Raw genomic sequence first — 55944 nt, forward strand, 5'->3', positions numbered from 1 at the left:
GTGAAACATGCCTTTAACCCCAGCACTCAAGAGGAAGAGGCAGGTGTTCGAGGTCTACAGAGTAAGTTCCTGGACAGCCAAGGTTACATAAAGAAACCATGTCTCAAAAAACCAAAACTAAAAATTTGTTTTAGATTTATTTATTTAGGGGTTTTAGAGCCAGAGTCTCACTATTATAGCACTGACTTGCCTGAAGCTCACTCGTAGATCAAGTTGACCTCAAACTTACAGAGATCCACCTGCCTTTCTTGAAGGCTAGGATTAAAAGCGTGCGCCACCATGCCTGGCCCTAGATTTGTTGTTGTTTTTTGTTTTTAATTTTATATGTATGAGTGCTTTGTCAGCAGATATGTATATATTCCATTCCTGTGCCTGGTGCCCACAGAGGTCAGAAGAGGGGATCAGAGATTCCCCTGGAACTGGAGTTACTGATGGATGTTAGCAAGCTTGTGGGTCCTCTGTAAGAGCTACGAATGCCCTTAACCACTGAGCCATTTCTCCAGTCCCTGTCTTGGAACTTTGAATTTTCTTCCCTCTGCCTCCTGAGTGTTGGGATTAAAGGCATGCACCACCAATGGCTGGCTATATATAATAAATCTTAAAAATAATAACCCATTTTAAAAATAAGCTAAACAAACACATACCAAACTTAGTGTCACATCAGTCACCTCAAATTCAAAGGGCCCTGGTTTCCATCCCTAACACCCAACTTTAATCAGAAGGTAAAGGCAGGGGAATCTGTGTGATTTAAAAAAAAAATCAGCCTTGTCTATGAGACCCTGGCTCAAATAACAAACAACAACAATGAAAATCAGATCTGTGTGTGCTGCCATGTACCTACTCAGTATTTGGGAAGTAGAGGAAGGATCTGGAATTTGGGGCCATCTTGACTTGCATATGAGTTCAAGACCAGGCTGAGCTAAAAAAAAGAAAAAAAAATTAAAAGAGTAGGCAAAGTGTTTGTTAGGTAAGTATGAGACTCTTGAGTTTGGAGTCCTAACACAGTATTGAAGCACAGTGGCACAGGCCTGCAATCCCAGTACTGGAACTCACTGACCAGGATGCCAGTGTAGCCAAATTGCCAAATCGGTGAGCTCCAGGTTCAATGTGAGGCCTTGTTTTAAAAAAAAGAAAAAGTGAGGAAGCAACCTGACATCAACCAGAGGTTGATGTCACAACACAAACACACCCACACACAAGAGAAAAAAAGGAATAGACATGTTCCTACCATATGATTCAGCAAGTATGTTTCTTGGTATTTATACAAAGTAGTTGAAAGCATATGCCCGCCCACCTAACTACACATGGATGCTTATGGCAGTTTTATTCAGATTTGCCAGAACTAATAGTACCAAGCTGGGGACCAAGCCTTTAACACACAGGCAGGATTTTGAAGGACATTCTAGATCCATACTACAACGTCTACCCTCTATATGAGTCACCAGGGAAGGGGAGCTTGAGATAGAGATTTCAACATGAATATTAGAGCTGGATTATAGCTTGATGGCATAACCTTTGCCTAGCATTAGCAAGCCCCCTGCAATCATACACACAAACTGAATATTTTCATCATTTTTAAAAGATTGGTTATATATGTATGGATGTTTTGCCTACATGTATGTCTTTGTACCATGTGTGCCTGGTACCCATGGAAGGGGACATTGAATACACTGGAACTACAGTTAAGGATAGATGTAAGCCACCATGTGGGGGCTAGGAATTGATCACAGGTCCTCTGGAAGAGTAGCCACTGCTCCTAACCATTGAGCCACCTCAACAGCCCTAAAGTGAATTGTTTTATATCTCTAAACATTTTAAATGAATCTTATATAACAGAGACTTAGTTCTAATAGGTTTTTAATTCTGTGTAGTTTGAGGACCCCAGAGTCAAACCCAGGCTTTATTCCTGACTTATACCAAGTGCACTTACCATTAAGGCAACATCCAAGCTCCTGTTTGGTATACATCAAACCACCCAGTGGGAAAGAAGGGGTTGACCTTATGTTACAGCTGGAAAATGCTTTGTATTGATACAGGGGAAGCATGCAAATAAAACAAATACAGTTACATTTCCTTCCAGTCTTTTCTATGCATCTTTTTAACATTGTTCAGACCTTATAACACATAAGCGGTGTTGTTTTATTATAGCAGCTTGTAAGATAGAGGCCAGCCTGATCTACAGAGCAAATTCCAGGACATCCAGAGCTACACAAGAGAAACCCTGTCTTGGAAAAAAATATAATTTTGTGTGTGTGTGTGTTTGCACATGCGTGCAGGTGCCCTCAGAGGTCAGAGGTGTCTCATCCCCTGGAGCTAGTTACAGATAGTTGTGAGCTGCCTGATGTAAGTGGTAGGAATCAAACTCAGGTCCCCTGGAAGAACAATATGCACATTTAGCCACAGAGCTTTCTCTCCATCTCCTCAATCATTTTTTAGATTTATTTTATCTATGTATATGAGTGTCTTGTCTGTTTGCATATATGTATGTTTACCACATGCATGCCTGCAGAAGTTGGGAGAGGGTGTCCAATACCCTTGAACTGTAATTACAGATGGCTGTGAGCCACCAACTCAGGTTCTCTGCAGGAGCAGCAAGTGTTCTTAACCACTGAGCTGTCTCCTGCTCCATAACCAACTTCAATATAAGCATTTTTTCATGGTATTAAATGTTTTTGTAACCATCTTTAAATGAGTATATATGGACCAACTGATTGACATTTTTCACGAGTTTTGTACAATAAGATCTCTAGAATTACTTTGTTGTAAAGCTTCCACAGTGGGATTCTTAATTCAAAGGACGTGAATATTTTAAAGATTCTTGACATGTATGTGGTTTATGCTGCTGTTTGGTTTGGAGACAGTGTCTTATGTAACCCAGGCTGGTCTCAGACTTGCTATATAGCTGAGGATGACTACTTTCCAAGCACTGCTGTTACAGGTGTGTACACCATACCCAGCTTTATGTGGTGCTGGGGATTGGATACAGGGCTTTGTGCATATTAGGCAAGCACTCTGTAATTGAGCTATATCCCTAACCATTTTTTTAAGCGGGCGGGGGGGGGGGGGTTATTCTAAAAAACAATGGGAGGAATTGAATCCCTGAGGGTAAGGTTAGAACCAGGTTAGAACCAGGATGGAGTCAAAAAGAACTATAAAGAAGGAAAGCAGCAGGGGGAGTAAGAATGACCAGCCACCAGGGGGCAGCTGGGGACATTGGGGACCAGCCTACACAGCAATGTGTTGTCTGTGGCTGGAATCATGGAAGGCCTGAAGGCCTATAGGTGTTACATATCTGTGCTGACTAGGACTCAAACCTCCTGTTGTCCTTGAGTCAGTGTCCACATCAGAACACACACTGATTTAGAAGAGAATAAAGGAAAGGGTCTGCTTTCCAGGTCTGAGCTGATGCTGGGGAGGAAGGGCTCATCTTTAAGGAGAGGGAATTTCATTAAATGGAGAAAGCAAAGAAAAGAAGCCCCCAACTCCGTGTTGGAGTTGACTCTTCTCACTCCTGTGGCATGGACCAGTGCATTCTGGTTTCAGTTATTAATGAGAATAATTACCTCAGTGTGTGTGTGGGGTGGTGGACCCTAGGATGGGATGAATCCTGGGAAGGGGTCCCATGTAGTGGGGATGTCTACCCACCCTTGGCTTCCACCCCTCCCCGTGGTCCAAGTTTGGCCTTAGCTCTGGCTCCAGCCCTGGCTTTGCAAGGAGGCTCCGAGGTGAAGAATGTGAGTGAGATGCAATTGGAGTCTAGAGGCCCAGTTACATGTTTTATCTTGTGTTCATCCTGTCATGTAGCTTCAGGAAGCGCTCGCTCTGACTGGCCCCATAAATGAGTCTTCCCTCTTTGGCCTGGTAACTGGCCACCTTTTCCCAGAAGCTCCTATGTAATCTGACAAGGTTCTTTTTCCCATGGTGGCATGAGGAATTTGTCACTTTGTTGTCAGTTGGTATTTGTACTTCAGGGCAATTTATCCCACTGAGCCCCTCTGCTCCTGTCACACCAGCCCTACATGTCAAGTTTTAAGTATACTCTAAGGACCTTATCTAATGCCACCACTTTCTCAGATCTGACATTTTGGCTTTTCAGCTTTCACCAGAACATCTAGAGCACTGTTTCCTCTCATCCCCATCATGTTCTCTCTCATAAAGACATTTATTTATGCGTATGTCTCATGCCCTATATAACTATATGCTGAAATACACACACTCTCTCTTCCTCTCCCTTCCCCCCACCCAGGGCAAGAATGAAGTCTTTCTTAGCACATAGTAGCCATTCAGAAAGAACATCTGTTGAGTGGATTAGTGGCTGTGAAGGGTCAGGTACTATTCTAGGTAATTGGAAAACAGAGATGAGTTATGTTTTTAATTTAATTTTTTATGTATAGGCCTTCTGCTTGCTTGTATCTGTGCACAATATGTGTGCCTGGTGTCTGAGGAGGCCAGGAAAGGACACTGCACCCCCAGGAACTGGAGTTGCATACAGATGGTGATAAACCACCCTATGGTTCTAGAATCAAACACAAGTCCTTTGGAAGAACAGTCAGTGCTCTTAACTAGCCCTCAAGATGAGTTATCTTTACATCCCATTTTCTTTTTTTTTAAGATTTTATTTATTATGTATACAACATTCTGCTTCCATGTATATCTGCACACCAGAAGAGGGCACCAGATCTCATAACGGATGGTTGTGAGCCACCATGTGGTTGCTGGGAATTGAACTCAAGGAAAACTGTAGACAGCAGCAGCCATATTTTGACCTCTGGAGTTTCTCAGGTGGATAAGGAAATAAGAACTTTATAATCACCAGGCGCCATTGATCCCAGCACTAGGGAGGTAGAAGCAGGCGGATCTCTGAGTTCGAGACCAGCCTGGTCTACAGAGCAAGTTCCAGGACAGGCTTGATGGGGGAAATACTTTTGTGTATGTTTATCTTATTGATTGTTAAATAAAATACTGTTTGGCCAATGAGACAAGTAGATGGGACTAGGAGTCAAAGAGGATTCTGGGAAATGTAGTAGAGAAATGCTGATCCAGGCAGGAAGTGACATAGCAAGGAGACTCATATTTAAAGAAGGAGAAACAAGAAGGGCCCTCTTTTCCCCTCCACTTCTGCTCCAGCAGCACAATGTGATCCACCAGCCAGGAGGGACGCCAACAAGGTGTCCGATAAGTCTCATAAAATATATAGATGTATGATAATTGAGACTGAGCTAACAGATGAGAATCCTAGTCATTGGCCAAGCAGCTTTGAACCTAATACAAGTTTCTGTGTATTCTGTGTATTTGGGCCTAACTCCGGCTGGCGGCTGGCTTAAAGCTCACACGTGGAGGTGGGGCTCAGGCGGCGTTTGGTGGAAAGATTTATCGTAATACAGGCTCCAAAAGCTACACAGAGAAATCTTGTCTCAAAAAACAAAACAAAACAAAACAAAACAAAAAAAAAAACAGGGTAGAAAGTAAATTGGGTAGGCAGCCCTGGTAATGAGCACATTGGACCCCCTTGTGTGGATCCCCATAAAGCAGCCTTACTAGAGGATATGGCATTGCACTGTCTGGATCAATGACTTGATAGCAGACCACAAAATCTCAAGCTTTGGGTTTCAGACCAGTCTAACTCATGAACCTTGAGCCCGCTAGCAGAAGGCCAAGCCCTGGCGTTGAGTAAAACCAGAGACCCTAAACAGGGTTAGGCCTAGCAGAGCAGAAGCTGAGCTTGCAGTAAAATGGCAGCTAGGAGTCCAAATCCAGTCTGACCTCAGAATGACTTGTTTACTTTTATTTAACACTAAGTACTTTAACTTTGGAAGTTTTTGTGAACATAGCCCAAGCTGGCCTTGAACTTCCTATGTGGCTGAGGCTGGCCTTACTCTTCCTTCTCTACCTCCCACATGCTGGGATTTTAAGCAAGTGCCACTACACCCAACTTCCTTTTTTTTTGAAAGATTTTATTTATTATGTATACAACATTCTGCTTCCATGTATATCTGCACACCAGAAGAGGGCACCAGATCTCATTACAGATGGTTGTGAGCCACCATGTGGTTGCTGGGAATTGAACTCAGAACCTCTGGAAGAGCAGTCTTAACCTTTGAGCCATCTTGCCAGCCCCCCAACTTGCATTTTTAAATAGTTAAAAAAGTAATTTTGGAGCCAGGCTTTGGTGGCACACGCCTTTAATCCCAGCACTTGGGAGGCAGAGGCAGAGGCAGGTGGATCTCTGTGAGTTTGAGGCCAGCCTGGTCTCCAGAGCGAGTGCCAGGATAGGCTCCAAAGCTACACAGAGAAACCCTGTCTCGGGGGAAAAAAAAAATTGGACTAATCTCTTGCTATTTCGATTGTGAGTACAGTATGTGACAGACTGCTTCACACTCCTGCCACTGATTGAACTTCAACACGGATTACACCCTCAAACTGTAAGCCAAAACAAACCCACCCTTCCCAGATAACACAAATGCTTACCTGTTGGCACTGCACGTCTAGTCCTGCTCTTGTTCACTCTCTCTATTGCAGTGAAGGTGTTTGATCATAGATGGTTGAAGTAAATTGAAAGGTAATTTTTAAGTGTTTTCTCATGAGCTTTACCAGGTATCAGCACCTTTGTTCTCCCAGAAGCCCTGGAAGAACTGTTTGTTTGTTTTTTAAACACGAGGAACTAGACACAGGTCACTCAGAAAGTGGTAGTGTAGGGGTCTGACCCAGGTTGGCTGTCTCATGGGATAACCCTGAATCAGGGCATAGTGATGGTCGCCCAGAGAAGGGACATTACTTAGGAGAGCAGCAGCAGTTAAAGAAGGCTGTGGCAAGTGGAAGATGCAGACATATAGATTAGGATGGGGTAGGATGGGGTGGGGGACTTCAAGTAGAAGACATGCTGTGGGGCAGAGCCAAGAACACAAGGCTAGGAGTAACCCAGGGCTCTAAGCTCCAGTTGGACAGGACAGCTGCGGTAAAGCCACACCAGTCCCATGGGAGGATGGCACAAAAGAAACTTGGTTGTACTGCTGGGTTCCAGTCACACTGGTTTGCCTGCAGCTGATTGGAGCAAGCTGCTTAATCATTTTAGTGCTGCCTTTTTTGAGTAGCTATGAATCAATACATGTGAAGGTTCAGGCAGGTGCTTGGCACACTTAATGTGCCATTATTATTAATGGTTACTGTATGTATTTGGAACAGGGTATGACTGGAAAATGCCATAAAGGCCTGACATAGTAAAAAAAGAGAAAAAAGACCCAAAAGTGGGGACTTGTGCTTGGGGAATACCAAGTAGGAAGCAAGGGGTTGACCTGGGAAATCCGAAAGTAAGTTACATGTAGTTGGTTTGGGGGGAAGGGAGGTGGGCTGCAATGCTCAGAACAGGCTTGGATAGAAGCCATTTACTCATTCTCACAGGCAGCCAACTTTTGTACCCAACTCCTGATAATATTCTTCCACTTCACCACAACCCTCCCAGTCATTCCTGTCATGCCCACTTTATAAGCAAAGAGGCTAACTAAGGCTTGGAAAGTTGCCAGAATTGTAAAAAGTACCCCACAGCTGTATTCTGGAACTGCCACAGCCCACCTTGTTAAGTATCCAGATTCTGCTTCACTGGTGATCAAATTTCTCCACAGCTATGTTCAGTAGGGTTCCTTGGGGCATGGGATCTCCCTGAGCTTCACAGGGTAATCTGCCATAGGAGCTGAGTACAGGGCCTTAGTCTTGGCTTGTTCATGGCCCAGACTTTCCAGCAGTAGTTGGGCTAGCACTATAGTGTGCCTGAGGACAAATCTACCTTTACTTCAGTAAAGACCAGGGAAGTCTTGGGTATGGTCACAATCACTGCTGGGGAGGAGAGGGGACACAGGACACACAGTGTATTGAGTATGAAGATCCTGCTTACCTCCCAGCCTCTGTGCCTGTTTCTCACTTGCAGGTAGTGGGCCAATAGTAACAGAACCAATTTCACGGTTGTGCTGAAGACTAAGTAGAGCCTTAGCTTGTGATGGTGGTCTGCTGATGAGGAAATTGTGGTTCGGAAATGTGCTCAGTACTTTTGCAAAAGCAAAAGTTCTCTACTCTGGACAGGTGTAAAGGAAAGTAGGTCAATACCCTTCATGATCCACAGCTTTTCTGTCTGTGGCATGGAGGGCACAGGTAGTTGGGGCAGGCAGGAGCACCTGCTTGTTTTGCTGTTCACTTCCTGCCATGAGACACTGAAAGAAACTTTTATAACTGCAGTCCCCACTTGCCCAGGGCAGGGGTGATGGTGTCCAGGGCATAGAACTATGTCAGAAGGCCTCAGGCCAAACATGTCAAGTCCTTGACTCAAGGCCAGGTCTGTACTTCAACACAAGTATAATCAGGTTGCAAATTCTGTAATGGTCACAAAGCCGCATGTCTGCAAAAATCCCAGCATGCTAAGTTAGCCTTTCTTTGCCAACTCACATTTAAATTAAATGGCTAACCTCTATTCTATAGTCCACAACGCCTAGCAAGTTACCCAAGAGTTCATGTAAATGGATGACTATTTTAAAAATCTAGCCAGAAGGTTTTGATTAAAATCAGATGTGGGGGGCTGGAGAGATGGCTCAGAGGTTAAGAGCACTGGTCTCTTCCAGAGGTCCCGAGTTCAATTCCCAGCAACCACATGAGATTGAAGCTCTCTCTGGCAGGCATGCAGAAAGAGCATTCATATCTTAAAAAAACACATAAATAATTAAAAAGAAAAGCAATGTGACTACTATGAGCGTGGAACTAAGTAATTTTGTGCTTTGCCTGTCCTGCTATGATTATCTTTTCTCCTATATCACGGCTTGTTTCTTTCTTCCTGTTGAGATCAAAGACTATTTCTATTCATTTGAGATTTCTCAAGATCCTTGGAGTGTTGTAAACCTGGCAGTCCCTCTTTCTATTGATTTTTGTTCCCATTAATTCTCCTTTGTGGGGTTGAAAGAGAGCTCAGTTAGTAAAGTGCTTGCCTTGAAAACGTGAGGACCTGAATTTGAACCCCAGAACCCATGTAAAAAAATGTCAGACACAGTGGTGTGCACTTGTAATCCCAGAACTGGGAGACAGGTGGACCCCGGGGACCTGCGGGCTAGCCAGCCTCGCCTACTTGGTGAACACCAAGTCAGTGAAAAGCACTTCAGAAAACAAGGTAGGACGCTGGAGACTATCCTCTGGCCTCCCTCCCTCCACATGTGCACATACATAAAAGCACATACAGACACGGAATTCAGAATATCTTCTCTTCATACATTCACAACTCATGAACAGCAAAATAAGCTAGGTAACGTGTGTCGGGGGTAACCTCAAGAGGCTATTTAGAGCCTCCTGGTCGTGTTTCTCTCCCTGCTATGCCCCTCCACAGTCCAGCAGGTCACTGCCTTGAGTCCGTTCCCAAGTCCTAACCCTTGCCTCACACCTTCCTGGGCCGGCCAACTACCCTATCTACTAGCTGTCACTAACCCATCACCTTTTGCTGTTTTCCTCTTGCTTGTTAACCGTCTCTCCCAGTAAGTTTTGTTCATTATAGAGAGCCTGAAAACATAACCTGGTACACAAGCAGTGAAAAGGAGGATTGAATGTTTGTTGAGTAAATGAGTCCTGGAAACTTGTCTTTTGGTGGGAACATCTGCCCATCAGGCACAGTGGAACTGGTGCAATGGAGAAGAATGACATCTCTTGGGAACCACTCACTGCCCCTCCCCAACAGGGGGTACAGAGTCCAGGTCCCAAAGACACAGTTGAAAAACTAGACTCGGGGGAGCAGGCAGAGTATCGTACTAATGTTTTTAATATAGTCTGATCAGATCAATTCACATCACAAGGTCAACCTGGGCTTGCTCAAGTGTAATACAACCAAGGTACACAATGTTTCTACCTGAGGCTCTCCTAACTTCCTGGCCCCCAACACCATTAAAAACCTTGTCCTGACCAGACTGGAATTTTTTAAAATTTTGCATAAAACTATTTCTTCCATAGACTTCAAACAACTAGCCAAGTTAATTATAGTACATCTAAACAAAGTTTCATACTAACCCTAATGTGTGACTGCGGTTTACAAAGAGCTCTGTGTCACCTGGGGTAGCTTTCAGTAGCAATTCACTACAACTGGTCCTAAAAATAACAATAATAAGAATTAGAAAATCAAAACCCAACAGCAAGTTGAATGGTTAAAATCAAGTAAGAAACTGGAATTTGGGGTAGAGGTGTCCTCAGTAGATGAGCTTGTCCTGGCAGTGAAGTGTTAGCTTCCAGCAGTTCAAGAAGACCAGGGCCAATCTCAAAGGGCTCTTAGAGGACACTCATCCTATGGTCCATGGGATGCTGTAGGTTTCTGGCTTCCTTAAAAATAGTTGGCCATAAGAGGGTAGAGACCCAACTGTAATTTCTTTTGAGAATATAGGAAAGGGGGGGGAGATTAAAGGAATGAAAGAAGCAGGAAGGGACCAAGACCAAGACTACCAAAGTCCAAGAATGTCTTGGAACTGAGGTTTAGGATCACCAAGAACTAAGCACCAGAAGTTCTGGATTCAGACCTAGAAGAACCAGGACTGGTGCTGGCAGAGACGCCTATGTAGTGTTTTCTGCTCTTGTCCCATACTGGGTGTCTCAAATATTTCTGCAGAGTATAGGATGAGAGTCTATCTTATCTCTAAGACCATTGGGAGGAATGGGTGATGGACAGAGAGGGGAGCAGGGTAGGGGCAGGGATGGGGGTTAAAATGAATAAAAATCTCTCAGCTACAGAACCCAAAGACATCACTTCCCTCTGCATTCACAGCGTTTCTCAGCAGTCCCCAAAGGCTGTTTGTTCTGTGGAGACACAGCATGTCTCACTTCCCTTCAGGCCCCATGGACTGCTGGTCCACCTCAGGATCCACTAAAGATGACGCAAATGCTGACTGAACAATCTGAAATCCAAAGGACTCAAGAAGAGACATGTTCTGCTGGGGAGAGAAAGGTGAGCCGAGGGCAGGGCCTAAGTCCCCCAAAGGACCCCCAAGGGCCCGGACATGCACCTTCTGGATGTGTTTGTTCAAGTAGGACTTAGAACGGAAGAAGCTCCCACATTCAGGGCATGGGTACTTCTTCTCCCCATCAGACTCCATTTTGTTTTTAGCGACTGCCATGTCGCAGGAGAAAGAGCCGTTGGCACTCTGTTTCTCTGGCGTCTTCAGGTCACTGGCATCTGAGAGGTCACCATAGGAATCAGAGCTCTCAATCAGATCCTGATGTGAGCATTTCTGGCCTTCTATGAAAAAACAAAACAGGGAAGAGATGAAGCCAGGCATTGCATGAGAGGCCAGCTCACAGGCTCTGGAGGACCAGCTTTGGCCATTAACTAACCTGGCAGAACCCATGGAGGTTTGGCTGGTCTGTCTAGGAGCCTAGAATGCCTATCGGGGCAAGATGACAGTGTCCTGGGGCCACCAGCCTCCTTCACTGTAAACTCTTCATGCAGACGTGTGTGTAGAGTTCACCAACATCTCAGCCTGCTTCGGGGAAGGAAGGCTAAGAGGGGATCCCTCCAACTTCTGCCCAGAACAACCCAGAGACCTTCCAATTCCTAGGTATTTCCAGAGATGCCTCTGGAGTAAAACTGTTCTGATTAGATGAGCAGATGTGTCAGTGGCTTGTCCCCTGCAATAGACCAATGGCTACCTTCACAAAGCAGGCAAAACTAGAACCATAAGATAGATCCTTTACTCAGCTAGCTCTTGCTGACGGCACAGACAGCTTATACAACCTTTCTACTTCTGCAAAGACCCTTCCAGGGCCATACAGCCAAAGTGCAAAGAAGAGCAGCAACTCTGAACAACTTTGTCAGCTGGGTAGCCCCATCTACACCAAGAAATGGCCTTTACTGCCCTGCCTTGCCTGGCCCACACTGGGGTCTACTACCAACTAGCAGCTTCCTGCCTGGATCCAGAGAGCCATGCCAGAATGGGAGGTCTGTGATGGGGAGCATGGAGCACGGAGCATGCCATCTCTACCATCTGCCACGCCCCTGGTGAAAAGGCAACAACATCATGACACACACCAAAACAAAAACAAAAACAAAAAACAAAAGCAAAAAAACAAAAAAACAAAACAAAAAACCACAAACCAACAAGTTAACAGTGAGTCTGGAAACGCTTGTCAAACAAACCAACTCCAAGTCAGAGGTTCATTTACTGCGATGCATCTCACAAATGCAACCAGAGATTCTTTGGAAATGGCCACTTGTGACAACCAACCACCAATACCATGGAAGAAGCCAGCCTTTGGTTCTCACCCACCCACAGGATCAACCAAGGAGAAAGCATTCAGCCGAAGGTCCACATCGTCCTACAGGGCAACAGGCAGTGGATAGACCCAGAGTAACTCATCATGCAGGGCTCCTCTTCCTGCCCTAGGGCAACCCTGCAGGGCTCCAGACAATGGGGGTCTAGCCAAGAGGAAGGAAGGAAGGCTGGGGAAGAGGAGGCAGGCTGGATCAGCAGTACCCTAAAGCCTCACTCACTGTTCTGGAGTGAGATACCTGTGGTAACTCCGTCCTGATGAGCACTGCGATTCTTGCCTCCCCACCACCCGGCCCAGCGCCCCCACAACACAGTCTGCGCAGAGAAGCAAAGTGCAGAGCAAGGGGTCGCTTGCCTTTGTTGCCATAGGTCCTGGCGCAGTGGAACGCTGCTCCCCCATTCAGGATGGGTTCCTGGTGCCTGGAGACCTGGGGAAGGGGAACACCGTGGTGGGTTTTAACATGGACCTTTAAGTAGGAGGCAGAGGAGAAACCTAAACAAGACAAAAGGAGATGAGATCCCACAGCCAGCAAGAGATATCTCTCTGCTCCCCATGCCTTTTCTTTGGCAGCTCTGGCTAGCATTCCCTGGTCAGCTGCACCTGGAAGGGGTTCTCTCCTTGGCTCAAAAACATCTGCAATCACATCAGGCCATGAGGTCAGAGTGGGGAGTGCCACTGTCCATGAGTCAACTTCTCTGTAAAGGCTACATTGAAGGGCCCAGGCCAGCTACCTTGGCTTGCTTGGTGCCTCAGTACAAGGTGGTTTGAGTGATGTCACACAGGCCCATGTCAGCTGTAGAGACCATGGCTAGAAATGTGGTCAGACAAGCATATGGGGCTCCATCCAGCAGAAGCCTGCTTATCACTTACAGGGAGATCCCCACGAAAGCTTCCAGGGGTCCCTTCTACCTGTTGGAGCATGCTCTATTTTAAGTTTTCCACCTTTAGAACAATGATTTTAAGAATTGGTTCACTTTTTGAAGAACAGAGACAGAGTTACAGAAAAGTGGCATCATGGTCATCCCCTATCCATGGTGGTCTTCTCGGCTTGGTTTAGGAGCGCCCATCAGGTTCTCTCAGGATGATCTCCAGACATCTTAGAACAACTCCATTTGACTCCTCTCGCTTCAGCCAGTTTAAGGCACGAGTATTTCAGGCTGGAAGAATGGATCTTGGACCAATTTCCACAAATGCCACAAGGCCTTGCAAGGACGACAGACAGCCACAGAATCAGGCAGGCCAATAAAACGACTGACTTGAGTTTCACAGGAAAGAGGTACGCCATCAACTCCCACCATAGTCAAGGAGCAAAGAGGATCTTTAGTAGGAACCAAAGCTTTTTAGTGTAATGCTCACTTAGTATCAGGGCCCTGATTTTGTTCCGTTAATCCACTCAAGATCTGGCCAGCACATTCCTCAGGGACTTCTGCTTACATTTAAGTTTGTTTTTTCACACTTTATAATGTTTGGTATTTTCAGACAGGGTTTCTCCATGGAGACTTGGCTGTCCTGGAACTTGCTCTGTAGACCAGGCTGGCTAGCTTCCAACTCAGCCTGCCTCTGCCTCTGCCTCTGCCTCCCAATTGCTGGGATTAAAGGCGTGCCCCACCACGCCCATCACACATCAGATTCTTAATTCTTTTTCTCCTGCATCTCCCTTCTGCCAGCAGCTGCTGAGACTTTACTGCTTGTCTCTTTGTGGTGGCTATTCTTGGTTGTCAGCTTGACTACACCTGAAATTAACAAAGACCAAAGTGGCTGGGTACACCTGTAAGGGACTTTTTTAATTAAATAATTTGAAGTGAACTCACTTTTAGTCTGGCTCTTCTTAGGTGGGAAGATCCACCTTTAATCTGGGCCACACCTTCTGCTGGCAGCCTATATAAAGGACATGGAAGAGGAAGCTTGCCTGGTTGCTCTCACTCTCAATGGCAAGTCCATTCCTTTACTGGCATTAGAGCCTACTTCTTTGGGATTCTGTCATATATTGACCAGCCTCATGAACTGAACAACTAATGGATTCTCAGACCTTCTGTTGGTAGACAGCCACTGTTGGAATAGCTGGAACACAACCTGTAAACCACCCTAAATCACACACACACACACACACACACACACACACACACACACACACACACTACATTCTATCAGTTCTGTTCCTCTCTGACCATATATCCTGATAGTTTTCTTCAAACTCTAGTAAAATTGCACTTGAGCTTCAAAACAACAAAAAAGTCCTTTGGACTTGTGCAATAGGATTCACTATCACAATTGTGTGATAATGAAAGTGTTAGAGTGGGCTGCCAGGAAACAGAGGGCTGGCCTGTGGGAACCTTCTTTAGTAAATACTCCTGAGGATAGCCAGTGGTGGTGGTCCTCCAGGGAAATGTGTGATCAGGAGAAAATTTCCTTTCTTAACAGAGTTACTTCAAAGATTGGCCTGGACCAGGTGCTAGTTGTCTAGCCTGCCTGGGGAGCTGTCTTGGGCTGTACTTAAGTGCTTGGCCTGGGGCCAGACTTTGGAGGACAGACATTCCTAGGAAGCAGGCTACAGTCAGGAATGGGTGGGCAAGGCTAAAGGGAAGAGGAGGCTTTCAGCCCCACCCCTCCAGCTGGCATTGTAAAGCCCTCTAACACACTCCAAACAGCGCACAGTGGCCCCAGAAACCAGCATCAAAACTTTCTGGTGATACAATGCTGCCACTTCACAAGAGAATTCTTCTTCTTTGGGGCCTCTGAAGTAGAATGAAGCCCCCTTATGGCATGCCAGAACAGGTCCACTACAATCAAAGTAAATGGGAAAAAAAGCACCAGGAACTATTATGGTCACTCTGTAGGGAGAGCTATCTACCAAGAAAATACAACAGATACTCAATAAAAACATCTTGCCATGTTCCCAAAAAAACATTCTGAGAAAAATGTGGCTGGATCTTCTTGACTTTCCCCTGGTCGCAGATGGTACTATCTATAGCAAACTTACTTGGAAAGTGGCAAGAACAGATCCACAGCTGCCACTTAAAGCCCAGAACTTAAACACAGCAACTCAGCAAGTCAAGTGTTGGAGATGAAACAGAAGCTGAGTTTCTGAGCAGAATGTATCTTTGAGGCCAGATGTATTTAGCTGAAATTCTAAGTCAACCCACCTACTCACTGATTAACAAGAGCCAAAGAGGCAGCTTGATGTAAGCATTGTGATTCCATGATGGAAGCATTGTGTACACATGACTGCTGCCAGCAAGTCTCCTCCTCCAGAAATGAAGAGTTTGTTGTTAACGGTGAAAGGCCACTGTTCTTCAGTTGTATGTTCTTACTGGTGTCACAATCATGACTATGTCCATGCAGAGACTGGGGACTGCTTTTTCTGTGTTGAGATCCTGAAGGGGCCAAATCTAACATAACAGTGCATTAAGACTGCCATGCAGTGCAGGAGAATGGCATAGTGCTACCTTGCTACCCATGTATTCATCTGATAGGATTTCCTTTGTGTGTTTTTTTTTTTCTGTTTTGTTTTTTGATACTGTTTCTCTGTTTAGCCTTGGCTGTCCTAGAACTCACTTTATAGACCAGGTTGGCCTTGAACTCGAGATCCTTCTGCCTCTCTGCCTCCTGAGTGCTGGGATCAAAGGTGTGCACCACCACACCTGGCCTCCTCCTCCTCTCTCTCTCTCTCTCTCTCTCTCTCTCTCTCTCTGTCTGTCTCTCTCTCTCTCTGTGTGTGTGTGTGTGTGTGTGTGTATGTATTTAAATTATTTTTATTTTATGTTATTTTATTTTATTGGTGTTTTGCTTGCAGGTATGTATGAGGGTGTCAGATCCTCTGGACAGGAGTTGCATACAGTTGTGAGCTGCCATGTGTAGTGACATTTTATGATCTAATAAAGCTTGACTTACGATCAGAGTGCATAGATAACCACACTGGTTAGTCATAGAGGCCAAGCAGCATTCAGGAGACAAAGGCAGATGGATCTCTGTTAGTTCAAGGCCACCTCTGGGCTACACAAAATCAATCCAGTCTAAAAGAGAGCCAAGCAATGGTGGCTCACACCTTTAATCCCAGTACTTGGGAGTCACATGCCTTTAATGTCAGCACTAAAGAGGTGGAGACAGGAAAGCATATGGCTGGACAGAGAAAAGAATGTAAGACAGAGGAGGCAGGAGCTCACTGCAGTCTGAGGACAGGATTGCCTCTTTGGTCTGAGCATTGGTAGAGGTACTCTAGTGGCTGGCTGCTTTGCCACTCTGATCCTTCAGCTCCTCCCCCACCATAGGTGACTCAAGTTTTGTTATTAAGAACAATTAGAATTTGTGCTACAGTCATGTGGGTACTGGAAATTGAAGCCAGGTCCTCTAGAAGAGCAGCTAGTGCTCTTAAACACTGAGCCATCTCTCCAGCCCCATCTTGTGTGTTTTGTTGTTGTTGTGTATTCTGTTTTATTACAGAAGGGCTTGGGTGGCCTGTTACTTGCTATTGAACCCAGGCTAGCCTTGAGTTCATGAGAATACTCCTGCCACAAGAGTAGGCCACTAGGCCTGAACTCTTATCCTTCATCTATAACAAGATTTCACCCGTGTAGCATTGGCTGGCTTGGAATTTGAGCTGTCTTCTTGCCTCAGTCTCTCAAATGCAAAAATTACAAGCAAGAGGGCAAGTCTGGGGCTGGAGAGATGGCTCAGAAGTTAAAAGCGCTGGCTGCTCTTCCAGAGGTCCTGAGTTCAATTCCCAGCAACCACATGGTGGCTCACAACCATCCGTTATGAGATCTGGTACCCTCTTCTGGTGTACAGATATGCATGGAAGCAAAATGTTGTATACATAATAAATAAATGAAATATTAAAAAAAAAAAAAAAAAGAGGGCAAGTCTGAGGCCAGCCTGGGCCTCAAGGCAAGGCTGGAAAGATGGCTTAGTGGTTAAAAGCACTCCTCTGTAACAGCACCCAATTTTGGTTCCTAGCACCCACATAATGGCTCACAACTACCTATAACTCTAGTTCTAGGGGATCCAGTGCCTTCCACTGTCCATACCAAAACACACACACACACACACACACACACACACACACACACACACACACACACACAAAATTTAAAACTATTTCAAAAAATTAACAAAGTATTATTGGACTGAAAGATTACAGAAGATACCTGTAAAAGTTCACCTGATTCAGTCTTACCTGCAGGTGTTCTATAACCAAATCACAATTGCGGCTCTAAGAACATTCATTTATTTAAGCATAGATAGCCTTGGTGGCATGGGGAAAAGGATGACACAGAGCCCCCCACCTTCTTCCACCACCCGTTTGCTGTGTGCTGCTGTCCCTTTTGGTTGTCCAGAGGCAGCATCCAGCTTTCTCTCAGCCGAGAATGGCTGTAGCTGTTTCCTCCTCTGAGTTCCCAGCATGGGTTAGACCTGGGGGTTAGACCTGGAGGAACGGGTCTTCCTGCTGTAGACTGCTCTCTAGCCTGTGACCCCCACAGTCTTGCTGGGCTCCGGGTTTATTCTTTGGAATTCCACACCTTGGTGACATGGCTCCTGGCTGGCGATCAATCAAGTCCTCTTTGCAGCTCTTGAGGAAAACTGTGTCCTAATGGGTTAACTTCGTTGCTGCCCTCATCTGGGCTGCTGTCCTTTTCTGTCTGTCATCTGTTCTGGACTTCTGGTTTTCTTATGAACATCCTTCGCCACTTTTAGCAGTTCTCAGCTCTGCCAACCGAGCTAGTTCCAGGATTGGTAACTTCACAGGAAACTTGACAAAATCCTGATGGCGCATTTTGGCAAGTTTAGAGTTATTTGGGGATGCTCTCTGGAAGCCAGGTTAGGAGGCAACAAGGCAAAAACCAGCTTTCTAAGATGCCTGCCCTCACCACCCCACTGTTTGCTTGAGGAAAACAAGAAGCAGCTGAAGCAGCTAGTGGTTGCATTCACAGCAGATTTCCTAGTAGAACAGGAATCAATGCTAGGCCATCAAGGCAAATCTGAGGATGTGTGTCATCTCTGGAAGGCACCTAGTTCCAGGACTCCAAGAAAACATCTACCCATCAGAGTACCTCCATCAAGAACTTTGGGACACACGGAGACAGCACCCTGAAGAAGTCTTGTGCCTTGTCCAAACCAGACTATCAGGAAGCAGCATCAAACCATTTCACCATTTTACAATGTAAGGAGGGGCGTCCCAAAGATGCAACTCCTTGTGGATTCAGAGAACTCTCTGCTACCTACTGTTGGGATCCTCACAGCAACCCCATGAAATGGAAATGGGGAGGTTCTTGATCACTTGATCACTTAGAAGAGAAGAAGCAAGGCAAGGAGAGCCCAAAGCTACATAGCAAGGGGCTGTGTCTCCTGATTCCTGGGTTCAGCATGGAACCCACTAAGTCAGATACTAGACTTACAAAAACACTGACACAAGAGTGCCCCAGGACACAACAAGCAACATGCCCAGCTGGCCAAAGCAAGCATAGAAGGAGGCCAAAGAAACAGCCTCGCCCCAACCTCCTTCAACACAGACACCGCTTGCAAACAAACTCCCAGCATTTCCAACAGCCAATCTACCCAGCAGAGCCTCATAGACAAGCCGAACTTCATCCAACATAACACTGCTGCCTCGGCTAGACACTACAGAGGCCAACCTTAGCCTCAAGCGCACTACCCTGCTCAGAGCACCTTCGACCTATGTCTTTCATCAAGGCCACAATCTGTTTGGGATCTCTTTTAAACATTTATGCTAGAAATTTTTTGTCTCCTGCTCATCTCCAGATCCAGCCTCCTTCCCTGGCTGTTGAGTCTCATGCCAGTGAGTGTGCTGTCGGGACCCTTTTATAGCCCGTTCAGGTTAATGACTCCTAGCCAGCCTCTGTTTAGTAGATTTGTGAATCCATCCATTCTGCCACTTGGGCAGGTGTATTTGACCCTGAGCTTGGAGCATCACCATCTTTCCTTCTGTTCCCACCATTAAGTCTCTTGGAACCTTTTAAGCACTCAAGCATCTCGGAAAGGAAGAGGTTTCAAACAACTGGCTGAGTGATGTGCTCAAAGCCTGCTTGAGGCCATTTCTCATTCAGTGGGGAAGATGGGCTCCCCACAAGATCAAACCCATCCTCTGAAGTGAGGAAACAGTGGGAAAATTACCTCGGTTACAGATGCTGCAGAAGTTGCTAGGCCCCTCGCTGTGCTTCTTCAGGTGGTCTGCCATGTACGCTGCCCGCAGGTACTTCCCACACACCTGGCAGGGGACCTTGTCTTCGTGACAGGCCAGGTGGGAGCGCAGGCGGTCTCGAGTAGCAAAAGAGGCATTGCAGGTCTGAGTGTAGAAAGGAAAACAGGATGAGGAACAACAGATATTTCACACTTGACCAAGTACACCAGGAAGCAAGGCCCTGTTCCTGGTCATCTTGTGAAATCAATCCCTTTAGAAAGCTGGATGGCAGCCGGGTGTTGGTGGTGCACGCCTTTAATCTCAGCACTCAGGAGGCAGAAGCAGGGCAGGCGGATCTCTGAGTTCAAGGCCAGCCTGGTCTACAGGGCAAGTGCCAGGACAGGCTCCAAAGCTACACAGAGAAACCCTGTCTCGAAAAAGCAAAAAAAAAAAGGAAAACTGGATAGCTCAGCTAAGGCTTTTACACACAGTGCCAAGTGGCTTCCTTCCTTTCCACAGTGCTGTTTCATAGGATATGAGTTGGAATTATTGGTTCTTCACCACAGACAAGCTCAAAACATGGCCAGCTAAGTCCTATGCTGCTCTTCTGAATGGAGTTAAATATTTATTCATTTTTTTTCTCCCCACCCCCTTGTATTTTTCAGACAGGGTCTCATGCAACTTAGGCTCACCTCAACCTCTATGTAGCTGAACTTGATCTTGAACTGCTCCTCTTTCTGCAGCACTGGGTCACAGGTATGCACCTTCATGTCTATTCATTCTTAACCACAAAGCACTGACTTTAGGAGCACTGGCTATATTAAGCAAGTTATAGCACATAAACCAGTCTTCCTGTTCCCCATCCCAGATTTCCCCTTACTGCTTTATACAAAGAATCCAATGTATTTGTTTCATTCAAATATGACATTTGTCTTGGCCATGGAAAGGCAAGACAAAGTACAAAGATAACACTTCACAATATGCTTGTAATGTGAATTTAAAAAGCAGCTTATAAAATAAATGATAGTGTTGGTTGTACTAATGTGAGATTGGAGAAAGTAGGCTTTGGATGTTCAGAGCATTTGTGCAAATGTTATGGTGGGGAAATGATGGTAAAAATAGTGACTCCGGCCTGCAGCATTGACTAAGCAGGCTCTGAGCTCAGACTGATAAGAGACATTTGTCCTATGCAGTTCATCCATACAGCAGCCCCCCAAGGCAAGCTGTTACCCCTGCACTCTAGGAGTCTGCAGCCATGGAAAGGCACAACTCACAGCCAGACCCTGCAGCTATGAAGTCACGGTCAGAACCATACACTGAGAATGAGGGTCTAGCTTCCTTGCAATTATCTTTCTCCAACATCCCTTCCTTTGTTAGGGCATGCAAAGGCTGGGGTGCCTTGGGGAACATGGAATGTCACAAAGCCTTGAAAAGAGGTGGATTCAGTGGCTTTTGAGTTATTTGGGCTCCATGGAGATGCCTCAGGGGCTAATGTCAAATTGAACTTTAATTTCTGTTCCCTGTGTGTGCTCTCTGCTTTGGGAGTGTAAGAAAAAGCAACTTTCACATTTGAGGGTGCTGCTATTAATCCACTGACGAGGTGCCACCCATTAATTTGCCGGAGTGGAGTTGCCTCTATTTCCAGTTTAGAAGTGGATCTTGATAACCTAAAATCTCAAGGTAAGTGTCTGGACACTGTCACCTTCCTGTACAAAGCATGAAGCCGATAGCAATATCATGGAGGTAGGTGGGGCCACCATTTCCCTCCTCAGCCTCAGACCTCTGTACCAGCACAAGTCTCCTGTTCCCTGTCATCACAAGTAAACAGTACTAACTTGAACAGGTCACCCTGGTGATATCCTGCTTTTATGTTTTTCTGTTTAATTCTGTGGCAAAGGAGGAAGCTAACTTTAGAAAGTGAACTTGCTCAAGGCTCAAGTAATAATAAAGGAGCAATCTAAACACCCTGACCAGACCAGTCTCCAAGCCATCTTCCAGCTACATAGAGGTCTCAACCAATCTTATAGCTGGGCAGACAGATGCCCTTTGAGGATGCAGGACAGGTGAGTTGACAACTGGCCTCAAGTCTATACCCTTATCACTTCTGAAGCCAATACAGGTGCATCCCATGCAAGAAAGGTGTTGACCCTGACCCTATGTACTTGGTATCCATTTCTGTCCTGGGGCAAGGATGTGCAGGCAAACTCCAGCACCTGGGCAACCCAGAAAGCATCTTGGGTATTCAGTCTCAGTCACAGGAGGACCAAACTCAGGGATATCATCATGACCACAGTGATAGGCCACAGTGAGAGAATGCAGACTCTTCCAGCCAGGCTAGCAACCTGTAAATCACAACAGGGGCTCTCATAAATACCTGTTGGGGAGAGGTAAGCATGTTCATCATCCAGGAACAAGAGCCAGCTCTGCTAAAGATCCCAGAACTACCCTACCCCTGCAGCTGTGAGAGTGGGGATGTTGGTTTTGTTTTTTAAAATAAGGTCTCACCTGGCTGTCCTATAACTCACTCTATAGACCAGGTTGGCCTTGAACAGAGATCCACCTGCCTCCTTCCCAAGTAACTACAGGAAAGTTTTAAGCCTCAGACTCAAAGGTGCTAACATGAACCAGGTGAAAGTCTTCAATATTGTCTTCCTTTTTCCAGGGAAAGGAAGCCTGATGCATGAAAGATACCTTGTTAGCCTTGACAACCATTGTGATCTTTCCTTTAAAGGCTTTTCCCTGTCACACTTTGGTACCCAAGATAATGGACAGCCACCCTAGATTATTCCCAAATGGATTAAATACTTGGGGATTAACTAAGCAAAATTAAAATCTCAGATGCAGCTGGCTTTCTTTACCCTGTCCTCTACTGATTATCTCTCAAGAAATAAAACTAACCTCACCCCGAGCAAAAACAATTAGGAATGCCAATCTCCTATTGGGATAAAGAAGCCACAACAGAAACTACCACCTTGTTACAAAGCCAAACTAAAGTAGCTGTTGGCTCCCTGTTCAATTGACCCTCTGTGGCTAGTCCCCAGGCTTTTCTGTGTGTGAGTCCAAGTCTGGGCCAACCAGAACTTCAGACAGCACAGAACACAAAAGAGGCTGGTCACATGACTCAGGAGAGAAAGAGAAGAGGCTAAGGGAAGCAGACCTTACTTAAAGAGGACACCCAGAACCTGAAACTCAAAAGAAAGAACTCCCCATCCTGCAGACAGGGAGTAAACAGAAGGGCCCTGAAAGGGGGCCAGCCAGCCAACAGCCCGGGGTGACTGCCTGCTGGCTTGAAGTCCGCTGCTATAAGAGGCACACCATCACCACTCACCACTGAGCCTATCATGCTTAACTCTCACCCCACCACGTTTTCTAAAGCTGTCAGTTCTGAGTGGGGCAGCTGGAGGATGGGACCCCAGGAACACTAATGGGCATCCCCAACCCTAGAGGGTAACACATGAAAGTCCAGCTCAACTGGCCTTAACCCCTTTGTCTTGAGTATATCCCACCCTCATCCTTGTCTGACCAGCCTCAGATATGGGGCCACCAGAAGCAATGGGGGAGGGCTAAGCACTCCAGCCTCTCAGCTCTGGCTGAATTCCAGGCCAGGACAATGGCTGGGGCATGTGAAGCAGTTAAGGAGACTCAAGCCCGAGGCTCCCTGTCCCTTACCTTCAAAAGGCTTTTCTATCAGTCTGAGTAACTGGCCCCTTTCATCCTCTGGCTGAGGATCCCTTAAGTTTTAACCAAGCCTAGGGTGTGACAGCCAGCACATCATACCTTGCTGGGTACTCTTTAGATGGTTATGGCTAGAGGGTCACGTCTGTGAGAATGTGTGCTGAAGGGGAAAGAGACAGGGCAGGGGCTGGCTCATACACCAAGGGACAATGATGCCAGTTGTTATGACAGACCAAGGACAAAACACACAAAGCCTCAAATGTTAGAATGAAAACTTTTATCATCACTCCTGATCTCCCAGCAGAGTCTGCAGGGGCCAAGGGACACACCAAAGGGACCTGGGGGAGGGGACACAGTGTCTATCTTTTTTGTCAGCCCCTAAATCCATGTATCAATACAAAGCTACTGGTTAGTTTAGTTCTGAGCAGACCAGCAGAAAAAAAAAACAAAAACAAACTTCAAACATGAGCATCTAATTCACTAGGCAGAAATGAAAGCAGGATCTTGTGAGGAGGAAAAGCACAATAATAGCACAACCGACCCTCCGTGAAACTGGGCAGAGGCTTCTCCTCCAGAAGTGGAGTGACTCCCAGGTGGGAGAGAGTGGCCAGAAACCCCCATCAGTATGGAAAGTGAGGTCTGGGGAAGGGAAGCACACAAGCTGGGGCTAAGCTCCTGAGAATCACCAACTTCCAGTCACCCAAGGTTGCTTGCCCAGGGCACCACCTGTCAAGGTAGCGGGAGGGGAGACAAGAATGTTGAGAAAGAAACTTGGAGGTTACGGTGGGGGGGGGGGGGCATTCAGAAAGGTGTTCCTTGATATCACTATTTGAGAGCTACAAGCTGGGGAATACTTTAGGACATCTTGGAAAAATCTGGGAATGGTGGGCAGGCACCATCTTGCTGGCTGGCCTCTCCCAAAAGCAGGGGTCTCTAGCCAGCCTCCACTCTCCTCCACCTCTCCAGAAGGACCCAGGCTAGCCTACAGGCCACTGAGTAAAGGCCCGGCTGCCCTCTGGGGTTGTCCAACCCTGCCTCAGGTATCCTGGTGGGGCTGGGCAGAAGAGAGCATTGCTGGAGTGTGCTGGGCTCAGGTTTTCAATGGCTGGGAATGACTTTTTTAGAGAGAGGGAAAAGGCGGTATCAGGAACTGAATGGGACGACCTCCACAAAGCAGGCTGGGCAAAGTCCCATGATGGCAGGTCGCTAGGAAGAGGTTCCAGGGGCGGCAGGCCGCTGCTGCTCCCAACCCACACCTGGAAAAAGGGCAGAGAGTGCAGGTTACCCCCCCACAAGCCACAGGGCATACCCCCACTGCCCTCTGGGCTCCTCCTATCCTGCCTGGGGTTGCTCAGCACACTATCTGGGAGTCAGAATGTGCTCTGTGACAACAGAATCAGATGCACACGCAGAAAGCAGCAAGGCAAAGAGATCCCAGCAGGGCCTATTTTGAGTCAGCATCCTTGGGCGAGGCTGCCTAGCCATGCATCTGTGAACAATGCTAGTCCTTGGAGCTCGGTCCTACTGTGCACATCCATTCCTTCCCCTAAATCTCCCAGAACCTGCCCTTGCCACCAGATTAGAAGTAGCTATCCCTGTTGGGGGCTATAGGAGTGTCTCGCAGTGTTACAACACTGCCTTGCAGTCAGTTGAACCACTTGCCATAGTACAGGAGAGACAACCACGAAGACAGTGGTGTATTTTTGTCACATGTAAATGCTGAGGCCAGGAAAGAAAACTCGTTTTTCTAGGTGCCAGCAGAGCCCCCAGATAGAATTCAAGCAGACAGGAGAACGTCCAGTCCAGCCTTCCCTACATGATTCCACACTGGAAGAGAATGCCTTGCCTTGCTCTTGCTGTTTGTGTTGGAGATGGGACCACCCTCTCCCTACCTCCAGCCTCTCCTAATGTCGTGCTTTCTCCACTGATGGAACTGGAGCCACTCAGCTCAAACCAGGGGAAGGATTGTTGGCTGGGCCACCAGAAGCCCTTTCGAAATCCCTACAGTTGGTACAAACGACTGGGAACCAGCAGCCAGGCCTAGCAAAGTGTCAGACCCACCAGAACAACACTTGTGCAGAGTGGCCCACCAGCCAGGAGCCCGAGAAGGCCAGGACAGGAAAGCTAAGCAACAGAACAGAGGTAAAGACTGGAAACCAGAACCAAGTAACCAGGAAAGAGGATCTCAGCCCTGGGGGAAGCGAAGGGGACTGGGGTACAGAACAAAGGAGGGCAGAGGGAGGGCATGGGAGAGAGAGAGTGGAAAGTGTATGCAAAGCAGTGGTCAGTCAGCGGGTCCAATACAGCAGGCTTGCTCAGGGCCAAGGCTGGGAGAACAGCAACAGTCTTCCACCCAACTATACCATGGCCCAATCCCTACCTGACACTTGTGAGGTCGCTCAGAAGTGTGCACCTGCTTGATATGTCCGTTCAAGTGATCAGGTCTGGAAAAGAGATCAACAAACTTTAAAAACAAGACATTGAAAAAGATGAGCCAAATTTGGCTAATCTTCCTCCCTCGCCCCCCACACCCCCTCCTAGGGAGGACTCCACCCCAGCAAGACAAAGACAAAGTCACCACCAAGCTCTGGCTCCCAGGGCCCAAGTATCTCAGCCATTTCCCCCCTGGGGGGAGGGGAAGCAAATGTTTCACTCTTGATCTAGCTAAACCCACCCCACCCACCCCACCCCCAGTAGAAATTCAATGACTCCTAGGACCTGAGGCAGAAGCTTTAGAATGACACAGGGAAGCCTTGCCCAGCCTTATAGGGAGGGGGTGTGGGACTCATTGTCCAGACTAAAGCCCCTTAGAAGCTCTGGGCTCCCCTCCCCCCAGCCTCTCCCGCCACAGCAGCCAATGAATGCCACCCGGATGGAATTCAGTCCCCAGAGGCCAGGGATGGAGTCTTAAGTCCCCAGCTGGGCTGGCAAGCCAGATGCCCGCCAGAGCAGGTGGGCAGGGGCTGTCTGACCGGTAAGACTGGTTGGAAGCTGGGGCCCCTCTGAGGGAATTCCCTGTCTCTACTAAGCACACACACACACACACACACACACACACACACACACAAGGTCCTCAGGATTCCAGTTAAAAGCAGACTTTATTAAATATTCCCAAACTAGGGAAAAAAAAAAAACCCACAACCCTCTGCTCCCAAAAAGTCCTCAGTCCCAAAGAAGTCTCACTAAAAGTTAAAAAAAAAGTGTCTCTGCCTTTCATTCTGTCCTGAGAACAGAGGACTTGTGGGTTCACTGGATTCTAGACTCAGCAGGTCAGAGCCCATCAGATTTCGGTATTACTATTGCAAAACAGCCATGAGTAGCCGGCTTTATGCCTCTCAATCCTAGGGTCACATGAGGGGCAAAGCTGGAGACTACAGCTACAGCGTGGCCCACTCAAACAGTGGAGGATCTGGGCCTCGGGAGTATAAGGAGTCCTAGACGCACTTGTTCAGCCCCTCCCTCCGCAGCCATTCAGGCGGGGAAAGTCGAGGGAGGAGCCCAGCCTCCCGCCCCCAGAGGGGGCCCCACGCCTGGTGCCGGAAACACAAAGGGAACCGGGGAGAAGAATGGGGAGGCCCAATGGCTCTGGCCTGAGGAATCCGGCCCCTTTCCACAGGCCCCCGGAGGATGAGGATAGTAGTGCTCTGGTGCCGGAGAACTTGCATGAAGGGACAGATGCAGCTCTTGGCCACACCATCTCAAAACCGGGAGTCTTAAAACATTTAAATATGGCATGCTCTGTTAAGGTCCAGTGACCTTCCACCCCCACAAGATCCACATCCCCAGATCCTAGCAGGGTACTGTCTCAAGAGGCGTAACTAAGATAGTACACAGCAGAGTGGGGGAGGGGGGCCATTCCTCACCTGGAGAAGCCTTTCCCACAGCTCTGGCAGATGTACGGCTTGCCCACTGACCCATCATGGGACCTCACATGGTAGGACATGCGGTCTTTTCTCTTGAACCGCAGACCACACACCGGACAGGAGTACGGCTTCTCCCCAGAGTGGGACAGCTTATGCCGGTTGAGATGGTACACGTCACGGAAGATTTTGCCACAGATCTCACAAGCCACCTGCTTCCTGGTCCGGCTCCTCTTTCTGGGGCCGTCGGGGTCCTCGGAGATGGGTAGCCCATTCTCACCCAGCCTTGTAGGAGGAAGATCGATATAGCCCAACTGGAGGCTAGTGACGCCGTGCTGGGCCTCATGTTGCCGGAGCCGATTGGCATCAGTGAACACCTTCCCGCACAGGCCACATGGAAGGATACCTGCTTCTCTCAAGCCCCCTGGAGACCCAAACATGGAGTCCAGCAGGTTGGCCTTCCTGGGACGTCCCCGGCCTCGCTTACCAGTCAGTTGAGGAGCACTGGATGCCACATTGGGGAATGGAGAAGTCAGCAGTTGAGGGGATAGGGGCCCAGCCACCATGGGCAAGCGGTCCACCCCAGGTAACACAGGCAGGGAAGCTTGGCCTGCAATAGCTGCACCTGTGGCCCTGGCAGCTTCTTCCTCGGGCTGCATGCTGCCAGCAATACCGTTACTGTTGGCTGCCAAGGCTGCCCCATTGGTCATGTCCAAAGGGAAGCCCAAGTCAGAGGTCCCAGGAGGGCGAAAGAGCATGATATCAGCCCGGGCAGGGGGCACCAGGATCTGCACGTTGGACTGTTTGATGACTTCCTGGCAGATCTCGATGACCGACCTCATCAGCAGGAACTTGGCGGCCGTCATGAGCTCAGGGAAGCTTTCTAGGCGCACTACAATTCGGGACGTGTAAGCGAAGTCCAGGATGTCTCCGAACACTTTGGAACTGATGGTGTGCATCTCCAGCTCGCGGCTGCCTCCAGTTCCACCGCCCGGAGCCGCCGCAGCGCCTCCCACATCAGCAGGACCCCCGTCTGCAGCTCCGCCGTCACCCAACTGGGCGCTGAACACAGACTCAAAGTACTCGCTGCAGGCAGCCAGTACGGCGCGGTGCGCCGGGAAGCTCTCGTCGCCCACCCGTAGGAGCACGTCGCAAAAGCGCCCGCCGTTTTTGCGTTGCTGGTTCAGGTTGTGCAGCATCTCCGTACTGTGTCTGCTCACCTGGTAGGTGTAGCAGCCCGACGGGCCACAGGAAGCGTCGTTGACCCGCTCCATGGCCGCTGCCCCCTCCCCGCTAGCCGGGCCGGGCACCCGCCGGTCCCCAGTCCTTTCCCCTAGGCAGCAAGACTCCTTGCTCAGAGGACAAGTCACACTCCCTACACGTGCGGCCCGGGGCTCGGTAGTTCTCGCAGGTGCGCCCAGCGCACACGCCCCCTGACCGAATCAGAACGTCTAGACCCAGCGGTGCGCTGCCCCCCACATAGCCACCCTACCCCCCGCCGGACCCGGCGCTGCACTCGCTCTCCGCTTGCCCGCCTCCCTTTCTCGGTCTACCTTCCAGGGGGTAAACCAGCGAAGAGGTGCGCCCCTCCTGCAAACGCGGCCGTCACCTCCCCTCCCGCCCGCCAGGCGGCGCCGGCGCGCAGCCAAAAGGCGCGCGCGCGCAGGGAGGAGGGGTCCGCCGCGCAAGCGCAAGCGCGCGCTCCGAGGCTTTTCCCGGGCCCGCTGGGGGCGCGCGCTGCGTCCCCTGCAAAGCGCGAGCCGGGGCGGGGGCGCCGGAGCAAAGGAAACAAAAGGCGAAGGCGAAGGCGGCGGTCGGCGCGCACGGGGGCGGTGGCGTAGGCCGGGTCTTGGAGCCCGGCGAAGGCGGCGGCCGAAGCGAGTGGGTGGCAGCGGCAGGGTGGGCCCTTCCCCAGGCCAGGCACGGGTGGTGGCGGAGCGGCGGCGCTGCGGCCCCAGGCTCCGTGCGTTCGGAACGGAGGAAAGATGGCAGCGGCTGCACTTCCTCTTGCACTTTCACCCCTGGGGGGAGGAGAAGGAGGGGGCGATACCAACAACACCCCCCCCCAGCTTGCAGAAAGAAAAAAAGCGAGCTCGGCGTGGGGGGTCTCAGTAGCCCCGTTCCAGCACGTGCGCACCGGGCTCCCTAGCCTGGGCCGCCTAGCGCCGCAAACTTTCCACTTTCTTTGTGCCGAGCACCCCCCCTCGCCCAGCGGAGGATGCACGTCCCCCCATTCCCTATTTATACACCCCCCCTTGCAGCTCCGCTCCCCCCGCTTCCTGCCCCCCCTCCCCACTCCCCAGCTCCGCCAATGCTAGCGCAGCCTGAGCCCCCGCCTCCGCACCCCGCCGCGGGGCCGGGGCTGCAGCCTCAACCCCCCCCCCCCCGACCCCGACCAATACGATCCGAGCGACAAGCCAGCAAACCAGCTACAGCGGCCCCTCCGCTGCCCGCCCCGAGTGTAGGCGAGCGTGCGGGAGGGGCGGCCCTAACGTGTGGATCTGAGCCCCCCCCCAGCCTGCCTTGCGCACCCACAGGTCGGGCGGGCATCAGCACCCTGCCTAGCTCTCTTTGATGGCCGGAATCCCCAGAAGTCGCCTGCGACCTCCTCCCCCTCTGCAGCCCTAAAAAGGACGCGGGGTCCCGGCCCGACGCAGGCGGAACCTTCTGCCCGCCTCTTACTGACCGAGGAAAATGGCCTTGCGCGTTTGGATAACTAGGGAGAGATAGGTCGTTTCCCCTACCCAACCGCTCCTTGGGCTTTGTGCCCCAGCGAGCGTGAATTCGCCTGCTGAGGGAAGAGAGCAAATGATGGCGATGGACAAGATGGACAAAACCAGCGGCCCCTGCACATCCCAGCAGTTGTGAGGGAAAGTAGGGAACCCAGGGATCGAGAAGTGCCCACGATCTTCCCCAAAGCCAGAAGCATGCCTAACGCCTGCTGCCCTACAAAATGCCGGGCACTCTGACCAGGGACCCTGCGGCCAGGCCTGAGCGCTTTGTCCCTAGCCCGCCTGAGGATGCTACCAGATGAGGGTTGGACACAGAGGTTCGTTCGTCTGCTGGGGCCGCCGCTGAGCTTTTGGGCTCTTGGGCTCAGAGCCTGAGACTGTAGGCAAGGCACGTGTACTGGCGCGAAGTTCCCACAGTTAGCTGCAAGAGGAGCGAAGTATGTACTCCAAACTTTACAGGGTTCCAAACTGAGCGCTTCCATTAAATGAAGCGGTGTGTGGAAAAGCATTCTGGGTATTAGCATGCAAATGAACGGGCCCGGCTTTAAACTCGGTTTGGCTCGATGTATTCCCACCACTGTGCGCCTGGCATGCCGCTAGCCACACGCTCACTGAGTCTTCCCAGCGTAACACTGTAAGAGGACCCTAGTTCAAATCCTAGACCTGAGCTCTCTGGTTGGTGCCAGTTACATGGCTTCTGTGAGCCAGTTTCGTAACCTGTACACTGGACAAAGCAGCTTTTCTCTTAAGAATTGAGAATTCACCCTCCTCAGACAGTACATTCCAGACTTACTGGAGAAAATGATGGATGAGGCTTGAGGAAAACTCCCTGTCCCTTAAGCCTAAATCCTGTATTACAGCAAGCAAGTTATTGCCTTAATCTCGGTCCCAGCATTTTAAAGGCAGATTCTGGGAACTTGAAGTTTTTTTGTCCGATTGTGTTTGCTGTTGAGTCCAAGACAGAGAGCATCCATCTAGTATGTTCTAGGGCCCTGTTCTTTCCCAGACTGGGGCTGGGGAGCAGAAAGAGGGTCCTGATACTCAATGCCCACTCTACTCACATCTCCCCAGCTTAGATGTGCATGTTTCTAATTAAGCCCGAGAAAAGTGGAAAAGTGAGAGACTTGCCCAAGGCCACACTGTTGGTGGTAGAGACAGAAGTCAACCCAACCTCCTCTCCAGGGGTGTGAACCCCATTAGTGGCTCCTTTGAGTTAGACTCTGAATCTCGGTAGGCTATGTTTGGAAAACTGGATGCTTGCCGGCAGTGGTGGCAGCCAATCCCTTTAATTCCAGTTCTCAAGAGGCAGAGGCAGGTGTATCTCTGAGTTCAGGACCAGCCTGACCTATAGATTGAGTTCCAGGAGAGCCAAGGGCAGCCAGGGCTACACAGAGAAACCCTGTCTCGAAAAACAAAAGAAAAGAAAACTGGATGCCATTAACTAGCAGCATTGCAGTGGTTCTCCTTGCAAAGAGGAGTTCACAGGACTCCTCACCCACAGTGCTCCAAGGAAAACAAGGGACACACTGCCCCATTGCTGGAGTAATACTGATGCTGGAGTAAACCTAGTGACTCAGGATCCCACCTTGGAAAAGTGGCTAGGCGCAGGTGAAAATACCAGTGTTGACCCCACCCATAGCTTTTTCCTGCTTGTCACCAAGGCAGTGCTTATGCAGGACCCAGGGTTTTTCTGCAACCCTGTTCTCCCTCTCACCCATCTATTGGACCCAGAGGCACCTATTCTGTAACTTTAGGCTTCCAGATGTGTTTATAGAATCTCAATACACAGCTCAGACTGGCCTAGAGTGAGTGTGCAATCTCCGGCCTCTGCATCCTGAGTGCTGCAATTACAGCATACACCACCATGCCCAGCTCCTGCATTTAACTTTGTATGGAACCATCAGGCCTTTCTATAGTGGCTGCACTTTCACAGCTCCACCACACATACCTTTTTCTCAGTCGTTTTAAAGCTTATCAAAACTCTCCACTTATGAATGAGCAAGCTGAGGCTTGGAGGGTTAAATAACTTGCCCAAGATGACATGCCTGGGTCCAGACTAGCACCTCCCGTCCTTTAAATCTCACCTACCTGAGCATTCATTGATTGGCTTAACAAGTTTGCCCAGTGAAGAACTGAGATAAGTATTTATGAACTACATCTTTTTCCCTCCATATCTGAGGACAGAGTCTATTGCCTTATTCTCAGTTTCTAGGCTGCACCTTGAAGAGAAACAAGAGCTCACAATCCCTGAGTCTGCCTCCTGCTGCTGGCCTGTTGGACCTTCTACAGTTGCCATGGAAACTGTGTACCTCAGTTTTGGCTCTGCACCAGCTGGATAGCAAACTGAAGAGCATCATTGTCTCTCAGGCTAAGCAGAGCTGTCGAGGTCATTCATTCATTAGATTAATATTGATTGAGCACCTACTAAGCGCTTTGTTTTGTTTCGTGGGTTTTTTAGATGCTGGAGAATACAGTAGTAAACAAACTAGACTTCAGTCATAGCCACCAAGAATTCCAAAGCCCAGAGAAGCTGAGAGACAAGAAATAAGGACACAGTAAAGTCTTCTCTTGACTTCTTCCCCCCAGTCCAAGTTTTCCACTCACAGCCTCTTCTCCTGGCCCATCCTCTGCAAAAGCCCGGACAAGTAAAGCTCCTTTCAGCATTTACAGCTCTGTTCTTCCGTTTCATTTTTTTTTCCTGGTTGTGAAAACCAAAGAAATTTCAGGTAATATATGAAAGCAACAGGAAAAATTAAATAATCTGTGATGTTACCACCGAGAGTTAAGAGCTACAAGCCAGATGATGGTGGCACCTGCCTTAAATCCCAACACTCAGAAGGCAGAAGCAAGTGGACCCCTATGAGTTCAAGGCCAGCCTGGTCTCCAAATCAAGTTCCAAGATAGCCAGGGCTACACAGAGAAACCCTGTCGTAAAAAAAAAAAAAAAAAAAGAGCTACCAACATTTCCTTTGGGTCTTTTCCTACATATGAATAATAGTTTTGTTATTCTCTCTATCCCTCCCTTCTCTCTCTCTCTCTCTCTCTCTCTCTCTCTCTCTCTCTCTCTCTCTGTGTGTGTGTTTTTTGAGACAGGATTTCTCTGTAGCCCCGGCTGTCTTTGAACTCAAGCTATAGACCAGGCTGGCCTCAAAACTCAGAGATCCACCTGTCTGCACCTCCCAAGTGCTGGGATTAAAGGCATGCGCCACCACTGCCTGGTACTCATATTTTTTGCTTATAGTTTTTTAGTACACTTTTAATTTATCCCTATATATAGTGAGTCTTGATCACATCTAATCAAAATGTTTCTTTTTACACACACACCCAGTACTTCTCCCTCTCACTCTCATCTCTTTATCTTATTAATAACTCACTGAGTCAGATTGGTGCTGTTTCTGCCGACAGTGTGGGGCATGGATACTCTCCCAGTGGCTATACTCTCCAAGGAAAGTGACTCTGTCTCTTCCCAGCAGCCATTAATGGTCAATAGCTCCTGAGCTGGTGGTGGGGCCTACCGGGCCCCTTCCATCCATGCTGGTCTGTTGAGTGGCTGGAGCTTGGTGTGCAGGTGACCACAGCTGCTGTGCACTCTTGAGTGCAATGGCCTCATGTCCAGTAGGCAGCATTTCTTAGCACTCCTCCACTTTCAAACAAACAAACAAACACAAACAGCAACTGAAACTATGCTGCCCAGGCTGGCCTTTAACTCGAAGTCTGATGCCTCTGCCTCTCAAATAGCTAGGAAAACAGGTGTGTGCCACTAATCCCAGAGTTTTCCCCAACAATTTTAGAAATATTATATATATATATATATATATATATATATATATATATTATTTTATAATCTCATTTAAAAAAAAAAAAACGAATTTTCGGAACTGATAAGATGGCTCTGCAGAAAAATGTGTTGCTTGCAAAGCTTGATGACCTGGGTTGAATCCCTGGAACCAACATGGTGGAGGCATAAAGCCAGCTCTCAAAGGTTGTCCTCTGGCCTTTGTAACCTCCTCATACACAAATAGATAAGTTAACTTAAACTTTTAAGATGGATGTTCTGTGTGTTGTGGTGGCACATATTTGTAATCTTAGCAGAGGCAGGAAGACTGCCCGAAAGTTCAAGGCCTGCCTGCTCTACATAGTGAGTCCCAGACCAACTCAGGGCTACATAGTGAGACCCTTTCTAAAATAAAACATATTTAAAATGCCAAACAAAAATGTATGTTTTCCCAACACCGTTCCAAAGTTCCACAGGGGCAAGGCCTGGGCACTAATGATAACAGCTAATATTGTTGGCTGAGCAGGGTACTGAGCCTGTTCCTTGGTTTACCTTCTACAGCAATCCCAGAGGTACCTATTCTGATGATTCCCGTTGTACAGACTGATGAATGGGCAGATGAGAAAGGCAAACTCGAATCACACACGGGGAGCGCCTGAGGCTTTACCTCCAACGCCCAACCTTCACTAAGCGGTCACTCTGGGATCTGAAAAGAAGCACAGGCATGAGGCAGCCAGAAACCATCCTGCTCACAGTTGTCAGACTGGCTTGACAGACAGGGGCCAGCCCACTTCCTTCACCCTCAGAAAAAGCTGGTTCTCTGGCCACAGAAGCAAGAGGAGGGCTGTTCAAGTGGGAATAGAACGCAGAGTTTGGAGACAAGCAGACCCAAGTTCAAAGTTCAAGTCACAGCTTTCCTCCTGCCAAATGTATAGCTTTGGGTAAGAGGCCCACTCATTTGATCCTCCCAGTCTTCCTCTGAGGAGACGATCAATGCCACTTTTTTTAATTATAATGTGAGATGTTTGTTTCAGACAGGGTCTTTCCAGGTAGCCCAGAATGGTCTCAAAAACCCTGGGGGGAATTTTGTGGTCGAGGAATCAAACCCAGGACCTTTTTTGCTCACTCGTAAGTACTCTACCACTGAGTCACGTCCTCAGTCCTTCCTGTTTTCCTTCTTGACAGGTTTCTATTGCTGTGCTATGAGAAGGTATGAAAGTCACCCGCCTTCCCTAGAGGCCGCATCCTTGTGCTCCACCAATGATCCTGTATGAGCCAAAGGCTTAGAAGTCCTTGACTTCCATCCTGAGGGGTTAGCCTTTCTCTGCTGTGATCTTGGGGCCCTAAGGAACTTGTCATTTATCTTTGGCCATGTTTCCTGTTTCTGTGTCACTAGCATAGACCTCTGCTCTTTTAGAAACAAGAAAGGAGAGAAAAAAACAACAAAACCCCCTTCGTGTGTGTGTGTGTGTGTGTGTGTGTGTGTGTGTGTGTGTGTGTGATATTTCTGTATTTTTAAAAAAATTATTTATTTTATGTACATTGGTCTTTTGCTTGCATGAATGAATATCTTTATGAGGGTATTGGATCCCCTGGAACAGGAGCTATGGACATTTGTAAGCTGTCATGTGGTTGCTGGGAATTGAACTCAGGTCTTCTGGAAGAGCAGTCAGTGCTCTTAACCACTGAGCCATCTCTCCAGCCCATATTTCTGTATTTTTTAAAGTGTGTGTAACAACAATTTTTTTAAAGATTGTATTATGTATACAATGTTCTGTCTGCATGTATGCCTGCAGGCTGGAAGCAGGCACCAGATCTCATTATGGATGGTTGTGAGCCACCATTGGTTGCTGGGAATTGAACTCAGGACTGCTGGAAGAGCAGTTGGTGCTCTTAACCTCTGCGCCATCTCTCTAGCCCACATATTTCTGTATTTTTATGAAGATTTTCTTTCTGTTTGGGTTCTGGAAATTAAACCCAGGATCCTCTCTTGCTAAGCTTGTGATCAGTGGTACTGAGCTATACCATCAGCCCCAGAACCCTTGTTTTAGGAGAGGAGGAAGGAGTTTAAGGCAGGGTCTTAGGTTGGGTGGCAATGGTGCACACCTTAATACAGCATTCAGGAGGCATAGGCAGGCAGATCTCTTGAGTTTGAGGCCAGCCTGGTCTACAGATTCAGTTCCAGGACAGCCAAGGATATTGAGCAAAACCCTGTCTCAAAAAAGGAAAAGAAGGGCTGGAGAGGTGGCTCAGTGGTTAAGAACACTGCCTGCTCTTCCAAAGGTCCTGAGTTCAATTCCCAGCAGCCATATGGTGTCTCACAGCCATCTGTAGTGAGATCTGGTGCCCTCTTCTGGTGTGCACGCATACATGCAGGTAGAACACTGTATACATAATAAATAAATAAATCTTTAAAAAAAAGAAAGGAAAGAAATAAAATGGGTCTCACTCTGTAACCCAGGTTAGCTTCCAACTCACCAGTCTTTTAGCTTCAGCCTCCCAAGTTCTGGGGTTACAGGTATGAGCCACCACACCTGGTTGTTGTTCCTAACTGAAGAGCTGAAGAGTCAAGGTTTGTTTTTCCTGGGGGGAGGGAATAGAGATACATATATTCAAGTTCTTGATCAGTCTCTCTCTCTCTCTCTCTCTCTCTCTCTCTCTCTCTCTCTCTCTCTCTGTCTCTCTCTCTCTCTCTCTCTCTCTCTGTCTCTCTCTGTCTCCACTCCCAGCCAAAGTGTCAAGAAAATTTGCTATATATTATAGATAAACAACATCTTTAATAATAAAGTTTAATATGAAATAGCTCTTGTATGTGTGTGTAGGTGTGAGTACTCACAGAGTCTGGAGGAGAATGCCTGGTGTCCTGCCTTTTTCGTTCCTTTAAGACAAGGTTTCTGTTTCTTCCTGAGTCCAGAACTAAGTGGGTAGACAGCAAGCCCCAGTGACCCTCCTGCCCCACCCCCATCCCCCACAGCACTGGGGTTTCTTGTGTACAAATGTTCATGCCTGGCCTTTTACCTGGTTGCTGGGATCCAAACTCAGGTTCTCATACTTGCACACAATTGCTATTATGAGTTGAAGCATCTCCAGACGACCCCACCACCACCTTTTTGTTCTGTTTTTACTTTTTATTTGTTTTTTTCCATACTCGCCTGAAACTCTGGATGCAGACATAGCTGGCCTCAAACTCAGAGATCTGCCTGCCTCTGCCTCTGCCTCTGCCTCTGCTGCCTCTGCCTCTGCCTCTCTGCCTCTGCCTCTCTCTGCCTCTGCCTCTGCCCTCTGCCTCTGCCTCTGCCTCTGCCTCCTCTGCCTCTGCTCTGCCTCTGCCTCTGCCTCTGCCTCTGCCTCCTCTGCCTCTGCCTCTGCCTCCTCTGCCTCTGCCTCCTCTGCCTCTGCCTCTGCCTCTGCCTCTGCCTCTGCCTCTGCCTCTACCTCTGCCTCTGCCTCTGCCCCTGCCTCTGAAGAGCTTGGATTAAAACACACACACACGTCATCGAGCTGAGCAGTGGTGGCTGGCACAGGCCTTAATCCCAGCACTCAGGAGCCAGAGGTAGGCAGGCAGATCTCTTCAAGTTTGAAGCCAGCCTTGACTACAGAATGAGTTCCAGGCCAGCCAAGGCTACACAGAGAGACCCTTTCTCAAAACAGAAAAACAAACAGACAATGATGGTGCATTGGGGGGGGGCAGGGCTTGTTTTTTTTGAAACAAGTTCTTATGCTGGCCTCAAACTCCTCATACCTCCTCCACCTCTCAAGTGCTGGGATCACAATGTCTTTAATCCCAGCACTTGGGAGGCAGAGACTGGCAGATCTCTGTGAGTTCGAGGCCAGCCTGTTCTACAGAGCGAGTGTGAGGACAGGCTCCAAAGCCACAGAGAAACTCTGTCTCAAAACACCAAAAAAAAAAAAAAAAAAAAAATAGTGTGTGTGTGTGTGTGTGTGTGTGTGTGTGTGTGTGTGTGTGTGTGTATCAGAGGACAACTTAAAGGAATTGGTTCTCTTTCAGCCCTCCGGGTCCCCAGTTGAACCTGGGTTCTTGGGCTTTCAGACAAGCACCTTCACTAGTCACTCATCTCACCATCTTGGTTTTTTGTTCTTTGTTGCATTGCAGAACCTGTGTATTTGGGGGTGGGGGGAGTGCTTAGATGTGTGTGTTTGAAATTGAATTTTTTGTATTCTAGATGTGTGGGTTTGAATACACATATGTGCACTGCATGCAGAGGCCTAAGGTTGATGTTGGGAATTATGACTGATTGTTCTGCCACCACACTCATGAGGTAGAGTCTGTCTCTCAAACACAATACTCACCAGCATGAGAAGTGTCAATAGTGAGCTTGCGCTAAAGACCCTGATTCCACTTTTCAAGACTGGAACTTACAGGTAAGCCACTTAACATGAGTTTAGTGATCTAAGCTCTGGGCTTGACACCTCCCCACACACTTTGTTTTATGTTTTGAGACAGGCTTTGAACTCATGACCTTTCCGCCTTAGTCTGCCACATACTGGGATTTACATTATATCCAACTTGTATTTTTCTTTCTTTTCTTTTCCTTTCTTTTTTGTTTTTGTTTTTGTTTTTGTTTTTCCAGACAGGGTTTCTCTGTGTAGCCCTGGCTGTTCTGGAATTTGTTTTGTAGACCAGGCTGGCCTCAAACTCACAGAGATCCGCCTGCCTCTGCCTCCCGAGTGCTAGGATTAAAGGTGTGCGCCACCAAAGCCTGGCCCTTACCTAGTTTTTAATAATGTAGACTAGAAACCATCAGAATGGGCAGCAACAGGGTCCAGTTGTATCGGGAAAGGTGATGAAGCTTCTAACTTAAGAGTCCCTCCAGTTTCCTGTGTTCACTTTGCACAGCCACGCTAGAAAAAGGCTGAGAGGGCAGCTAGAGCATTCCAGCTGAATGGCAGGGACTTGATGTAGTTCACATTTGGTGAACTGAGCTGATCCCAATGAATAATCAACAAAACATGGACCAAGCTGACTTCTGATAGCTGTCCATGCCGAGTCTCTGCTTAGACATTTCCTGCAGTGTTGCCATTCTCTAAGACTGACTTGAAAATTAGCTTACAAAGTAATGGGTGGCTTTCTTCCTTCCTTCCTTTCTTTCTTTCTTTCTTTCTTTCTTTCTTTCTGAGACTGGATTTTCTTTGTGTAGTCCTGGCTGTCCTGGAACTCACTGATATTCACCTGCCCCTGTCTCCCAAGTGCTGGGACTAAAGGAAGGTGCCACCACCACCCGGCTGGCTGTAAATACTTTTCTACTTCTGTTTTCATGTTGCATTTTCTTTGCTCATTCTTTTATAATTTTTTAAAAGATTTGTTTATGTGCATCAATACTGTACCTGCATGTATGTATGCGAACCATGTGCATGCCTGGTGCCTGAGAAGATCAGAAGAGGGCTCAGATGCCCTGGAACTGGAGTTATAGATGGTTGTGAGCTGCTGTGGGTTCTGGGAATCAAACTCTGATCCTTCCAAAGGGCCATTTCTCTGTTCTCTCTTTCTTCTTCTCTCCCTTCCTCCCTCCCTCCTTCTTTCTTCCTATACTGGAGATTAAGCACAGAGCTCCACAAATGCTAGACAAATATCCTATCACTAAGCCACGCCCAGTATCACAATGTTATTCTCTTTGTTTGGAGTCAGATCTCTCTCTGTTGCCAGGGCTGTCCTTGAACTCTCTGTGATTCTCCTGCCTCTGCCTTCTGAATCCTGAGATTACTATATATTCACTATTACGGGCAGTTTCACAATATACATTTTTATGCCCACAAATTTTACTTTATAATCAACAGAAAACAGTTTTGGGGCTGGGAAAATGGCTCAGTGAGTAAAGTATATGCCACACAAGCATGAGGAACTGAGTTTAATCACCAGCACCCACATAAGACCTGGCCATGGAGACATGTGCCTATAGTTCCAGGACTAGGGGAAATAGGAGGGTCCTGGACTTGCCAACCAATCAATCTGACCAATCAGTCAGGTTCAGTGAGAGGCCCAGTCTCAAAAACTAAATGTGAAATGCAGACAGGAGTAGTAGCATATGTCTTCACTCCCAGCAAAGGCAGGAAGATCTCTGTGAGTTCAAGGCCAGCCTGGTCTACACGGTGAGTTCCAGGACAGCCAAAGCTATATACAGAGATCCTGTCTCAAACAAAACAAAGAAAAAACAGTAGAGAGTGATCAAGGCAGACACCCAGCACTGGCTTACACACACACACACACACACACACACACACACACACACACACATAAACACACACACATAAACACACACACAGAAATGCACATGCACACAAACAGAACAGGTCTACACTGTGACTCTATTTTTTTGTTGTTGTTGTTGTTGGTTTTTTGTTTGTTTGTTTCTAGACAGGGTTTCTCTGTGTAGCTTTGGAGCCTATCTGGCACTGGCTGTGGAGACCAGGCTGGTCTCGAACTCACAGAGATCCACCTGCCTCTGCCTCTGCATGCCCGGCTTGCACTGTGATTCTTTTACTCTCCTCCACTACCCAACCATCCTGGGTGATAAGGATAGAGAGCATGGTTCCTATTTGAGTTGTTTCATTAATTTTGAAACAAGGTAGTACCAGACGGTCTGAAACTTACTATATGTACCAGACTGGCCTCAGGCTTGAAACAATTCTGTCTTTCAAGTGTTAGGATTACAGACATGTATCACCATGCTGGGTATCCCAATATTACAAGTGTGAGACTGAAGCTGTAGTGGGATTCTAGGCTTTCTCCTAAGGTGTAGAATTAGATGGAACTCAAATCCTATTTTTGGCTCCTTTAAAACTCTTGGTCACCGCCGGGCATTGGTGGTGCACGCTTTTAATCCCAGCACTCAGGAGGCAGAGGCAGGCGGATCTCTGTGAGTTCGAGGCCAGCCTGGTCTCCAGAGAGAGTGCCAGAATAGGCTCCAAGGCTACACAGAGAAACCTTGTCTCAGGAAAAACAAAAACAAAAAAACCTCTTGGTCACCTCCTCCCTCTTAGTCATGCACATCCAAAGGATCAGAGTCCAACAGAAATAAACATGAAGAGCAACATTTGAAAAATAAGTTTAGGTGCTGGAGAGATGGCTCAGAGGTTAAGAGCACTGGCTGTTCTTCCAGAGGACCTGGGTTCAATTCCCAGCACCCACATGGTTGCTCACAACCATCCAAAATGAGATCTGGTGCCTTCTTCTAGCCTGTAGGGATACATGCAGACAGAATACTATATACATGATAAATAAATAAATATTTTTTAAAAAAAGAAAAAGTTCATTAGGGGCTGGAGAGATGGCTCAGAGGTTAAGAGCACTGGCTGCTCTTCCAGAGGATCCGAGTTCAATTCCTAGCAACCACATGGTGGCTCACAACTATCTATTATAATCAATTTATTTTAATAATCAAATTGTGAGTGCCAGGTTTTGGAACCAAAATATAAGCGAGTGTGAGTGTTACAGCTCTGGAGCTGCAAATGTGTCCTGACTTATCAGGAAGCCAGGCTACCTAGAGCTGCAATTGGACAGCTCTGGAGGCTGGAGCCACAACAGGACAGCTCAGCCCTGGAGAGAAAGGTATCCTGACTTGTCCAGAAGCCAGGCTAACTGAAGCTGGGGTGCAGTGGGGATGTCTTCCCCACAGGATATAGCAATCCTGCTCCTCTCCTGGAGAGAGCTGTTACAGCTGAGCTTTGTTCTGTTCCCCTTAGAGAACTTCCTCGCAGAGTTAACAGCTTTTTCTGCCCTTCTCCCGCCACAGTCTACTACTGAAGGGGAAGCCCCTGCAGAAATGTAGCAATCTCAGCACTGGTGAAAAGTTGTTACTTTTCTGCTACAGACTCATTAAGTCCCCCTAAGGGACCGTCCCATCAAGTTTCTTCTGTTCTTCTCAGCCTTGCTCATTCCCCATAAGGGAACGTCCCAGCAAGTTCTTTTATTCTGCACCAGCGAATGAAGATCTTTACCCAAGACTCTCTTGAAGACATTTATTTGGGAAGGAGGAGTCCAGGAGAGTGGTTTCCTCCACCGTGGTGAGAAGGAGCGCTAACAACTGAACAGGCAGACAGGCTTATATAGTACTTCTTGTGGCCAGAGTTTTCCCAGGGAGTTTTTTCTGCTCAGGGATTGGTTTCATGTTTCAGTTGGTCACAGGCAGAGTTGGCTCTGGTGTGAATTGGCCAAAGTGGGTTTCTTTGGTTGACCCTCTTACCCTACATTTATAATGGGATCTGATGCCCTCTTCTGCCATGTAGGCATACATACAGAGCACTCATACCAATAATAGTAATAATTTATAGCCGGGCAGTGGTGGTGCACGCCTTTAATCCCAGCAGTAGGGAGGCAGAGGCAGGCTGATCTTTGTGAGTTCAAGGCCACCCTGGTCCACAAAGTTACACAGAGAAACCCTGTCTCAAAAAAAAAATAATTTATTAGTATATGATGTTGTGTGTGAGTGCAGGCACAAGCATGCCACAGTGTGCATGTGGAAATCAGAGGTCAGCCCTAAGAAATAAGTTCTCACCAGCCTATAGTCCACAACAGAGAAGCCAGGCAACAGGGAGAGCCCTAAGAGACACACATGGATCCCCCTGGGAAGGGGAAATAGACAAGATCTCCTGAGAAAATTGGGAGCATGGGGTGGGGAGAAGGGAGAGTGGAAGAGGAGGGGAGGGGAAAGGAGAGGAGGGGGGAGGAACACCAGGGAACAGGATGGTTGAGATGGAAGGACAGAGAGAGAGATAGCAAGGAAAGAGATATCTTGATTGAGGGAGCCATTATGGGGCTATTGAGAGACCTGGCACTAGGGAAGTTCCCAGGAATCCACAAGGATGACATCAACTAAGACCCTAACCTAAGCGTTAGTGGAGAGGGTGCCTGAACTGGCCTTCCCCTGTGGACAGATTGATGACTACCTAAATTATCATCATAGAACCTTCATCCAGCAACTGATGGAAGCAGCTGCAGAGATCCACATCTAAGCACTCGGCAGAGCTCCCAGAGTTCAGTTGAAGAGAGGGAGGAGTGATAATATGAGCAAAGGTGTCAAGACCAGTTTGGGCATACACAGAGAAACAGCTGACCTGAGCTAGTGGGAGCTCACTGACTCCAGACTAATGGCAGGAGAGCCTGCGTTGAACCAAACTAGACCCTCTGAATGTGGGTGACAGCTGTGTGGCTTGGGCAGTCTGTGGGGCCACTGGCAGTAGGACCAGAATTTATTCCTGGTGTTTGAACTGACTTTTTGGAGCCCATTTTCTTTGGAGGATACCTTGCTCAGCCTAGATATTGAGGGGGAGAGGGGGAGGGCTTGGTCCTGCCTCAGAGAGAGATGCTAGACTTTGTTGACTCTCCATGGGAAGCCTTACCCTCTCTGAGGAGTGTATGGGGGTGGGGAGCAGCAGAAAGGGAGGGAGTCAGAACTGGATTTTATGTAAAATTAGAAAAGACTGTTTTTAAAATAAAAACGGATAAAAAAAGTTTGCTCTCTCCTCCCATCTGCTGGGCAATGTACACAACATTTTTGGTTTTATGTGCATTTTTGTTTGTTTGTTTGAGACATGGTTTCTCTGTGTAGTCTTGACCATCCTATAACTCACTTTGTAGACCAGGCTGGCCTCAAACTCACAGAGATCTACCTGTCTCTGCCTCCTGAGTGCTGGAATTAAAGACGAGCGCCGCCACCACCACCCAGCTCATTTTTTGTTTTTTTCAGATACAGTCTCCCTACATACTACTTGAGTTTGAGGGTGGCCTCAAACTCAAGATCCTCTTGCCTCAGCCTCTAATGTTTGTGCTATAAGTATGTGCCACACTACCTGGATCCAAAGAGGCGCCTCCAGAAAGGGTGGAGGAGCTTTGCCTAACATCTCTCCCACACTCGTGCAGCACTTGCGTGGCTTCATATGGTGCTGTAATCAAACCTCTCGGAAACAAACAGCAGACTTGTACCAGAGTGGCATGGGCACATTACGGAACCTGAACATAGCAGGGCCTCAGGAGGCCTAGGAGACCTGGAAGCAGTCAGGCTCCCCAGTGTCATGGCTAAATGTCCCTCTCAAACTCCTCTGGAAATATAACTGCTTATGTTACTGCATGTAGCTGTAGTAAGGTCTGATTAGAAGACACTGACTGGTTCAGGAAGGCCAAGGCCCAGTGAATAGATCAGGGCTGTTGTCACTCTAGAGTGAGCTTTCAGTAGGTGAGAGCTATCCTTGTGCTCACTCCTGCTCGCTCTCTCTCTCTCTCTCTCTGACTCATACAGGCTCAACCATCCTTCTGCCTCGTGATGCCCCAGCACAGGGGCCCTCACCATCTTAGACTCCTACTCCCCAAAACTCTGTTGTTTATAAACGTAAAGTCTGTGGCTGTTAGAGCAGCAGAAAATGAGCAACGACACCTGAGAATCAGAGCTCTTGGTCACAGTGAAGTTGTGATGGTTTGACTTTATTGAGGAATGGCTAGTGTGCTGGCCAAGCATTATCTCGGGGGTGGGGACGGCTTCCAGGGTGTTTCCAGTGGAGATTGACAAGTGCATTGGAATAGGGAGGATAGGCCCTAATAAAGGAGGGTACCATCCCTGTGGCTTGGGACCTGCATAGATAAAAGAAGACAGAAAAAGGATGGTGTCTTCTTTCTTGCAGCTGAGACACATTCTCCAACTTCCAGCACTGAGCTACAAGTACTTGCCTAGCTTTTCCAATATGGATTCTGGGGAGCAAACTCAGGTCAGACTGAACTCTCCCCCCATCTTCTACACATATCTTTTATTTATGTTTTTAATTATGGGTTTACATATATGAGTCTGTGTCTGTGTATGTGTACATGTGAATACAGGTACCCACAGAGTCCAGAAAAGGTATCAGATCTCCTGGAGCTGGAGTTAACTGGTGGCATGAACTACTGAGGCATCTCTCAGCCACACTGGATAGCATCTTGATTAAGACATCTGCTCAATATGTTAGTGAAATTTAATTAGACAGTGTGAGTAAAACTTTCAATCTTGGTTTCCTTAAAAGGAAGAGCTATATCAGTTTTCCTAGTATTAGCTCTTCTGGTGTGCCATGGCATGATGGAAAATGACAGTGGGAATATGCCTGTCTGTGCACATCTGCACACATCATAACAACCCAATTCCTTTCCTTTTCAGACAAGATCTCATATAATTCTGGTTAGCCTTGAACTCCCTATATAGCCAAAGATGATCTTCAGTTCCTAATCCTCCTGCCTCAACCTCCCAAGCGCTGAGACTACAGGAATACGTTACCATACAAGGCACAGACACAATTAATAGTTTTTTGGGTTTGCCTCTCTCTGCACATGGTGGGCCAGAGCTGCCATTTGATGATGATGATGATGATGGTGTGTTTGTGTTTGTGGGGGAGGGGATGCACACACACAGAAGTAAGTGGACAATTTCCTGGAGTTGGTTCTCTCCATTTTTTTGTTTTGTTTTAGTTTTGGTTTTTTGAGACAGGGTTTCTCTGTGTAGCTTGGAGCCTGTCCTGGAATTCACTCTGTAGACCAGGTTGGCCTCAAACTCACAGAGATCCTCTGCTTCTCCAGTACTGGGATTAAAGGTGTGTGCCACCACAGACTGGCTTCTTTCCTTCCACTTTTATGTGGGTTCTGGGGATCAGATTCAGGGTATTGGGCTTGTGAGACAAGTGCTTTAGCCACTGTGCCATGTCAGAGCAGTCACCTGGTGGAGAAGAACCTTTTTCTTTTTCTTAGCCACAGGAGATGCTGCCACAGTGGGCTGACCTGGACTGGGTTCATCTGATTCTCTCTCCCAAGAATTCCACACTAGACTCAGGGTTCCAATCATTCTCTAGTGTGGCTGGTATAAAATTGGGGATCCAGCCGGGCGTTGATGGCCCAAGCCTTTAATCCAGCACTCGGGAGGCAGAGGCAGGTGGATCTCTGTGAGTTCGAGGCCAGCCTGGTCTCCAGAGCGAGTGTCAGGATAGACTCCAAAGCTACACAGAAAAACCCTGTCTCGAAAACCAAAACAAACAAAAAATAAAAAAATAAAATAAAATTGGGGATCCATATTCTTCCATAACTCTGGATAGATAAGAGAAGACCAAGCTGCAGAGGGCAAGAATGCTCCAAGTGGAACTGGAGAGATGGCTCAGAGGTTAAGAGCACTGGCTGCTCTTCCAGAAGTCCTGAGTTCAATTCCCAGCAACCACATGGTGGCTCACAACCATCCGTAATGAGATCTGGTGCCCTCTTCTAACCTGCAGACACACATGCAAGCAGATGTGTCATAATTAATTGTGGTTGGCTTACATACAATTCAGAGGTTTAGTCCATTATCACCTTTGGCAGGAAATATGGCAGCATGAAGGCAGACATTGTGCTGGAGATGGAGCTGAGAGTTCTGCATCTTGATCTATAGGCAGCAAGGAGAGACTGACTTGAGCTTATGAGACCTCAAAGCCTGCTCAACAATGACACACTTCCTCCAGCAAGGCCACAACTTCTCCAAGGCCATACTGCCACTCCTTACGGGCCAAACATTCAAACACATGAGTCTATGGGGGCCAAACCTATTCAAACCACTGCAATATTTCATTGATTGCATCTCTGTATGTTCATAACTTATTCAAGCTATCAGGTCTCATGGCAACTGGAAGGCTAGAGTGTTGGGATTATAACTCCAAATGATCTGTCCAGAGCCTCTTTCTTGGCTCTCTATGGTTCCCTGGGGAGCTCACTGGGAGCAGATGGCACAGACTTTTAAGTCAGAAAGGATAAAGTTTGCATGCTGCTTCAGCCAAACATTAGCCAAGAGATCTTTGGGAAGTTATTGAAGCTCTTTAAGCTTTAAATTTACTGTCTGTTGCTTGAGACTTGCTAAGAGACACAGATTTGACAATACATGTAAAAGAAACAACACAAGCTTTGCATTGAGATCATGTTGTGAAGGGTACCTTTTGTTTCAATTTTCTGGTAAAATAGACTTTGGTTATTTTAGTTTCAAGAGGTTTTGTTTTTTTGTTTTGTTTTGTTTTGTTTTGTTACGTTACTTGAGACAGGGTTTCTCTGTGTAACAGCCCTGGCTGTCCTGGAAGTCACTTTGTAGACCAGGTCTACCTCTACTTCCTGAGTGCTAGGATTAAAGACATGTGCCACCACCACCCAGCTTCTTGGTGCTTTTCTTAAATTTAATTTTATGTGCATTGGTGTTTTGATTGTATGTATGTCTACATGGTGGTGCCAGATCCCATTACAGACAATTGTGAACTGCCATGTGGGTGCTGGGAATTGAACCCAGTTCCTCTGGAAGAGCAGCCAGTGCTTTTTTTTTTTTTTTTTTTTTTTCTGAGACAGGATTTATTTATTTATTTATTTATTTATTTATTTATTTTCGAGACATGGTTTCTCTGTATTGTTTTGAAGGCTGTCCTGGAACTCACTCTGTAGACAAAGGCTGGCCTTGAACTCACAGAGATCCACCTGCCTCTGACTCCCGAGTGCTGCTGGGATTAAAGGCATGTGCCACCAGTGCCCAGTTTGAGACAGGGTTTCATTCTGTAGTCTAATGCTGATCTGGAACTTGCTGGAACTCTAGGCATGAGCCACCTCACTTGGCTCCAAACTGTGATATTTATTTTAGCTCGATTTTTGGGGAGGAAGCATTGGTTTGGTTTGGTTTTTCAAGACAGGGTTTCTCTGTAGCTCTGGCTGTTCTGGAACTCACTAGGTAGGCCAGGCTTACAGAGATCTGCCTGCCTCTGCTTTCTATTGCTGGGATTAGAGGTGTGTACAACCATCACTGGGCTCTAGCTCTTGGTTACAAACAGGCTTGAAAAATGTGTCTGAATGAAGGCCAGGGATTATGACCAACCCAAATCTGTTAGTGATGAGAAACAGTGCTCATGATATGATGCTGAACCAAAAGAAATGAAAGTCATCAACTAAGGTGGGAAGGAAGAGCCCAGATTTTTTGCAGGAAAAAGCAAAAGCTGCAGAGAGTATCTGTAGGATACAGGTTTTAGTGTGGTTTTCACTCTTGTCTTTTTATATATGCATCCTTTCTCTGTCTTTCTCCCCCTTGTTCTACCTTTCTCTTTCTGAGACAGTCTTCTGTAGTTCAGGCTGACCTTGAGCACCCTATGTGGAGAATGATATTGAACTCCTGATCCTCCCTTGCCACCTCATAATGGATGCTGGTGGCCGTGGACGGGATTGTCATTCAACTTGACTTCAACATCAAGGAAAGACAGTCTCATCCCTTCCAGATGAGATCAGCCTAAGCCTGGAGGGCTGTTAAACTGACTTGGGCTTGAGTATTTTACAGGGCCCCTGGGTCCTCCCTTTCCCTTGCTCCTGTCAGATACCTACCCAGGAGATGTCTTCTGGTAGCAAACATTCATCATCTCTCTCAGGGAGCCTGCCTTTGCTTCCCTTCTCTACCAATGTCCCTCTAATTCTCCTTCATTTCCCCCAACCCTGATCCTATTTTGCATCATTTTGAGACAATGTCTCTTTTCTTTTTATTTATTTGCTTATTTTTATTACCTATACAGATTTGCCTGCACACCAGAAGAGGGCACCAGATCTCATTACAGATGGTTGTGAGCCACCATGTGGTTTCTGGGAATTGAACTCAGGACCTCTGGAAGAGTAGTCAGTGCTCTTAACCTCTGAGCCATCTCTCCAGCCCAAGTCAGGGTCTCTTTAGTATGTAGCCCTGGCTGTCCTAGACCTGGCTTTATAGACCAGGCTGGCTTTAAACTCACAAGAGATCTACCTGCCTCTGCCTCCGGTACTCTCCCATCTAATTGTCATGAGCCTTTAGGCTCCTCCTGGCTATCACAATTTCCTTTCTTTTTTTAAATTATGTTTACTCATTTTATTTGATGTGTAAGTATATTTTTCTGCATGTATTTATGTGCATCACATGCATGGTTAGGGATCAGAAGAGGGTGTTAGATCCCCTGAAATAGGAGTAACAGATAGTTGTGTGGGTACCATTTGGGTGCTAGAAATCAAACCCAGATCCTCCCCAAGAGCAAAATGTTTTCTTAACTGTTGAGCCATCTATCCAGCCCCTCCCAAGTTTTCTTTCTTTCTTTCTTTTCCCCTCAAGACAGGGTTTCTGTATGTAGTCCTGGCTGTCCTGGAACTCTCTCTGTAGACCAGGTTAGCCTCTCGTTCACAGAGATCTGCCTGCCTCTACCTCCCAAGTGCTAGGATTAAAGGTGAGCAGCATCGCTGCCTGGCTTCTATGTGATTTTTTTTTAAAGTCAGTTTTTTGTTTTTTGGGTTTTTTTTGTTTTGTTTTTTTATATAATTTATTTAACTTTATTTTATGTGTATTGGTGTGAAGGTGTCAGATCCCCGAAACTGAAGTAACAGACAGTTGTGAGCTGCCATGTGGGTGCTGGGAATTGAACCCGGGTCCTCTGAAAGAGCAGCCAGTGCTCTTAACCAGCCCCTTGGTTTTTTTTTTTTTTTTTTTTTTTTTTTTTTTTTTTGGTTTTTAAAGATAGAGTTTCTCTGTGTAGCTTTGGAGCCTATCTTGGCACTTGCTCTGTAGACCAGGTTGGCCTCGAACTCACAGAAATCTGACTGCCTCTGACTCACAAGTGCTGGAATTAAAGGTGCCACCAACATCCAGCAAAATTCAGTTTTCTATCACTGTGACTACATAACTGAGATAATCACCTTAAAAAGAGAAAGGATTAGCCAGGCATGGTGGTACATTGGTGCAGTCCCACCACTTGGGATGCTAATACAGGAGCATAGAAAGATCAAGAACAAGCCGGGTGTTGGTGGCACACACCTTTAATCCCAGCACTGCCATGTGATCCCAGGAAGATAGGATGCATTCTGCCGGCGTCCTCCATAAGATAAGTCTTATAAACCGAGCGCACATCTTTAATCCTAGCACTTGGGAGGCAGAGGCAGGTGGATCTCTGTGAGTTCAACACCAGCCTGGTCTACAAGAGCTAGTTCCAGGGCAGCCTCCAAAGCCACAGAGAAACCCTGTCTCGAAAAACCAAAAAGAAAAAAAAAAAAAAAAAAAAAAAAAAAAACAGCTTGAGCTACAAAAAATACCTGTCTGAAAAAAATTAAAACCTCAAAGATAAAAGAGATGGGGGTAAATATGTTTGTATGTCTTTGTATATATGTCTTAGGGTGTTTTTGTTTAATTTTGGGAGCCCTTTTTACATTTTAGATATTAATTCCTTGTCAGATGGATGGTTTTTAATTATTTTTTTGTTCTTGTTTTTTCAAGACAGGGTTTCCCCCATCCTTAGACTGCCTCATTGCTCCATTGAAGATCTCCTTTGTTGTACAGAGAGTTTTTGTTTGTTTATTATCCCATTTATCAATTCTTTGGGTTATTTTCTGTTCCCTTGTGTAATGATAAATCTTTCTGCCAAGCCGCTGGAGCTCCACTGCCATGTGGGCGGCCAAAATAACACACAGAGACTTAATATTAGGTACAATGCTGCTGGCCAATGACTAGGATTTCTTACTTGCTAGCTCTGTCTTAGTTATCAACCATAACTATTAATCCATATATTTTATAAGACATTATTATTATTATTATTATTATTATTATTATTATTATTATTATTTTGGTTTTTTGAGACAGGGTTTCTCTGTGGCTTCGGAGACTGTTCTGGAACTAGCTCTGTAGACCAGGCTGGTGTTGAACTCACAGAGATCTGCCTGCCTCTGCCTCCCAAGTGCTGGGATTAAAGATGTGCGCCCGGTTTATAAGACTTATCTTATGTAGGACCCCGGCAGAATGCATGCTATCTTCCTGGGATCACATGGCAGCTCCACAGAGAGAAGGAGGAAAAGAGCAATTTTCTGCTTATTCCTACTTATATTCTGAGTTGCCTGCTATGTCTCTTCCTGCCTGGATTACAAGACTTCTCTTTTACTACATTTCCCAGAATCCTCCTCAACTCCTTAGTCCTACCTAAATTTCTGCCTCATTGGCTGAGCAGTGCATTTACTCAACAGCCAATAAAATAAACATATACTCAGAAGGACATCTCCCAACACCCTTGAGTCCTTCTTAAGGTACCCTTGCCTTTTCCTGTGTTTTTGAATGTCTTTGCTGTTTTCCTTCAGCAGTTTCAGAGGCCCAGGTCTAACCTTGAAGGCCTTATCCATTTTGAATTGATTGCTGTGCAGGGTGAGAGTCAGGGAAACAGTCTCATTATTCTAGTAGTGCACATCCATTTGTTGAAGAGGTTGACTTTTTCCAATGATTTTATTATTTGAGAAACTCATATGTGCATATAATATGTGTTAGACATAGCCATGCCATTTATGAAAAGTTCCTTCATTCCAGTTAAATGGTGACAATTTCCCCAAAACCACAGTAATTAGCATTCCAGACTTGTTTTCTTAAGTTCCTACCACAGACCCCTGTAGACTCCTCCTAATGGCTACATAGGAGACATTTTATCTGCCACCTAACATAAATGACTGCTCACTGGGACTCCTACAGTGCCAACTGTTGGCCTAAGGGGGACTCCAACCTCTTTCCTTCCTCTGGGCTTCTGTTCCATAACTACCCCAACTTGTAAGGGTATATGGTAGATTATATGATTCTTTCAGGGACCTCTTTGTGTGTCCTCCCACCAAGAAAGACCTGCACTGTTTTTGTTTGTTTGTTTGTTTTCTGAGACAGGGTTTCTCTGTGTAGCCCTGGCTGTCCTGGAACTCACTCTGTAGACCAGACTGTCCCCTGAACTCAGAGATTATTTTGCTTCTGCCTCCCAAGTGTTATGATTAAAGACACGGCACCACCACCTCCAGGCTCTGACTCCCTCTTCTGACCTCCTCAACTACCAGGCATGTTATGACAGGCAAAATGCTCACACATGTATAATGTAGCAAATAAATGTAAAAAAAAAAAAAAAACACAAAGAAAAACAGTATATGGAGTTGGGAGGGAAAACTGGTTGGGATGTGTGTGGCTTAAATTGCTTCCTAGGGAAAGACATACTAATGTCACCCTTTCTCCTAAGGTCCCAAAGGTCAATCAAGGTCCCATTCTGCCGAAGTTTACTCTGGGAAACAAATCAGTTTGTTGGTCTCCCTTACAGAGGTAAAAGAGTGGTTACTTACAGAAGTGTGGGTGCTCCTCCCCTCAGCAGGTCTCACCTCCCATAGGGAAGAGGGATAGAGGCCCTTCTAGTCTTCCCAGTCTAGAAACTCCAGCCCCTCTGAAGCACAAGAACTTAAGGTACAGTCTTACATAATAGGTAATAAGGAGCAGCTGAATGACCAGGTGAGGTTCTCAAACCCTCCGGCCCCTTCATGGGGGTGTGTAAAGGGTCAGGGCCAGGGCCAGGGTGGGATGGATATGATGTAGATGTCCCATTTAGAGCTAAGCCCACCACAGTCTCTTATTCTCTGTACCTTGACCCATTGTCATTGCCATCTACTGTAAAAAGAAGTTTTTCTGACTTGAGAGAGAGAATAATCTGATGGTCTTGGGAGATGGCACCAGCCAATGACTGTTTTTAAACAACTGTATCAAAAATCAGGTAGGTCAAAAAAAATCGGGTAGGTCTCTCATAATGGTTCTATGACTTCTAAAAAGTGTCACAAGCTGGAGACAAAGCCTTCATTAAGCATATGGGAGACATCCGGGACCCAAACTATAGTACTGATTCACCACTGTTGTTATCAACTAGCATTTCTGATTTTTCCCTTGTAAATTTATATCCCATTCAATTTTTGGAAACCACTATGGGGGCTGGAGAGATGGCTCAGCAAGTTAAGAGCACTGGATGATCTTCCAGAAGACCTGGGTTCAATCCCCAGCATTTCATTAACTGGTGTGGTGTTGTTACAGGCTTGTCATCCCAGTACTCAAGAGGTGGAGACAGACATATCAGGAATTCAAGGTCATCTTTAGCTATACATAGAGTCAGGGGCCAGGGTTAACCTGGGATAACTGAGACCCTGTTTCAACAAACAAACCTCCTTCCTTTTTAACAGCATGGTAGGGTTCGATTTGCAGCACACACATTGAGGCTTACAGCTGTCTGTAACTCTAATTGCTGGGCATCTGAAGCCTCTGTAGGCACAGCATACATATGGTGTGCAGACATCCGTGCAGGCAAAATATGCATACACATAAAACTTTTTATGAGCTGGTTGGTGGTGGCGCACGCCTTTAATACCAGCACTTGGGAGGCAGAGACAGGTGGATCTCTGTGAGTTCAAAGCCAGCCTGTCCTGAGTTCCAGGACAGCAAGGGCATCACAGACAAACCCTGTCTCGAAAAAGAGTATGTCTTTTCTTGTTTGATTTAATTTCAAGTATATGAGCATTTTGCCTGTGTATATGTCTGTGCACCTTATGTGTGCCTGGTATCCTCAGAGGCCAGAAGAGAGCATTGGTCAGGTTCCTTGGGATTGGAGTTACAGATGGTTGTGAACCCTCATGTAGGTGCTGGGAGTCTGCAGAATCCTCTGCAAGAGCAGCCAGGGCTGTCAACTGTTGAGCCCATCATGCTCCTTTTTCTTTCTTTCTTTCTTTCTTTCTTTCTTTCTTTCTTTCTTTCTTTTTTTTTTTTTAAGAAAACAGGAACAAAAAACATGCTACTGGGAAGCCAAACATTAGAGCCTTGTCTGTCAAGGAGTGCTTCTCAGAAAACCGTGAAGTGAATCAGATAGGCCTGATGAAATGTCATAGCCAGAGAAAACATTGTTGAGCATAAAAGCAAGTGCTACAGCCTGGGCTACATGACACCCTGTCTCACAAAACCATCCTACTCAAGCTGATACATCTAAAACCAATGCAGTTAGTTTATAATGGTTAAAATCTGGTGAGAGGAGCCTTTTTCTGTTTTAGGCTTTTTGTTTTCTGAGATGACGGCCCATGTAGCATAGGCGACCCTTGAACTCTTAATTTTCTGGCCTCCACCTCCTAAGTGTTGAAATTACAGGTGTGCCACCACATCTGACATTAGTGTTCTATTTATTTATTTGAGACAATCTATCTTGAACTCACTGTGTAGCCTAGGCTAGACCCACACCCACAGCACTCTGTTTGCCTCAGCCTTGTGCTGGGATTACAGGTGTGTGCCACCAGATCCAGTTTTACATATTTATTCTATTTTTTAAAATGATTTATTTTTATGTGCATTGGTGTTTTTTCTGTGTGGGGGTGCCAGATTCACTGGAACTGCAGTTACAGATGGTTGTGAGCTTCCCTGTGGGTGCTGGGAATTGAACCCCGGTCCTCTGGAAGAGCAGTCAGTGCTGTTAACTTCTGAGTCATCTCTCTAGCCCCCGGGGTTTAGTCTTGTTCTATAGCAAAACAGGACCTCCCTGTAACAAGCAGCTGAGACTGGGTGGACCTGGGCTATGGATGTAAAGAGCAGAGTTTAAGGGTCTAGACTTGCTACTGATATGCATGCATAATAACATTAAGGACAGTATCTGATTCACTCTCTGCTGTCCCCAGATCTATCACAGTGCCAGACACCATCAGAGCTCAGTAAATGATTATCGGACAAATACAATGACCACCCAACATCTTTACCCTTTAGTATACTATGGACAGTGTGTTCCAGCTTTGAACAACAAAATGGTTAACTTAGCTGCAGGCCTGATGTGACAGATTTGATAAGGAGAGCCCTCCTCTCAGAGCAGTGATGCCTTGAAACTGTCATCCAATGAACTCCATGAGCGAGCACTCCAGGTTAGGAAGGGCTGCTGATTTGATCTTATCTGTCTTTTAAGAGCATCTTTGATCATGCCCTACTCCAGCTGGACTTCCTTGCCTTCTCTTCCCTTCCCCACTACTAATGGTGCTAGATCCAGTTACCTCATTATTCCTTAATTTATTTATGAAAAGGCTGAGGTTAAAGAAAAGAAGCAAACCCCTGGGTCCTTCGGGAACTTTCTGTAAAAGCTTTCCTTTCACTTTCCCCTCCTTTCAGCCAGATACAATATCTCACCATTGTCCCTGGCAAGCTGGAATAGTTTTTATTTACAAACTTATATAAATAAACCTTGCTCTGGCTGGGTGGAGGCCATCTGTATGGGCTAAGTCTGGACTGTCCATTCCCAATGGATTAATCTATCAACAAGAACTCACTTACACAGAGCAAGTCTAGCACAGTGATCCAGGGCAAGCTGACTACCTTGCCATCAAACACTTGAGGGAGAGAAGTAGTTTTAAAATTTAAATTTTATTATTACACAGTAATTTGTGGGCAAATCAATCTTGTATAAAATGGAAACACAGAACTATGTAGAGGACCAGTGAGTTGGCTCAGTGGGTAAAAGTGCCTCCTGCCAAGCCTGAGGATCCAAGTTGATCCCTGGCACCTATACTGTCTTCTGACCTCCACATGAACAGAAACAGGGAGCTGGAGAGATGGCTCAGTGGTTAAGAGCACTGGATGTCCTTCCTGTAGGACCCAGGTTCAATCCCAGCACCCACATGGCAGCTTACAACTGTCTCTGTAACTCCATTTCCACGGGATCTGACACAGTCACATCAAAGCACATAGAATAAATAGTATATATAAAAAGAATGCCTCTGCCTTTAATCCCAGCACTCAGGAGGCAGTGGCAGGCAGATCTCTGTGAGTTTGAGACCAGCCTGATCTGCAAGAGCTAGTTCCAGGACAGCCTTCAAAGCCACAGAGAAACCCTGTCTCAACTCTCCCCACCCCCCCAAAAAAGAATACCTTCAGAGACATAACATACTCTAAGTAAAATATATAATTTTCAAAAAATATAAAGAGACAAATAGAAGCAAGCAAAATAAGCTTAAAAAAAAAAAAGAAAAACAAAAAGGAGTCAAAACTGAAACGTGGGCCAGGAGCGGTGACATACTCCAAAGACAGGATCTGGTTGAATTCCAGATCATCTGAAACTATACAGTGAGATACTGTCTCAGAAGAAAAACAAGACCCCACCCCCACCCCGCCCCAACTAAGTAATAACAAGGTGAAGGCTCCTTTTATGTCCTTCATCTCATCCCACTGATGGGAGACTAAGCAGTTTTCCCTCCAGGTTTGTGTTCAACTTCTGGGTCCAAGGGACCCTCCAGGCTTAAGTTTCAGGAGTCGCTGACTTTACAGGAAACAAGAACCTTGCTAAAGGATTCATTGTTTTATGTACTTTTCCAAGAATGTGCTTTTTGGCCTGGTGTGTGGCAGTTGAGTGCTTGCTGTGAACGCAGGAGACTCCGTTCCCTCATCAGCACCTGAAGCAGGACGTTTCTGTACTTTTATAACCATACCTCTCTAAATGTACTTCTAACAAGCAGCAAGGATGGCATTACTACAAGGTGCAGTTCTGACTGTGCATCCAAAAAGCCAGGGACATTCTTCCAGCCAGACTACATGTGCACCTTTCAGTGGCTGTAATTCTATTTTACAGGATAGAGGTGCCTTTCTTGTATCTATTCCCTTCTAATGAGTGTGTTAATATAATTTCCAATTTTTCAATATTACAGCTGCTCTCTCTGGAGTTCCTCAGTCAATCCACTCA

General features: G+C 47.0%; 1 protein-coding gene across 8 annotated transcripts; it reads right to left on the reverse strand.

Moving 5' to 3' along the window:
* Window positions 1-9766: 9766 nt before the first annotated feature.
* On the reverse strand, window positions 9767-28414 carry Patz1 (POZ/BTB and AT hook containing zinc finger 1). Of its 8 annotated transcripts, XR_004772352.1 has the most exons (6): window positions 26950-28412; window positions 25467-25530; window positions 24251-24342; window positions 19405-19576; window positions 12631-12703; window positions 11198-11245 (listed from the first exon to the last, which is right to left on the reverse strand). XR_004772352.1 is itself a non-coding variant. In XM_027387257.2 (5 exons), exons 1-5 carry the CDS (start codon window positions 28218-28220, stop codon window positions 10827-10829), a joined length of 2064 nt encoding a protein of 687 aa, XP_027243058.1. In that variant the 5' UTR covers window positions 28221-28411; the 3' UTR covers window positions 9767-10826. The 8 variants fall into 8 exon arrangements, 7 of the variants coding, with proteins under 7 accessions (XP_027243058.1, XP_027243059.1, XP_027243060.1 ...); XM_027387257.2 differs by lacking the exon at window positions 24251-24342 and having other exon boundaries at window positions 9767-11245; window positions 12631-12768; window positions 26950-28411; XM_027387259.2 differs by lacking the exon at window positions 24251-24342 and having other exon boundaries at window positions 11070-11245; window positions 26950-28409.
* Between the last annotated feature and the right edge of the window lie 27530 nt (window positions 28415-55944).

The sequence above is a fragment of the Cricetulus griseus genome (assembly GCF_003668045.3).
Source record: "Cricetulus griseus strain 17A/GY chromosome 1 unlocalized genomic scaffold, alternate assembly CriGri-PICRH-1.0 chr1_1, whole genome shotgun sequence".
Lineage (NCBI taxonomy): Eukaryota > Metazoa > Chordata > Mammalia > Rodentia > Cricetidae > Cricetulus > Cricetulus griseus.

Bases quoted from the DNA above. Each gene is read 5' to 3' on its own strand.
- Patz1 (XM_027387257.2), bottom strand. From the start codon at position 28,220: ATGGAGCGGGTCAACGACGCTTCCTGTGGCCCGTCGGGCTGCTACACC. The intron at 19,577-25,466 runs GTAGGGATTGGG...TTCTACACTCAG, and splicing joins AGCGACCTCACAAGTGTCAG to ACCTGCAATGCCTCTTTTGC. The intron at 12,769-19,404 runs GTAATTTTCCCA...TGTCTTGTTTAG, and splicing joins CTGCAGCATCTGTAACCGAG to GTTTCTCCTCTGCCTCCTAC.